General features: G+C 42.1%; 1 protein-coding gene across 3 annotated transcripts; it reads right to left on the bottom strand.

Moving 5' to 3' along the window:
* Positions 1–688: 688 nt before the first annotated feature.
* Positions 689–25,990, bottom strand: KCNG1 (potassium voltage-gated channel modifier subfamily G member 1). 3 transcript variants are annotated; one of them, XM_089513810.1, is made up of 3 exons: positions 25,900–25,990; positions 7,151–7,965; positions 689–2,288 (listed from the first exon to the last, which is right to left on the bottom strand). In XM_089513810.1, exons 2-3 carry the CDS (start codon positions 7,907–7,909, stop codon positions 1,518–1,520), a joined length of 1,530 nt encoding a protein of 509 aa, XP_089369936.1. In that variant the 5' UTR covers positions 7,910–7,965; positions 25,900–25,990; the 3' UTR covers positions 689–1,517. The 3 variants fall into 3 exon arrangements, with proteins under 3 accessions (XP_089369936.1, XP_089369937.1, XP_089369938.1); XM_089513811.1 differs by lacking the exon at positions 25,900–25,990 and adding an exon at positions 24,111–25,313; XM_089513812.1 differs by lacking the exon at positions 25,900–25,990 and adding an exon at positions 9,636–9,692.
* Between the last annotated feature and the right edge of the window lie 34,958 nt (positions 25,991–60,948).

Genomic DNA, 60,948 nt, shown 5'->3' with positions numbered 1-60,948 from the left:
CAGAGGATGATTACCCTCTGCTTCCATGTAAATGCCCAAAAGACAACACATATGAGAACCCAGAGGATAGTTATAAAGGTTTTTGGCCTAGTTCTAACTAGGGATATAATTCTTCACTATGGGTCTCCTTGAATGTAGCAAGATGTAATTTCAGCAATTTTCTTTTCACTGGGAGAAAATCTTCAAAAATAATGCAACTTTTGAAGGTTATTTGAAATTCAGAATTTATTTTGTGCAAAACTCAAAACTTTCTGTGCAGAAAACAGCATGTTCTGCATAGAAAATAATATTTCAATGCAGAAATATTATTTCCTGCTTAGAAAATAGTGTATTCTGTGCCAAGTAACCTTGTGCAAATTTTGTACAGAACTCCTCAACTGCAAAGATTCTCATCTGTCCAGGATTCTTCATGTCATGGTTTCTCAACAACTGAAAAACATGTTTTTTCGATTATTAAAAAAAAATAATTTTTTTTTAATATTCTTTCCACCCCTAGTTTCTAAACAACCCTAGAGGAAATTGTGAGCTCCTATGTTTATGATATACTTATGGGAGATTGTCACAGAACACATTGAAATCTCAATTCCTTTTTTAGAACAGATTATCTCACAGGAAATAACATGTAGGGCACTAATGTTATGACCCAGAAAGAAATGCTACTCACCAACAGTAAGCAAGAAGATCTCAATTAAAAGGCTGCTTTAGAATCAAGCAATTCTGTTATTTAAATTATGGCTCATAAGAAGGGAAAAGGTACTATTGCTTATCCAGCCCAGAAAATGATCCAAGCCAGACCTTGTAAAAGTTATTTTTGGGGAACTATGCAAATTCTCCAGCCAGCATGGCCATTGGGATTTGGCTGTCATAGTCCCCAAATGTTACACTTCCAAGTTCCTGCTAAAGCTGCTTGGAGTTCTATACCTTTGATTGTGAGTAGGTTAGCAGCTTGGAGAGAGATTGACAAGGAAGTTTCTTTATTCTAAAGAAACAGTTAACAATAAAGTAAAACAATGCACTTCTCTGCACAGTTAACTCCAGTATGAACACTGGAGTTATGTACACAAGGATTAATGTATCTCTCTGGGATGATACAGTTCACAAGTATTGATATAAATAAACAACAAAAGGTCAAGGAAATGAATGATCAAAATGTTGACATTCGCAGTTGTTTTCTTGGAAAATGGGTTGCCTCTTTCTGTAACAAATGGCAACAGCTGACTGTGCCCAGTATGTAATTTCATACAGTTCTCCTCCTTTTGGTTAATGATACTTGCTTTGTTTTTGTTTTTAAATCTCACTTCATGATCTTGTACCTAGATTGCACAGTCTGCTCGAAAGCAAGGATCCGAACCCCCACCCCTAAAATTAATGCTAATATGCATCATGATAAATAATCTGCCAGCTGGCATAATGGCTAAAAGCCCTTTGCATGTCATTTGTACAATGTATCTCCCAGGAGTGAATGCCAAGATGAAATCTGTTACTATTTGCGCAGCAAAGGCAGACATGGAAACTTGTCACTCGTGTTCCCTGGTCTCTGAAGAGTTACTCGGAAATATGGCACTCCCTTGTGAGGCGTTACTTAATTGTGACTTGGTTTTCATTAAGAACTGTGCTCTCCTGTACATAATTCTTTCCTGCTCCTGCTTCAGTTCAATGTATGAGCGAGAAAACGTGTGGAAGATGGATGTGACAGGAAAGGCCATGAGAAGGATGCCACTCAGGATGCTGCTCAGTGCCACCACTTGTCCTGGGATGCTTCTAGGTACCATATCACCGTAGCCCACTGTTGTCATGGTGATTACAGCCCACCAATAGGAAGCAGGGATGCTGGTGAACTCCTGGGAACCGGCCATCTCATTTTCAATCACATACAGGAGGGGTGCAAACAGTGCAATGGCTACACAAAGGAACAAAAGCAAGAGTCCAAACTCACGGGTGCACCTCCGAGCAGTGAGCCCTAAAGTCTGCAGGCCTAGCGAGTGTCTGGCAAGCCGCATGACGTAGAGAATCCTCAAGGCACGGAGTATGCGAAGCACCAAGCCTACCTTGTCCAGGTAGATGTTGCCAGAGCTTGGCTTTTTATTACTACCCACTGAAGCAGTGTCTAGTAACAGAGTGATGTAATAGGGCAGGATGGCAACTATATCAATCAGGGTCAATGGATTCCTCAGAAACACAAATTTGCTGGGTGCCTGAATAAACCTTAAAATGAACTCCAAAGAAAACCACCCTACGCAGACTGATTCCACTATGAAAATGTTGTAGCACATCTGAGAACATTCACCCTGGAGTAAGAGAGAAGGATAGTGTATGAGCTCATGAAGTCAGTTTAACACATATTACAGCAAAATTTCACTGAGAACAAAATAAATAAATAAATAAATAAATAAAATAAAATAAAAAAAAATCCAGCTGGGTCAGTGCCTTTTAGTTCATCATTCCTATTTCTCAGAGGTCCTGAGAAGCCCAAAAGTCAGAATGGACATGAAAGTTATTGACTATTCCTATTCCCAGACTCAGTGTTCATAATAAGGATGCTTCAGATGAGAGAATTTCCATTTCATACAGAGAAAGGGAATATGTGGCTCTCCAAATATTATGGGACTGCAACTCCCATAATTGCTCACCATGGACAAGACTAATGGGACTTGCTGTCCAGTATCAGTTAATAGTTAATAGCCACTGCTAGAGCATAAAAGGGGAGATGTCACTCAAAAGAATCAGAAAAGCAATATGCGAGAACCTGAAACTCAGAAACAAATACTCAAATAAATAAAAAATACTGCTCATGTGTAATTGAGATAAAGGATAATCAGAAGTGATTGGTCCCAGACTCACAGATGCTTAGACAAATGTGGGCATTTCAATAATATTTTATATGTCTAGTGTAGGGATCAGGCAGCTTGGTGGTTTAGTACATAAACCAGGGAGCTGTTCTTCATACTATTAATTCTATTAGACTCAAGTTAATTGTAACTATTTGTATATTTACACTACAGCAGGTTCGTGCCACTTTAAATGTCATGGCTCCATCCTAGGGAATCATGAGACTTGCAGTTCTACTCTCCCAAATTAAAGCACTAGAAATACCTTGCAAAGGATTCTAAATACTTCATCTAACTATAAATCCCTGTGTTCCACAGAACAAAACCATGACAGTTAAACAAGTACTGAACTGTTAATAGTATACACAGATTCAATGTCCCACTGCTTTCAGTAGGACAACCCACCTCAAACTGGCTTTCTGGATATTCTGGACAACTCTCTTCCTTTCCCAAATACTTCCAGTTCTGGTTGGCATGATGATCGTTATAGTCATCTGGAGTACATCGAATTGAGAAAGGCTGCAGTAGGGTTTGGCTATATAGTTAGGTGTGTGTGTGTAAGTCTATTGTGGAAACATCTCTTTCATGTGGGCACAAAACAATATTCTCTTCAGTACTACTGCAGGTGAAAATTGTTCTTCCAGTTTGCAACCAAAGCTATGCAGAAATGCTTGATGGTCGTTCTACTGGTCATCAAGTTTCTCTCTCCCACCAGTTTTTTGGAGCAGTTTTTAAAATGTCAATTAAACCATGTAGAGAAAATGTAAGACAGTTAAGGCAAGTGGTTCATCTAAACCCATGGAGGAAGAATTGAAGTGAGGGAAGGAAGTCCATGTTCAATCCAGGGATTGTACATGTGTGTCTTCAGGAGTGAATGTGGGATAGGGGGAAATGGGAAACAGTGCTCCCCCAGCAACAACAAATAAACTGCACTTTGACCTAAATCTTCTGGTTAGCCTTGGATAGAGTAGTCCTATATTGGATTTACCTGTGTGTTGACCTATCATTCAACAAGTGATTCTAGTTTTTTGGCTACAATTTTCTTTGTGGGTATATTGGCGTGTAGCCTTAGTCACAACTAACATTTGCTGTCAAGGGCTTCTATTGCCCCTAGTCCTTTGGTTTGGGTGCACTGGGGGAGAAACAGAAATGTGAAGACCTGGAAAAATAGGGGGGGAGGGAATCAGAAAACAATATTTTTTTTCTGCCCCCTCCTGCAAAGTTTTTTCCCATCAAAAAAATGGGAAGAAATGGATGGCGGAAAAATTTCTTTTTCAATGATGAATAAAAAGTTTAATACTAGATGTTCATAGATTTATTGTTCCAAGGTCATTTCTAAAACCTATGAAAGGCTGCATCTGCACTGCAAAATAAGCCAGGTGAACACCACTTTAACTACCGTGGCTCAATGTTATGGAATTCTGTGAACTGTAACTTCTTGTGGCACCAGCACTCTAGTGGAGTAAGCCAAATGTCTCACAAAACTACAATTCCGAGAATTCCATAGCACTGACTCATGCCAGCTAAAGTGGTACCAAACTGCATTATTTCTGCAGTGTGGATGCAGCCTAAGAGGAAGACCTTTATGTAGCACTATATAGGTTGAGTCTCCCTTATTCAAAATGCTTGAGACCAGAAGTGTTTTGGATTTCAGATTTTGTCACATTTTAGAATAATTGCATATACATAATGATACATTGTGGTAGAGTAGTTAAAATTTAGAATTTTATTTATGCTCAGGAGTTGAAAATTTTAATACTGAAATGAATTGAGGGCAAAGTTTGTCAGGATGAAGGATTCAGGTCATGTCAAATTCTCTGCTTTGAAATGTAAACAATTTGGAAATGGCTTCTAACTTAAAATTTTAACCCAAATAAAAGGAAGTACTGCATAAACAGTTTAAGGACAGCGAAACAAAACATATAGATAAAAGACTGATTGACATGGGATAGAGATGTATGCTAGGATATCCAATGAATATACAGGGGTGTAGATGTTTAATTTAATGTAACCAATGAAAATGTGATTTCTAGTTTCCTTTGTTCAAAATACTATAAAAACCTGGTTATTTTTAGAATTGTGGTCCCAGAATTTGGAATATGAATTTCCTCTGGGAACAATGCTGCCGCTAAATAAACTATGGGGCGTTACAGACTGCCAAGGATCGGCGGTCTGCCGCCGCCGGGTGTAGCGTCCGGGAGCCGCAGCGTCCAAACCACGCAGCTCCCGGACGCTGCACAGAAGGAGCGCAAAAATCGCACTCCTTTCTGGGCCCCAGAAGAGATGCCGCGGTGCACTCGCAGTGTCACTTCTGGGGTGCGACATGCGGACGCAGAGCGTCCACTACGTCAAAATGGCGGCCGCCGCCATTTGTTACGCCCCTTTTTCAAACTGGGACGTCCTGAGGACACCCGAAATGGCGGTCTGTAACCTGCCTATGTTTCCTTTCCAATCGACTCCTTGGTCTCCCTGCTGATTTCTGGTTAAAATTCTCGTTTTAAGATAATCAATAATCAATATTCTATAACAATATCTTGGACATGGCACCCAAGTCTAAATATGATATTCATTTATATTTCATATAAACCTTATACACATAGCCTGAAAGTAATTTTATACACAACATTTAAAATAATTTTCTGCATAAAACAAAGGTTGTGTACACTGAACCATCAGAAAGCAAAGGTGTCACTATCTCAGCCTTCCATATGGACAATTTTGGATTTTGGAGTAATTCAGACTTAGGAATTCTGAATAAGGGAGACTCAACCTGTATATAATTTGAGATCACTATAATTCCTGGTGTTGGTTTTCTTTTCTTGGTTCATTTTATGGAAATGAGTATAGTATATTATGTCTGCTTGACTCATGGAGAACTAGTGAAAACAAGTTCTCTGTTTTACTAGTATCAATGTTTTGTTTTGATTGCCTTTCTTTGGTCTGCTCCTCAAATTGGAAAAACTAAAGAGGCTCCTTATAGATTAAGTGTTCCTTAAATTCAGGACCTTGTAGTTACATTTGTAGAAAAAGAAATTAAAAAGTAAGCTCAATTTGTAATTATATTTTCAATAAGCTGTACTTTTCATATATTAAATATGATAATTCTATGTCAAGGATATATATAGTGAATTTTAAGTTCCTGAAGTAACAATGTGACTTTCAATATAGTACAGTTTAATAGTACATTTTCAATTTTTTTTTAAAAAAGTTATCTTTTTTACTGAAAATTCCTGAAAAAATGTGCCCTCCCATGGTTTCATAACTTCTTGAAACTTACACCTTTGGGGAGAAAGGAGAGGCAGTTTCCACCTCCATTCTGTCTTTGGAAAGAGTCAGGTTCCATTCTAAAAACCAAACACCATTTATATCAATACATCTGAGAAGCCAAAGGTAGTACTCTACAAAAAAGTGAAAACTGGCCCTTCCATGTGGGGCAAAAAGCAGTGGGATGTAAGTGAGGTTTAGTTGCAGCCCCTTTGAAGCCAGTAGGAAATCAAGAACCAAAGTGTAGAAAATTTCAATCTTTCCATACCTTGAAAATACTATTTCACCTTCCCCAACTCTAGCCCAATATAAACGGGCATGAAGCACCATGCTGGCGCCGATTTTAGAGTTAGGGGCTGCGCAGCAACCGCACAGACCCTAACCCTAACACGGAACGGTGCCATAACAATGGCGGCGCCCCATATACACCATTGTTATGCCATTGTTACGGCATCCCCATGGTGCTGCACGACATTTATGTAACAAGTGCACCAGTGGCACACTCGTTACATTGACTCTGTGGCGCAAAAAGAACCCAGTTTTTCTGGGTTCTTTTTCCTCCAGAGGGAAGCTGCAGAGTTTGGCAGCTGCGGCTTCCCTCTGGAGGAAATTAGGCCACCGGCAGGCAGCCCTTTTCGGGCAGTCTGTCCCTTGCCTCAGTCTCCCCCCATTAAACTATAGCTCCCATCACTGGGCATGCTGTATGGGGATGATGGGGCTTATTAGTCACATGTATGTGGAAGGTTCCCAGGACAGGAAAATCTGTTCAAATTAAAATCAGAAGAGGCTCTATTTATTTGTTACTAGAGAAGAGCCTTGCAAATGATTTCCCAAGCATAATTTTTAAAATCTTCTGTGCATCATTTAATTACATTAGTCTTTTATGGCGCATTGATGACCTGAAAATTGCTAGTCTTTTAGTATCAAACCAAAAATCTTCCCCTTTTCAAATGCTTCTGCTCCAAATGGTAGAAACTGATTTTCATTCCCCACAGGTAACAGACTATGCACAACCCTGCTGTACAGTATTATGTTGCCCTCTCTTAAGGTCAACTTACTCTCTCCTCTTCCTCTCTTAAGCCAGGCATGGTACTGATAGACAGGTTGACTGCAGTGATAGTCACAAAGAGCACTGATAAACAGGCAAACACTTTCCCGGGAATCCCAGATTGAGGCCTCTCCACCATGTCTTGTAGCTTTTTCATGCAAAGACCAGCTTTGGTCTCTGCCACAGCATCACACTGGTTTTCACTATCGACAAATTCATCCTCCGTTTCATTCAGTTCAGCAAATTCCTCCATCTTCTGCAGATACCTTCTTTTGCAGCACCACTCCAGGTTGTCTTCCTCAATGCCCCAGTAAAGCAGCTCCTCTTGAAATGAAAGAGCACACATCTCTCTCAAGAGTCGAAGCTTCCCTGCCCGCAGGAAAGTCAAAATGGTCCTAAATGCCCCTGGGTTCCGGTCAAAAAAGAACTCATTGCAGGTAACATCATAATCATCACAAATATTGAGGATGTCATCAAAGTTGTTACAAAATTTTAACTGTCCTAAGCGGGTCATGGGGAATTCATCGAGAGTGGTCCATGGCAGCAAGTACTTAAAGCCTCCCACATTGATGATGATATGATGCTTCCGGTCTTCTGGGTGAACGCATTCATAGAGGTCTTTCCCAGGGTGAATGAGTTTGGCTCTTTGGTAAAAGACACCTTTGAGAGTTTCTGTTTCAGCAAAGAAAGGGTGGTTGAAGGAAGCATCCGAAGCACAGCTCAAGGCGCTGTAGTCATAGTCTGAGTTTTCTCCTGGTAAAAGCGTCATCTTGATCACCAAGTTATTTCACATCACTGGGGTGCCCCAGATATAGATTTCTGCAACTGCAAAGGGGAAAAAAAGATTTTAGGGTCACAGTTTTTGAATTTTCTTTCATCCATGAGAAAAAAATTACCTTAAAAGTAATCACTTTAATCTATTTTTGATGGAAAAATTGTATTTAAACACACATGCGCATGCACGTGCATACACACACACACACACACACACAATGTTAGCAAGCTAGTAAGCAATTTTGTTTGGCAATGGCTGAACTGCTATCTATAAAAAATACATAAATATTTTGACAGCTTTATTGCTAATAAAATTATTGATATACAAACAAAATTGCTAATCACTATATGCATTGATTGTATCATATATTACTTAGGCAGAAAAACAATTAAGACATACTTTTAATAATAATAAAAAAGAAAGTTTCATTTGTATCCAATAAAGTATGGAACAAAAAAAGAGGATACACGGGCATGTGCAAGGACATGAAGCAATGTCAAAATCTCATTATGGGATAATATCTGGGAAAATAGAAGGCATTTGACAACTGATAGCACAAGGAGGAGAGAGGAATTCTAAAAGCACACAACTCATCTGTTACTATTTGCAGTTACCAAAGGAAGCCTTCTACAAGGCTTGAACAGCAAGTTTCGTCTTGTCTCACAGCTGTCTCGCAGTGGATGCACCATCGGCGTTTGAAGCTCAACATGTCCAAGACAGAGCTTCTTGTCTTTCCTCCTAAGTCCACCCTTCCACACTCCTTTTCTGTCTCTGTGAACAACACTTCTATTCAACCAGTCCAGCAAGCCCGCAGTCTTGGTTTTATCTTTGATTCTTCTCTGTCGTGTACCCCTCAGATCCAGACCACAGCCAAGGCTTGTAGATTCCTTTTGTACAATATTGTCAAAATCCGAACATTTCTCTCCGCCTCTACTGCCAAGATCCTGGTCCATGCCTTAGTGATCTCACGACTTGATTACTGTAACATCCTTCTGGCAGGGCTTCCTCTTTCTCACCTCCGTCCTTTAATTTCTGTCCAGCATTCAGCTGCACGCATTATCACATCTGCCCACCGCTCTGACCATATCTCTCCTGTGTTGGCATCCTTTCACTGGCTCCTCCTCCCTTTCCGCATTCAGTATAAGCTCCTGCTGTCCACGTTTAAAGCCCTCCATGGGTTGGCCCCTCCTTACTTATCAGACCTTCTTTCTCCTCATCTTCCCACTCGGGCACTCCGTTCTGATAGTCAAGGTCTGCTGTCCCAGGCCAGGATTTCCTCTGTCCCATCTCGGATTTGCCCCCTTTCACTCGCTGCCCCTCACTTCTGGAACCTTCTTCCCCCCGCGAACAAGAGCTATCACTTCTTTAACCAGCTTCAAAATGGAGTTGAAGACCATCCTGTTCAGAGAAGCGTTCCCAGGCCTTGCTTAATTGTCGCTTGCCCCCTGGATGAAGATTAACCATCCATTATGAACCCAAGCCCTCCCTCCAGTCCACCTGCCTTGGTCCAGGCCTTGGAGGTAGAGAGGAACTGCTGGACCTCATCCCCTTCCCCACCACTACTCCCTTCTCCTTTTGTGTGGTGTTGTCCGGGATTGCTGCCAGCAATCTCTGACTTATGCTGATAACCAAGCCTTCAGCCAACACGTGCAAGCAAAACAAACCTTGTGAAGAAGCAGTCTAAGAGCAGGCCGAGGAAGCAAGCCGATGTCAAACGTACCGAAAGACGAGCCGAAGTCAGGAAGCCAGAAAGTAGCGTGGTCAAAGCAGTCCGAGGTCACAACAGCCAAGAGATAACGAAGGTCCAGTCCGAGGTCAAGATAACAAGGTAGCAAGATGTCAGGAGCTAGAGCGACAGCAATCACACCAAGGGCTCATGCAATAAACTCTAGCCACACACTCAAGCCTCTCTCCCACTTAAATCAGGGGAACTCTCCCTCGAGCCACCTGAGGCTGGTTTGCTAATTGTCTTTCTGCAATCCTCCTGGATCTGCGCCTGCAAGCACTCTCGGCCCTTCTCTCTTGATAAGAAGGCACCTGCAAGCAAGCCTCGTCTCCAGAGTCACCACTAGGCTGTGGCACCATAGGAGGCCTGGTTGGACCTCCTGCTCTGGGGCTGGGGAAGCACAGGTGGGACCTGGCAGAGTAGAACTAACACCTGGCGTAGCCTCAATCAGCCCTTGCTCTGGAGGAGGCTCATCCTCCTCCTCATCCTCCGAGAGCTCATCTTGGCTGGCCATGACAGGTGTCATTTTAGATTGTAAGCCTGAGGGCAGGGAACTGTCTAATTAAAAAGACTGTATGTACAGCACTGTGTAAATTTACAGCGCTTTATAAAGGTTAATAATAATAACATATGAGGCTCTGTAGTCATTTCATGGCAACCAAGAAAGGTGGAAGGGGCAGGGTATCTGGGAGCCACACTGTGCAAGCTTCATGCTAAGATAGTGACTAGCACAAAGCAGTAGCGATGCAGTAGTGGATGTCTAAAGATTTTGTCTAGGTGCAACCAAATTCCAAGGCCAAATCATGTTTGGTCTCATTTTACCTGATCAATTACAACAACAACAGCCTATTGAGTAGCAGCTTCCATAGAAGATGTATGTAAAGTTGCAGGCTGGAAGGAACCATCAACTTTTGTGAAGCCCTATAAATTATAGACAATTCAGATCTAGTCAAGCAGCCTTTGGGAGGACAGTCTTCCAGGCTGTTGTGAATCAACAGGTTTTTAGATCCTCCCTGAGATTTGGTTGCTTGGCTACATCCTATGTGTTGTGGATTGTGTTTTCAGTCTCACAAAGAATGAGTGGTTGACACTTACTGAGAATGGTCATTCTTGTGAGGCTGATGACACAATCCACCCCCAACCAGGAGCCAGAGGCAAAAGAAAAGCCCCACCTCCATTCCAACTGCCATCACCCTGGCCTCAGGAGACAAGAAGAGGACCTCCCTCCATTCCACTTGGCAATGTCCTGGCCTTGGAGGGAGAGAGTAAGAGGCAGTTGCTGCTGAACTTAATTCCCTTCCACACTGCCATCCCCTTTCCTTGTGTGTTGTGTCTTTAGACTGTAAGCACGGACCAATCTAATTAACAATTTGTAAACTTCGTTCATCTGATTTGGTCCTGGCCCCAGAGGGAGAGAAGACACATGCAAAGCTCCATCATGCCTAGTTCAGACAGAAGGATGCCAGAGACAGGATTTCTGGAACTCATGCCTGAAGGAAATGAATAACCCCACCTTTGTTAAATAGACATTTGAAGAAACAAACAGCTTCCCAATAAATCTGCCTTCACACTACAAGTGTTGTGTCTGAGCTCTTAATTACTATTTTCAGTTTTGCATTGTATAAAAAATGTTTTGCATTGTCTTAATTATGTTTGTAGGACAACATAAAAGGAATTTAAGTTTTTTCAATCTATTCATTTCTACTTGTTTTATATTCTCTAACATAATTGGGAAACACTGCATAACAATTAGGCAATAAATAAAATTATATTTCCAGTCATCCATGTTTGCATATTTCCCACCAATTCACATTAACTGCAACAGCCCCACTGATAATTCTGGAAGGAGACCCAGCAGCTGCAGTGTGGGAGAACCTGTAATGGAAAGAGTTGCCTCCAGCTTGGATATGACCTTTTTATGTTGGAGGCCTTCTCTCACAAACAGCAAGTGTTCTATTTAAATGCCATTTAAACATAATGAATCAAGAATGCCTGGTGCGGGGCAGGGGCAGCAAGAATGGAGCCATATACAGTATTTGAGACTAATGAGAAATTGTGAGTAACTACCAGGTAAAGGAAATATCTGCTCTACTAGTTCTCACTTTGCCAGGTGATCCAGTCATTTAGTCAAACATCTAATACAGAAATCTCTGCCAGGCTATCTCTGATTGTTGACCATCCGATCTCTGCTTTAAAACCTCTCACAAAGTTGAGTTTGGTCTCTTCCTTGTATTCTGACCAAGGCAGCTCTTCTTAATATTCATGCCATTTGAAGTTGTTGGTTAATTACCATCTCGAACAAAAGAAAACAATTTTGTTTCATCAACTATGTGACAGCCCTTCATATATTTGAAGATGGCTATCATATCACAATCTTCTTTTCTACAGGCCAAATATAGCGAACTCAATTACACCCGAATATTGAGGGGGGAAAAGCCCCTCATAATCTTGGTCTTCAGGTTTGCTGTCATCATCTCTGTCACTTCCCAGCATATATCATTTTTGTCATATTTTCCTCTGGACACATTCCAGTTTGTCATTATCTTGTTATTACTGTGTCCATCACCAGCTCAGCACACTACTCCAGATATGGACTGACCAGAGGAGAATTTTCTGCGATATGAATACCTGTTGATGCAGCCTACATCTGCATTAGCTGTTTTGTCGCAGTATTGCACATTATTATTTCAAAAAGGCAAGCAGCTCCAAGTAGCTTACTATCTAATTTAGAGACTATGGATGGCAACAGAGAGAAGGAAGGAAGATGGAAAAGGAAGTAAAATTTGGTGACAAAATGGGGACAAAATTATATGTGCAATAGTCAATATCAACGTCAGTTTATTTTCTTTTAGTTCAATATCAATGTATGTGTATACATTTAAGTCACCTGTTGACTTACAGCAACCCCATGAATTTCATAGTTTTTTCTTAGGCAAGGAATACTCAGAGCTGAGGTGGTTTTACCAGAGCTTTCCTCTGAAATATAGCTTACAGCACCTGGTATTTGTTGGCAGCCAGGGCCAAGTACTAACCAGGGCTGACCCTGCCCAGGTTCCAAGATCAGATAGAATCTGGTGTCTTTAGTGTCTTTAGGCCTTTATATCAATAGTCAATATGATATTGAAGTTGATTTAAGTAATTTATGGTTCATTAATACATAAATAAAAAGTTAATAATAATTAATAAAGTACAGAGAATGTGTTGCTAATTTCTACTAACTATTATTATAAATGTATAGAAGGAATTTCAATAAGTGTTGTAATATTTAAGGAAGAATTAATTTCTAAATTTTTTCAGCTAATTTTAAGTCTATTTTAAAATTTTGTATCTTTAAATTTTAACCCCCTTTGAAAATCCCAAATACAAAAATAAAAATGTATTTGCATTTGTTTTATTTAAGTAATTGCTATTGCCTCCTAGTCACATATAAAAGCAATTAAAACAATACAAGTATTTATAACTCTCTCTCTCTCTCTCTCTCTCTGTGTGTGTGCATAATAAAATGCACATTAAAATATTCTCTAAAAATGTTTAAAAGCAACATAAAACAGTCCTAAAATGAAATTTTAAAACAGTTAAAAAAGAGCAATTTCAAGCACTGGAGGCTACACAGAAGAGCACTGTTTTAGCCACATGCCAGAAACTGAAAATAAATGGAGCCAGCACAAATTCCTCTGGTAGGGAGTTCAATAGTTGGGGTGCTGCCAGAGAGAAATCTGTTACACGTACATATCAACCTAACTTCACCATGTGCTGGGATGTAGCCCTTGAACACTTAACCTGAAAAACTGTTCCTGGTCCCATGACAGTTGCCCACCCTTGACAGAGCTTCATATACTCCCACAGCATTCACAAATACTTAAACCACTCCAGATTATCATCTTAACACTGATATTGACAGACTTGCTGGACATTTTTCTTGACAAAAGCTCTTGGCCTTGAGAAATGGCACTGTGTAAATGATTAAATTTGTGACCTAGGAAGTCATTGGGTCAAATCTCACCTCAGCTAAAAATAAACTTGTTGGTTTAAGCAAAGCCACTACTGTTGAGCCTCATGCCACCTCCCACTGTAATTTGTTGCTGTTGTGTGCCTTCAAGTCACTTCTGATTTATAGAGACCCTAAGGTGGACCTATCATGGAGTTTTCTTGGCAAGATTTGTTCAGAGGAGGTTTGCCATTGCCCTTTCCTAAAACTGAGAGCATGTGATGGGACCAAGGACACCCATTGGGTTTCATGGCTGAGCTGGGAATTGAACCCTGGTCTTCAGAGTCATAGGAGTTTATCACACGGGGCACTTACCGCTGCCCAAATGTTGCTGAAGTGTTACCAAAATGTTTCAGAAGCGCCGGAGGTGGGATCATCCATCGCACTTCTGAAATGTCATAGAGGCTTTTTGCTTTCCTTCTGTCATGGAAGCGTTTGCGGGGAAGCCTCAGAAAAGCCATTTTTATTAACGGGATCTTTCGTTAATAAATGATCCCACCTCTGGTGCTCCTGAAACATTTGGGTAACATTTCAGCAACGTTTGGACAGAGGTAAGTGCCCCGTGTGATAAACTCCATAGTCTGACACTGAAAACCCTAGGCCACACTGAATAACATTGCCCACAGATGGTGAAGCACTAAGAAGGATGTTAATATACAGAGGTTTCTAAGCAGGGAGTTATTAGACTCATACAGCTGGAAGAGACTTCAAGGACTATCCAGTCCAATCCCCTGCCATGCAGGAATACACAATAAAACCACTTTCAATAAATGGTCATCCAGCCTCTGTTTAAAAACCTCCAAAGAGGGAGACTTCACCACTCTCTGAGGAAGCATATTTCACTGTCAAAAAGTGTCAGGAAGTTCTTCCTAATGTTTAGATGGAATCTCCTTTCCTATAGTTTGAATCCACTGGTCCCGGTCCTATTCTTTGAGCTGCAGGGAACAAACTTGTTCCATCCTCAATATGCCATCCCTTCAAATATTTAAACAGGGCTGTCATATCACCTCTTAACCTTCTCTTCTGTCCAGGCTAAACATACCCAGCTCCCTAAGCTGCTCCACACAGGGCACGGTTTCCAGAACTTCCACCATTTTTGTTGCCTTACTCTAGATATGAATTGTACTGCCTCTAACTGGACACAGTTTTCCAGGTGAAGCCTGGTCAAATCAGAATAGAATAGGAAAAAGGAGAAAAAAAAAGAATAGAGTGGTATTAGTATTGATACAGCCTAGAATCACATTGGCTTTTTTTAGCTGCTGCATCACACTCTTGACTCATATTCAATTTCTGTTCTACTAAGACTCCTAGATCTCATTCACATATGGTGTTATCAAGCCAGGTGTCCCCGATCCTATATCTGTGTATTTCATTTCATTTTCCTCCCTGTAAATGTAGTACAGTTGACCCTTCCCTTACATGGGGATCCGTTCCGGACCCCGCTGCGTAAGGGAAAAAATGTGAAAATTCAAGCCCCTTTAGAAATAATGGGGCTTGTTCCTGTGGTGCACACCCCATTGCTTCTTCCAGAGTGCGGGTGAAGTCTTTACGGCATGGCTTTCAGCATATGCTGGAAGCCGCGTATGAAGCAGGCGCACTGTAATACCTTAAATTTCTCTCTGCTAAAATTCATTTTGTTAGTTTTGGCCAAGCTTTCTAATCTATTAAAGTCACTTTGAAATTTGATTCTGGGGTATTAGCTACTTTTCTTAATTTGGTGCCATGTGCAAATTTCATAAGCATGCCCTCTATTCTTTCATCCAAGTATGTTCTAGAAAGACACAATTTAATTTCTCAGTCTGACTTGTGGGTCTATAGTAGACTCACACATTAATATCTGTTACCCCAGGACCAGCCCCCAGTCACCTGTTGTCAATTCATATCAAATTAATATCAAAAAGGGAGGTTACAGGCAGGTTTCCAGAACAGGAAATCAGTCATATAATACAGTGCGTCCTTCTTTTATGCGGGGGATCCGTTCCAGACCCCCCCCCCCGTGTAAAAGAAATTGTGTGTATGCTTGAGCCCCATTACAAGTATTGTTTCTTCTGGCGCATAGCGCCACTTCTTCCAGCACTGCTTTCAGCGTATAATGCGCTCACATATGACACAGGTGCATTGTATTAGGAAATCTGGATGGCTCAGCATGGGGGAAGCCAAGCTACTTAGCCATGATGGGATTGCCCAAGATTGGAACCAGCATACCATATATACTTGTGTATAGGTTGGCCTCATGTATAAGACTAGGACAGTTCTTGGGGCCAAAACCATGGATTTTGATATGACCTGTGGTTAAGTCAAGGGTCAAACACTGGGGCATATTACAAAAGATCTAAAGGGGGAAACAAACCACCACCTCCGTCCCTACTTCTCCCTCTCTGGACTTCTCCCAAGGGTCACAGTCTTGGCATGGAAAATGGGAAAATAAACCTTGGCACATACTCTCTCTCTCCCCCCTCCCTTTACCACTAGGATTTCGAAGGCTCATGGCTTGCAAAATGGGTACAGACCTCTCTCTCTCTCTCCCTCTTCCCCTTCACCCCCAGGATTTCCAAAGCTCTTGGCTTGCAAAACTGAGTGCAAACTTCTCTCTCTTTCTTCCCTTCACCCCCAGTGTTTCTAAGGCTTGTGGGTCTGTAATAGACTCACACATTAACATCTGTTACCCCAGGACCCAGCCCCCAGTCACCTCTTGCAAAATGGGGTACAAGCCTCAGCATACTCTCTCTCTGTCTCTCTCCCTTGCCTCACCAGCTGTTTGTTAGCTTTGCTTACGAAGGAAGGCTGAGTGATAAGGCACATGGAGAAAGACAGGAGAGCACACAGGGACTCAAACAGGGAGGCAAACACACACTCTCTCTCCCTCGTCTCAGCAGCTGTTTATTAGCTGGCTATGAAGGAAGGCTGAGGGATAACACACACAGAGAGAGGATTCAAACAGGCTGGCAAACTCTCTCTCTCTCTCCCCCTCACCTCCTTATCTCCCTTGTCTCACCAGCTGTTTGTTAGATCTGGCTGCGAGAGAAGGCTGAGGGATAAGAGACACACTCACACAAAGAGGAGAGTGTGCACGGGGACTCAAACAGGGAGCTGTTTAAAGATCCCTGGCTACGAAGGGTGGGCACTTCTTTTAGGAACTTTATAAGCAGTATTCACTTACTGCCCCATATATAAGTCAACCCATGATTTTGGAGTCCATTTTGGGGCATAAATTTCTCAATTTATAGTCGAGTATTTACGGTAATCTCTTCACCAATGATGATGGATGATGGACCTGGTGATTGTTTGTATACTGCAGACAAAGGGAGTTTCCTTCTGAGAATGAAACTCTTTTGGTTTGAGGACTCATTCCATTCTTCCTTCCTGGGAAAGTAATTTAACTCCTGAAACACTGCCCCAGGACCTATTTCGTGCTATAAATACATGTGTCTCGACAACAGAAATCTAATCTGAACAAATCTTGCCTACAAAACCCTATGATAGGTTTGCCTTAGGGTCTCCATAAGTCAAAATGACTTGAAGGCACATAACAACAAAGTGGATTTTAGAGCTACGTCTGATCTGCATGCTTCTTTTTGTCCACTCTTTTCTCCCACCTGAGGTGTGGTTAAGCTGTGATGTAGGCTGGTTTCTTTCCATCCCCATCATCTCCTCTCTAACTTCAACACCTGCATCTAAATGGTCCTCCTTCAGCATCAACCTTCCTTGTCTCAATTTTTTAAAAATGTTTTTGCAAAAGAGATGGAATGCTATAGTGCAAGATATAGGGAAACAAGATGAGGGAAAATATAAAGGTCTTACTATTAATGCAGCACAGCACAGTGGAGTGGAAATGTTCGATTTCATAACTGGAAATGTAATGGAGGGAAGTGGAGAGCAGAAAATCTCTTGAGGCAAAGGTCACAACCCCATTCAACACATTATCAGTGGGACCATCCAAAAATACAGCAGAAGGAACCAAGACAGATGAATGCCATCTACCTCAGCCTATATCAGAAACTCCAAGGACAGAACCCTACACCCCACAAAAAACCCTATCATGGGAATAAATAATTACAGCTACTATCAGAAATCCATGAGAAAAACACTAGAACAGGAGGAACATTGCATGGGTATATTGTTTTTAAAAAAACTGGTAAGTTCATCTACTGCCAAATCCCGAGACTTTTGGCCACTGTGAAGGAACACAAGATGTGAAACAACAGGTTGTATTCTGATAATCAGAGAACACCGGTACTGATGCAATTCTTTCTTTTGCCAGTAACGTATATACAGGTCGAGTATTTCTGAAATCTGAAGTACTTCAAAAACAAAACTTTTTGACCTAGTACACTAGTAGCATATTACACACTTGTACTGTATCTGAAAGGCTGGAGAGACACATGTCTGGATGTGAGAATCTGTGAAATGGTAGAAATTCAGGCCTTCTGCCATTTCACAGGTCCGTTCTCTCTCTCTTCTTCCAGCCTCATTCTCTTTCTCTCTCTCTCTATGCAAATACAGGTATTCCAGAATCCAAAACAACAATAAAAACACCAAATACAGAATACTAGTCCCAAGCATTTTGGATAAGGGATATTCAATATGTGTGTATCTTTGAAGTTTTGATGTATACTTCTTTCCCAGGAAAGTTTATGGGGACCTTTCCTTGTAGTCCTTCCACAGGCAGGCAAATATCAGGGCCTTTTCACACTTCACAAATGATTTCAGTTTAACTGTAATGCAACATTCAGTGGAATCTTAGAGCTGCAGTTTGATATTAGAGCTCTCTGGTTAAGAAATCTAAGGGGCTAGACAAACTGGCAGAAAGGGGCAGTGAGATGCGGCCCCTTTCAGAGCTGGATGGAGACTGTGGCAACCAAATGCCACCGTCTCCAGGAGGCCTAAAAAGAATCCGCTACCAGTGGGGGTTTTTTAGGCTATGCGAGGGGTGCCATTGGCGCACTTGTGTGCATTGATGACGTCCGTGTGGTACTGTTTGGGTGCTGCGCTGCACAGACATCATCATCATGCACTCCATATGGAAGGGCATGTGCAATGAGGGTGGCCAGGGTGTGCGGTAGGGTTGCTGTGTGTGTAAACTCTCAGCCCCCATGCACTCCTAGTTTGGGCTGAGGCTGGCGCAAAATGCCCATCTGTCCAGGCCCTAAGTTCCTGTCCAAGGCCCTAAGTTTAACTACAGGTTCAGTCTCTCCTATCCAAAATCCAAAATGCTCCAAAATCAAAACTTTTGGAACTACAATTTGCAAGGCTGGAGAGGGATGTGGAAATGGAGATAGAAGGAGGAGGAAGAAGATGTCTGGAGGGCTCCCCTGAGATCTCCTGTACAGTAATCAGGTCCCTTATATAAAACAAAACAGTGCAGTATTTGTAGGCTGTAGAGGGAGATACATGAGATTTCAAAAACTTGCTTTTTTAAAAAATGATAAACACAGTGAACTTTCTGATGACTGGGTGGCAGTGGGAAAAGGCAAGTGATACAAACTGGCAGGTGATGGGACTCAGGAAGAGCGGTCTTGGCAGCAGTGGCAGCTTCCAAACTGATGGGCGGCCCAAATTCCAAGGTGCTCTCTCCAACTGCCTCTCTCTGCAGCCTACAAATACTACACCATTTTATATAAGGGAACTGATTTTGGAATATTTAACACCCACTTCTGCCCTACTAATGAAAAACCAGGACCATCGAAGACAGAAGCAAGTGGCTGGAGGGATCCCCTGTGAGCTCCCAAACAGTAATCATTTTATTTTATATACAGTAAGGAACCTGATTACCATACAAGAGATCTCAGGGGAGCTCTCTAGCCACCCACTTCTGCCTTCAAGCCACCACCACCATTGCTTCTGCACAAGGCAGAAGCGGGTGGCTAGCAAATATTTCAAAATCTAAAAAATATCCAAAATCCAAAACACTTCCTGTCCCAAGCATTTTGGAAAAGGGAGACTCAACTTGTAATCTCAAGATTCCAAAGGTTGGTACTAAGACAGTTAAAGTGGAGTCACAGCATTATAACTGTACAGTTGGCCTGCCATATCTACAGATTCCTTATCGACAGATTCAACTATCCACAGCTTGAAAATAGTCCCAAAAGATAAAAATTCCAAAATGCAAACCTGGATTTTGTTATTTTATATAAGGGATACCATTTTGCTACACAATTGTATATAGTGGGACTTGAGCATTCACGGATTTTAGTATCCACAGGAGGTCCTGGAGCCAAACCCCAGTGGATACCAATGGGTCACTGTATAGTGTGAAAGGACTACATCTTCCAAGGGAGCTATTGACAACTGATCAGCTGCTGGACAAAAAGGGGTTTCCAAAACTGGGTGCTTTACTTTCTTTATTGCTGTACTTTTAATTGCTTCCAATTTCACTGTACTTTAATATGATCATTCAATTCATTGGGTTTTATTAGCTTTTATCCTTATCTTTCTTTTTAGTTGATTGTGTTAAACACCTTCTGTCTCAGTCTGGAGAGAAAGAAAAAGATAGAAACCAACCAACCAACCAACCAACCAACCAACCAACCAACCAACCAACCAAATAAATAATTGGAATTCTCCTTTGGAGGATTTGGAGAAATGTTTTCCAGGATCTCTTTCTGGGAATTAAAGTGAAATCTATTTGCTTTTTTTGTACGATTCTGCCTTACAGGGTGAAGAGGAAAAAGAGCTAGTCAGAGCACTGACATTCTAGCCCACCAGCCTCTGGAATTCCTATTTAGGTTGGCTGAAAGGAAATAACATCAACCAGATAACTTGTCATCTCAGTTTCCTTCCAAATCCTGGCTCCATTGCAAAGCTATTGTCGGTATTAGCAATTTAATCCAAGGGGAGGTGTGGAACACTACTGTCTTTCCAAGGTTTGTTCTGGATCCTGGTTGGACAAACCTAAGCTGAGAAAAACAAGAAAAGGTGCAAATTTGTGACATAAAAATTAATCTTTGAAAATAAAGAAACAGTCAGTATGTGTAAGGGAGCTGAAAGAAATATGGATGTGAAGAAATGAGTCCCACATGGGAGCAGGGGTATATAACTTCAGGAACTACAGTACTTGCAGTACAGAAAGAGAAGTGAAACCATTCTTCAGATTTGGCCAAAACAGAGTTTCTGTCATCATAAAGTAAGAGAGAGACCTTTCTGCTGTTTTGAGCAGAAAGACCAATTATAAATGTAGTAATGGACTAATAAATAAAAAATAATACGTAACATCCTTCCCCAACCCAATGTCCTCCAGATATATTACACTGCATTTCCCATCATCCCCAGCCAGAATGGCCATACTAGACCAGGTGATGAGAGTTTCTATCCAGCACATCTGGAGGGAACTTGCTTAGAGGAGGCTGATTTATAATAACTACTGGTTTAACTGAGGAAAAATATCACTGAATAGTTTTCTTATTCAACAGTGCTGCTGTGTGTTTTCCTTTGGAATACATATGAGGGGGAAATGAAAGCATATAGAAACCACATTAAGAGCTGCTGAGCTAAGAAATAATAAGAAAGGATAAAATGTATGCACACACATTTGGGAATAACGCCCAATGAATGCAATTAAATTTACCTCTGAATCAGTTTGCACAAACTCAAATTTAGGAAGTTATATGACTGGTTTCCTATCTGCAAGAATTTAGGAAGATATCATCAGGCTAAACAGATCACAGAAACTTGCCCTTATGAGAGCAGGAAAGAGAGCAGCAACTTTAGTGTTAAAATTTCAGTTCTCCCCCCACCATTTCCAAATTTCCTCTGCAGCATTTTGAATTCTGCAATGCATCTCTGATGTAATCAGAGATCCTGTGAAAAAGGGCTTGGTACCATTTTGTGGTACAGGCAATCTTAGAGCTGTTCCCTGGATGAAAACGATAATAATGTACTATAAGCTGTCGTGCTCAGCAGAGTAAGCTGTACAAAAGTATGCACAGACTCCTGATGTGGTGGAACTCCTCCATACTTATTATTTTCCCTCTGCAGTAGAAGTACCAACATAATCAGTGGCCTTTCTCAAAGAAGGCATTACCACCAGGCACCCTACAGTTCTTCTGTCACTGACTGACCTTTTCAGAGGAAAAGTCTACTGATGGCTACCATACCTAATTGCAACCTCTAAGTTCCACAGGCAATATTCAGGGGAGCCAGAGGCAAGGTCTGTGTGTAAGTCTCCTGGAAGGATGTAACTGGCCACAGGGGACAAAGGGTGCTTCTCCAGACACAATTTTGATCTGATCTGTGAAGGCTTTCATAGCCATAATCCATAATTTTTTGTGGGGTTTTCAGGCTATGTGGCTGTGCTCTGGAAGAATTTATTCCTGACCTTTCTCCTGCATCTGTGGCTGGCATCTTCCACCCATGCCACCATTCTCTGAAGATGCCAGTTACAGATGCAGGAGAAAGGTCAGGAATAAATTTTTCCAGAACACAGCCTCATAGCCCGAAAACCCCACAAAAAACCTTTTGATCTGATTCTTTGGGCTCTTCTTATGTAGCCCTGCTGACCTAGGTATGTTTGCTAGGATGTTTTTTTTAAATCAACAGGGGCTAAATGTTCAACACACTCCTCTTCGCTAGCTGAAGGACACCTTAAACATCACTCTTCCCTCCTCTTCCCATAGCCATCTTTAAAGTTCTGATTTGGCAGATTAAATTCTGTGTACTGACAAGGTCACCTCAAAACTTTTGCCCTGCCTTGTAAAACAGAACAGGGAGCCACAAGGAAATGAGATTATTGGCATATCGTGAAAAAAAAAGGGAGGGTTCATTATTGCACACTGCAGCCGTTAACCACAGCTGAATGATTACATACCTGGGGGGGGAAATCAATTCAATATCGCTCTAAGTTTTGGCTTTGCAGAGAAAGTCTATTACAGTCTGTATGACTATGCAGAAGTGATCTCATAAGAATGCTACTTTATTACCACAGTTATAGACTGTTCTGTAAGTAAAGGAGATCTGTGTGTGTGTGTGTGTATGTTTTGTGTGCCTTTAAGTTCTTTTCGATTAGTGGTGATCCATTAAAAGCGACTCTGTCATAGGGCTTTCTTGGCAACATTTGTTCAGAGGAGGTTTGCCATTGCCCTGCCCTGAGGCTGAGAGCATGTGACTTGCCCAAGGCCACCCAGTGGTTTTTGTGGGGTTTTTTTGGGCTATGTGGCCATGTTCTAAAAGAGTTTATTCCTGATGTTTTGCCAGCAACTGTAGCTGGCATCTTCAGAGAATACTGACATGGAAGAGAGTGCCAGCATTCTCTGAAGATGCCAACCACCGTTGCTGGCGAAACATCAGGAATAAACTCTTGTAGAACATGGTCACGTAGCCCAAAAAACTCACAAAAAACTATGGATGCCAGCCATGAAAGCCTTCAACTTCATGACACCCACTGGGTTTCATGGCCGAGTGGAGAATTAAACCCTGGTATCCAGAATCACAGTCCAACAATCAAACTACTACACCAATTCTCACAACAGTGCCAAAAAGGGGCGTGTGTATAATAGACAGATCAACAGTAACATACATGTTATATGCATGTGGCAATTATGGATATGTGTACACACAAGAAAGGGTGTGCGTAGCATATATGGACATATGTATGCCCTACAGACTAATTTACTAATTTAGTAAACTAATACTAATTGTTTTAGTATTTACCAGTTTACTAATGTGGCACATTCTGCAAAAAGTTGTTATCACGCTCTTAAACAGCTAAAGAGAAACAACTCAAGCGCATACTTATTGCAACACATACTGCACCCAACAGAGAGGACTGAAATGCAACCATGATGAAAATAAGCCATGAAACCACAACAAACAGTAAACATTGACAAGAATAAAGTGTTAGTACTGAACAAATAAATTCACCCCACTTTTCAGGTAAAGGACAATTGGAGGAAGGTGAAAACTCCCTTCAATGCACCATACTCCTCAAACTGAGAGAAAACAGTCAACTAAAGAAGCAACAAGATACCAGAGGAGCAAGAACGGATGTCAGTGAGATGTCAAGTGTGTCACTAAGTTATATAGCGGTCAATCAATCATAGTTAAAGCAACTGAGAGAAAATAATGCAGGACCGCGCTAAAAGCAGGCAAATGGGACAATAGTTCAGTGGATTCAAAAGGTCCTTATCCCTTGTCAAGCAAAGCAGAGCAAGGCAATTTTGTTAGTTTAAGCAATGAGAAAATAAAGGGGACTTTGGAGTCTTACTATACATGCAGTCCAGCCAGTTAAGGTAAATGCCAGCATTACTATTTGCTTTCTCCAAAGTGCCCCTGCTCCAACAGTGAGACCCATCCACTTTTGACATTGGAGTCCTGTTAAGACAAAGGCTGCATTCACACTGCATTGAAACACGGCAGTTAAAGTGGTGTCAAACCAGATTATTCCTGCCGTGTGAACGCAGCCAAACATCTTGTAGCTGCTACAGAGTGCAAAAAGCAAAAGGGATGAGTAGTGTGAAAATCAAAGCTACAATTCTAGGCATACTTACTGTATTTGGACACAACAACGGCATCTGTAACCGCAACTGTAATGACACCACACAATTCCTTCCAGAGTCCTGCCAACAGGACGGTTTCTCTGCACCAGGTTTACACTGAACATGGAAGAAGCCATGCCCTATGAGGAGAGGTTTAGGGAGCAGGGCATCTCTAGCCTGGGGGACGAGGAGGTTAAGGGGGACATGTTGTTGTTTGTTGTTGTTGTTGTGTGCTTCCAAGTCATTTCTGACTTAAGTTTGTTGTTGTTGTTGTTGTTGTTGTTCTGACTTAAGGTGACCCTCTGACAGGGTTTTCTTGGCAAGTTTCTTCAGAGGGGGTTTGCCACTGCCGTGGTCCAATATGTGAAGGGATGTCCTCTTGAGGATGGAGCAAGCTTGTTTGCTGCTACAGAGACTAGGACCCAGAGCAACGGAGGCACACTAGAGGAAAAGGGTTTCCACCTCAACGCTGGGAAGAATGTCCTAAAGGTAAGCGCTCTTTGACAGAGGAATAGTGGCGAGGTTTTCTCCTTTGGAGGCTTTCAAAGAGAAAACACACAACACACACATTCCCTCTACTTGCAGAACAGCCTGCAACCCTCGAAATAAAGCAGCCTGTCAGCAGTGTCTTTCTGCATGGCTGGGGGTTGGAGTCCCTTTAAGGCAGTGATGTTAATGTCTCCAGCAAACGCATCTGAGGAAGGAGGCTGTAGTCTAGGAAAGCTCATGCTCCCAATTTCTTTCTTTCAGTCAGTCTCAAAGGTGCTACAGGATCTCTCTATGTACCGATTCTACAGACTAAGACGGCTATATCTTGGAATGCCATGATTTTAAGGCCTGCTGTACCTACCTTGGGGTGCTTTGAGTGAGAGTTCCTGCATGGCAGGCCTTGGACTGGATGGCCCTTGGGCTCTCTTCCAACTCTACCATTCCTTTGAAGTTTGGACTAAAATCTGGAGCTGTTTAAAAGCCCTGGAAGCACCCAGCCGCCAGGCGCTGAGGCAGAAAGGGAGGAGGAGGAGGAGGGCCCCAAGAAGCCAGCGGGGCAAGGGCGCACTCTCCCTCCATCGTGGCAGCGCGGGGTAGTGGTTGTTTGAGCCACTCTGAAGAGCCAGGTTCGAATCCAGAAGCCCACTGGGCGACCCTGGGCGAGGCACACTCTCTCAACCCCAGAGGATGGCATTGGTAACCCCCTGGGAGAGAGTCGCCTTGAGCCGGAAAGGCTCCCGCCCGAAGCCGTGTCCGAAAGGGAGGGAAAGGGCTGCGGAAGCCCCTCGGGGCGCCCCTCGGAGGCCGCTTTCCCTCCCTGCCCCGGCTGGAGGCCAGGAGGAGGGAAGGCCAGGGGAGAAGCGCCCTTTCCGGGGAGAGCTCGCCTTCTCGGCCGGAGAGCTCCGGGGTCACGATTAGATCCGCTCCCAGGGCTGCCTCCAAACTCCGGAACTAATCCGGTTTGGCTCGGCTTTTCGCGGCCACGGCTCCGTGCTATGGAATTCTGGGAATGGTCGTTGGTCGGGAGGTTGGGAGCAGCACACCTGGCTTCCCCTCGCATTGAGCCGGGGCAGTGAGAGCGCTCTCGCCTGGTGCCCCAACCAACGGCTGCTCCCAGAATTCCACAGCATGGCAGCCGTGGTTGCGATCGCCGTGCCAAATCGGACCATTCCCATAATTCCACAGCATGGGGGGGGGCAGAGAAAGCCGTGCCAAACCCAGACAATTCCCAGAATTCCATAGCACGCCAGAGCCCTCCGAAGAGAAGAAGAGAGAAAGGGAAGACCGAGGATGAGGAGAGCGAGAGACTTACTTGGCCAGAGGAGCTGGGCGTCGGACGAGGGAAGCGCCGGGGCGAGCGAGGGAGGCTCCTGTTCCTTCGGAGTCCCTTTTGGGAAGAGGAGGAGGAGCCCCCGGGCATCATGGCACCCAGAGAGAGAGAGAGAGAGAGAGAGAGAAGAGGAGGAGGAGGAGGAGGAAGGCACGCCCCGCAAACGCAGCCCAGGCGCTTCAGGCCGCTTGCCATGAGGAGCTACTTGGCTGCATCCACACTGGAGAAATAACCCGGTTTGGCAGCGCTTTAACTTTCTCTCACTCTTTGCTATGGAATTCTGGGAGTTGGAGTTTGTTGTGGGTCCAGAGCGGAGCTCCAACTCCCAGAATTCCATAGCCTTGAGCCAAACAACAGAGTTAAAGCGTGGCCAAACCGGGTTATTTCTTCAGTGTGGATGCAGCCAGGCCCCATAGGCCTCGTTCCCACTTACCGGTCGCCTTTTTTCCCCTGTAAAAGGACCCACTCGTGGTTCATGTTCACAAAAGGGTTGGTTCAAAATGGACCCGCTCCGGCCAGCCGAAGGGCAAGTTTAAATCCATCCCGATCCGCATCTGGTCCACGCCTGCGAGGAATCAATTTATCCAAAAAGACATGGGAAAAACAACCAGCATCAAAAAAGATGTGGGTGAAATGGGTCTGGCACATGGCCCCCCACCCTCTCTGAATCATTTCAGCGATTCGGTTCAAGTGAGAACCAGAGTCAATTGAACCGGTTCAAACCGATTTGCAACCCAGTTTTAAAGGCAGTGGGAACCAGGCCTAAGTTTTAGTCATAGGTTCTCTTTTTAGGCGCGTCCAGGCCCTCCAGCGCAACTCTGAGGCCTGTGACCTCCTTGGAATGGAGACATATTGGATTGCAAGAGAGAGCTCCCTGTTGAGATGCAAATGGACTTTAAATGCCCTGGACTTTGGAAATCTCCCTATTTATTGCCACATGGCCAGAATGAGGAGCAGCCTTTTTGCACAAAATATATCCTCCTCAGCATACCATCTTTACTAAGGACTGAAAGAAGAGGCAGGCATCTGGTTAACATCTCCATTTCCCCCCTCCTCTTTGGTTTGTAACATCTTGCCTGATGAGGAAGCCCATGGAGCTTCAAAAGCTTGCAATGAGTATATTGTGCATTTTCGGTTGGCCAGTCAAGGTATTGTGGATGGATTTTTGTCGACATTCGACCAGAAGTGGCACTGAAGGACCTTGAGATTCCTAGAGAGAGAGAGAGAGCACTCCACTAGGCATTTGGAGCTCCTCCTGCGCAATTCAGTGGTCAACTTGGAGTTTATCGCATGGGAGGGATGCCATGCAAAAACGGGATTGAAAGTGAGGGGGGGACCCCACAAAAGTGGATTTATCATCAAATAACTTCCAAGTTAACCCAACATTAATCTGGACAGAAAGTAGAAAAGACATGCAAAAGGGAAATTGATTTTCAGACAACGTCACTGTTAAAGATGCATTAACGTGACATTAACCCAGCTAGAAGGTTGACAAAACATTACCCTTTTTACTGCTGGAAAATCCGGAAAGTAAAAAAGAACCACGGTTTGTTGACTTTCTAGCCGGTTTAATGTTGCCTTAACCCCGATGTGTCAATCACACTTTTGCATGTCTTCTTACATTTTTTTTCAGGTTTTAAATCCCATTTCTACACAGGATGCCTCCCGTGTGATAAACTCTAATGTCTGGCAGATGTTAACCACAGAGTTGCACTGAAGTGCTTTTGTTATTTGTGGTTATCCCACATTCACATCGGTCCTGTGCCCCTAACCCCAGTGAATGTGGAGGGATAAGTGTACATATCTATGCCACTAACTGATGTACTAAAGCCCTGTGGTCCATTTGTTATATTTTATTGCTTTGACTTTTAATATATATTAATATGTATTAACTTCTATGGCATCTTTATTTTGTTTTATTCATTTTTAATTGATTGTATGTATAGTGTAAATTTGTATGTACTGTGTAAATTTACTGCACTTTATAAATAAAGCTTAATAATAATAACGATAATAGCTCCCAGAAGCCTCAGCCATGTTGGCCAATAGTCTGGGATGCTGGAAGTTGAAGTCCAAAATCCTATAAATAATAATAATAATAATATTTATTTATACCCCGCTCAGAGCACAGTTTGAGGAACACTGTGCTAAGCGGTTTACAAAACTAGATTACTGCACCACACTCTTATAGCACAGCTATTCCACTTTTAATTGCTCTGGCTGCCTCCTGTCGCATTCTGGGATTTGCAGTTTAAGAAGGGCATTTAGAATTCTAAGCCAGAGAGCTCTTAGGTCTCACTGAACTACAAACCCCAGAATGCAACAGGTGGCAGACAGAGCAAAGTGGAATAGCAGCACTATAAGAGGGTAGTGCGATAATGTGGATGGCGAAGCTCCTATTTGCTTTTAGCATAACATCAATATACAGTGACACATTTCATTTCAATTCATTTATTACGGCAAATAGCCAGCACAACACATTTATGCCACATCTCACAGTTAGACAATGTAGCAAAGTGGAAAGTGTAAGCTAATTGCCCCCAACAAGCTCGGTACTCATTTTAGCCACCTTCAGAAGGATGCTGGGCTGAATAGATCCAGAGCCCCTGGCCGGTATTAAACTCACAACCTGAGGTTTGTGAGTGAGTGGCTGCAGTACAGGCATTTAACCACTGCCTCACCAGGGCTCCATCAGGCATTCTAGACAGAAGCTGTGTAAGGTCCCAAACACACTGCTGAAATAATCCAGTTTGAAGTCAGAGATATAACTGGCCCGGTACAGACAGGCACGTTGTGGCGATATTACGGCTTGATAGGGCTGGGCGTCCAGAAGTGTCCAGCCCTAGTGACGTCACAGGTGCGCACACCCGTCCACACAGTGGAGGCAGCTGTGGCGCAGCATACAGATGCCTGCCAACAGAAGTGACATCATAGGGCTGCATTGCAGCCCTTATGAGGGCGCAAAAAAGGAGTGTATACCGGGCCTGTGTTACTCTGTAGAATCAGAATGCAGAGAGAGATCTTGTAGCTCCTTTGAGACTAACTGAAAGAAAGAAGTTGGCAGAATGAGCATCTGAAGAAGTAGAATTTAGTCTACGAAAGCTCATGTTGCCAACTTCTTTCTTTCAGTTAGTCTCAAAAGTGCTATAAGTGCTACCATTCTCAGAATTCCATAGCATGGAGCCCTGACAGTGAAAGTGGGGTCAAACCAGATTATTTCTCTAGCATGGGTGCAGCCTTATAATGTGGAAAAGCAGGATGTGAGTGGAATCAATGCATTCTATCAAGAAGGCTTATTTGAACAGGAGAGCAACATGGAAGCAGGCATAGGGGATGGACGGTTCAAGATACAGTACTGAGTAGACCATGGAGCCCTGGTGGCGCAGTGGTTAAATGCCTGTACTGCAGCCATTCACTCAAAACCACAAGGTTGCGAGTTCACGACCAGCAAAAGGGCCCAAGCTCGACTCAGGCTTGCATCCTTCCGAGGTCGCTAAAATGAGTACCCAGACTGTTGGGGGCAAATTAGCTTACTTGCTAATTAGCTTACTTGCTGTTCACCACTATGATCTTTGGAATAGCGGTATATAAATAAAACAAATTATTATTATTCCACAAAGCAACACTTACTAAATGGGGGCACTAAGACCAGGCTTTCATAGAAAGTTGTACCAGGACTTAGAAAATGTAGGCTTTTCTATTCCTCACTGGACCATGAAGCTGACTAGGTGACTTTGGGCCAAGCTTGTTTTCTCTCTTTCTTTCTCTTTTGCTGAGCTACCACACAGATGTATTAGAATCACACAGTTTTAGATATGGTGGGGGTCAGAAGGACTGAACAGTAAAGTTAGGAGCGTCCAAGTCATGGTGTTCCCAATCACCTTGTAAGGATGTGAGAGCTGGACAGTGAAGAAAGCAGATAGAAAGAAAATAATTTGAGATGTGGTGCTGGAGTAGAGTGCAGAGGATACTGTGAATGGCCAAAAAGACAAACAAATGAGTTTTAGAACAGATCAAGCCTGAACTCTCTCAGGAAGCCAAGATAACATTGAGGCTGTCGTATTTTGGCCACATTGTGAGAAGGCATGGCTTATTAGAAAAGGCAATGATGCTAGGAAAGGTGGAAGACAGTAGAAAGAGAGGTAGACTGTACACCAGATAGACAATCAGGGAGGTCATGGGCCTCAACCTGCAAGAGCTGAGCAGAGCGCCATGAGTCGAGGTCGACTAAAAGGTAGTTAACAACATCAACAAACAAGGACCATTTAGTTCAGCCCCCTGCGATGCAGAAATATACAACATAACCACTCCTGAAAGGTGCCCATCCCACCTCTCTCCTTAAAGACCTCCAAAGTTGGCCAGTCCCCCACCTTCGGAGGTAATCTATGCCATTTCCGAACAGCTCTTACAGTTAAAGAAAAAGAAACCTTGATGTTTAGGTGGATTCTCTTTTCTTCAAATTTGAATCCAAGGACAACTTATTGCAATGCTAACTGCAACTGTGGTAGAGATGACCCTGTACTTTGCCTGTAGCTTTTTGGAGGAAGGATAGGATATAAGTTTGTCTGGGGGGGGGGGGGGGAGGGAATGCAAGTGCTGTGGTTTACAGTATATTCAGAGAAAGGCTCTGAATATTCTTTGCCTAAGAAAACCCTATGAAATTCATGGGATTGTCAACTGTAAGGCACATACTACTGCTGCTATTACTACTACTACTATTACATAATAAATAAAATTTCAATGATAATGGATGTAAAAGGTAATTTGCCAGCCCCTTGCAAGAGAGCTGTTGTGGTATAGCGGCTTGAATGTTAGATGAGACAAGAGTAGGAACCATGAAAGCCCAGGGGGTGACCTTGGGCAAGTCTCATTCTCTCAGCCTCAGAGGAAGCTAAGAGTGAACTCCTCTGAACAAATCTTATCAAGAAAATCCTATGATAGGGTAACCTATCATATGCCAACCTAGCAGTTTGAAAGCATGCAAATGCAAGTAGATAAGATAGGTACCACTTCTCAATGGGAAGGTAACCATGTTCGGTACAGTCAAGCTGGCCACATGACCACCAGAGAAGTCCTCGGACAATGCTGGCTCTTCAAGTCAGCTTAGAAATGGAGATGAGTACTGCCCCCTACAGTTGGTTATGACTAGACATTCATGTCAAGGGACTACCTTTACCTTTCAGGTCATCATAATCCAGAAACTACTTGAAGGTACACAACAACAGTTGCAAGTATCTGCCAGAAGGCAAAGTTAGTAATCTGTCTGCCAAACCTGATCCCCCCCAAAGTTCTGGGGACCCTGTTTGAGGCTCATTTTCTTGTCACCATAACTGCTTGTCTGGAGAACATAGCTTGTCCTCCCACTAAGCAGAACGAGGGGAGTCCCTTTATGCAGGCACTTTAGAGTGACATGGAAAGGCACCAAATTGTTAGTTTTCAAATCTATCATCACTTTGTTTTTACCATTGAGGAGGGAAAAGGGAGACTTGGAGGTCATCTGCCCAGAGTTTTTCCTCAGTTGCCAAACATAGCTTGACAAAACTTCAGTATTGTGCATGAGCCCTGTCACCATGAAACCTTTTAAAGATGAGAATGAAGCACTAAATGCAGTTGAGAAGGAGATAAATTCAAGCATATTCCACACACACATGTGGATCCCTTGGGTGCTGTCATACCAAAAAAGGGAATTAGTGTAGCATCTCAAAACACAACACTGAAGAATCTGAAGAAGATAATAAAGGGAATGCAAAAGGTGCCAGTCTTAGAAACATCAATAGAGCTTGGAAAAGGTACTGTTGGATTATGACTTCTAGTTTCTATTGGATTATAGGCTACTGGACTATAGGCTATTGGAGTTTGGATTTAAGTGAGTGTTATAGTGACAATGTCTGAAGGGCAGGCCCTCATTGTGCTGGTCCCTATAGTGATATCCTCAAGGAGAGTCCAAAATGCAAGTAGCTGTGATGTATATATAGCAATTTCTAGTGGTTTCTACCCATACCAGGAGGAACAGGCTTTTTGTAAGGCTACTAGGTCTTGCCCACACAACACTAGACCATTCCAAAATACTTTGGAATATGACAGGGAAACTGTAACAACAATACAGTGCTGTTATGGAGATCTATTTCTTCATCAGCCACTTAATTCAGAGAAGATATGGGAGCCCATTAGGGATGGCTTGACTATGATGCCATATGTCTCAGACATCAGAAGGTCCCAGCGGTTTGATTCTTTTGAATCCTGGCTTCATTCCACTATTGGTTGTAGTCCAAAATGTAATTTTTCCAGAGTTGTTTTGCAGTAGCCCATGCAGCCAGTATTGTGCTCTAGATTGTCTAGACTCCTGGAACAGAATTACAAAGCTGTGTTCTACCACTGCGCTACAGTCGCTCCCATTTAGGCACATAGGACAGCTTCGCTACCATGTAAAAATAAATGGGTTTTCACTAAGCAAATGTTTTCTTTATCTTATTTCCTGAATGAAGCCACAGTACCGTCTGTGTAATTTTTCACATTTCCCGTGGAAGGAAAGACAGTCTTGTATTCCTCTGCTGGAACTCTTACACTATGCCATATTGTTGCGGACCTTGGCCATTAGGTGTCACTGCATTGCTGTAAGCGAGGCCTGTTTTTGTTTGCTTGAATAGTGGGGTTTTAGGCACTCTTTACATTTTCATGAACAGGAGGCTGCTGATTTCACACACGTGTTGCTCCTCGTACTCCTGCTATTAATAATTTGACCTCATCTTATTAAAAGCTCTTGCACTTCATCTAGTTCTCGTATCAAGGCAACTTGAAATACTCTCTCTCTCTCTCTCTCTCTCTATATATATATATATATATATATATATATATATATTTAAAAGGCAATCTTAAAGGAATGAAAGTGGTAAGAAATTGTCTTAGGAATCCTACCCAGACAATTAAAGCTGAATGAGAGTCTGCCTCACTGACAGCTCCAAAATAATCAGAAGGAAGATTGGTCAGATTAAAGCAACAGAGAAGCTGCTTGATCATGTGATTTATTGGTACATTAACTAGAATGTGATTTATTTATACATTTATTTTATTTTTCAGGAACCTAAAGAATTTAGTATCATGCTGAGGACTGTAACCTTTCTCTCTCTCTGTCCCTCTCTCCCTCTCTGTGTACAAACTGTATGCAATTAATTTAGGTTACTCATCTAACAGACTAATTTTGCAATTAGAAGGTTGGACTACAATTTAGAAAATGTCCATTAATTTCCTAGTTCTGTCCAGTTTATAATGGAGAGGCCTTTTCCCTTATTCGGGTTCAGCTGCAGCTGCTTTATCTCAGGTCAGACATTTTTCCTTGTTTACTATGGCAGTATTGGCTATGCTAACTGATAAAAGAGCTCTAGAAAAGTGGTGGTGGAGGGGGACTTGGGGTCCCCACCAACAGTGTCAGCATCTCCTTTGTATTTTGAAGGAATTATTAGCTCAAAACAAAGCCTGCAAGAGGATGGTAATTCCAAAGATCTTTTCACCTAACTGTACCAGTAGTAACTGCAGAGAGACTCTGGTTTCAGTGAAAATAAAGGTTTCATTTAGAAATGTGCAAAGCTGCATGCAGACACACAAAACCACTGCAGCCTTAGGAACCATAAAAGGCTAACAAAAAGGAAGGAGTGGGAGATTGGATAGCAAGAAGTTGGGGCTGGTAATGATCAGTCCAGAAGACAGATCTATAGAAAACGGAGTGTGGCTCAGACAGTATCTGAGGGTGACACAGTGAGTGAGAGGGACCCTCTGTGCTAGAGCTGGGGCTGATATTTAAATTCTATTTCATAGCCTTGAGGTTTGACTCTTGATACTTGATGCTATCCCACAGTGAAACAAAGACTTGAATTTCCCATGGAATTGGTAAAAAGGGTCAAATTAGCTGATGGCTTTAACTTTGGAGTGACAAAACAGTGATTGGATCTGGGACAACCCTGAGATAGTTGGACAGGATGGGTAACTAGGAATACAGCATGGGGTGAGGCAGAAGATGGTCCTTAACTGCTTTTGTGATGTGATTGTCTTTGTTCCCATTGCAAGAGGATATGTGAAAAGCCTGGGGTGGACTGAGCAGCAAACCCATTTAACTTTTATTTTAGTACTGTCTAGGTCTCCCAAATGTCCCTGGCCAGCATGCCTTCTCACATGTGTAACTTCCTAGAGTTCCAAAGGTCATTGTGACCCCTCAGCAAGATGCTAACAACTGAGGACTAACAGAAAGACATAAACTGTAAAGTGGCCAAAAGTAGGCAGTAATGGGAATAGGTCTTTTCTTCTCACAGCAGGCAGTGGGAGAACCCCAAATGTCCATCATAAAATAGAACTTGATTTTTTTCCCTGCACATTTAATAAAAACACTTAATATTGCTACATCAAGCAAGTAATGAAAAATAGATTCCAAGGAACCATAAATTCCAGTCTTTGTATTGAAGCTTTTACTCTGCTTTGGTGACTCCCTCCTCCTTCACTCCAATGGCTCCATTGCTTTCTGTGCAGTCTTTCAAAAGAGCTCTGCAAAACAGGCTTCCAAAAGGTAGACTTTACTACAGGGTTGTAACTGACCCAGGGAATACAGAGAGGATGGTCACACATGTCAATCATAGCAGTGAGACGTCACTCATTGGTTAAATACATGCAAAGGCAGGGAGGGGTAGGCTTATTTTTTGGAAAACAAATGGACAACAAAGTGACATCACATTTTGCCTTTTAATTTCACTTCCTCGAGGGACAGATGCTTGCTTTTTTATTAAAATGCAAGCAAGCATGGGACATGTGCCTGAGGGTGGTCCAAACAGACACTAGTGGCCTGCATAGAAACTATATAAACTATATAAAGCTTCTTTCTTTTAATACTTTATTGGTGATTTGAAACTGCAGTGCAGCTCTTCTGTTGGCAACCTGCAAAACCATTGGACATCACATACCACCTTTGAATTTGGATTGAAAAGTGAATGACCTTGAAGATGTCAAGCAAAGATGTTTTTCAAATGGTTTCTGCCTCATATAAGATGCCTGCATATTAAACTAGCAGGGGTTCCTTCCATACCTGAATTAAGTTGTCCTTGAAGATTTAGTCCAAATAGAAGAAAAAATATAATCCTCTTTTCATTACTTTTTGTTGCTTGAGGGCCACTTCACCTTCAGTTCTTTCAAATCCTGGAGGTAAAATTTTGTTCTACCTACTCCCTGTGTTCTGCAGATAATTCTTGTGCCACTCTGTGGTTAGTAACAATGCTGAAGGCAAAATAAAGTGATTTTGGTTTTCTAGCTGATAAATTTTGTACTTTGTAAGGTTTCAGTTAAATTCAGTAGGTTCTACAAAAACCCAGTACTCCAGATATGGAGTTGGAAATAGTCACAGAAAAAAGATACAATCATGGTCAACTCAAAGACATTGTTCCCTAAAATAGACACACCGGTTTGAAACATTGCTTTGTGTAGCTCAGGGTGAGCAACAGTGGGAGGCTAGGAAGTCATGTTAGCCCCCCAGGAGATCTTGGAGGGCAACTCCCCACATTGTACTACCCTAGAAAAATCAATCTTTTCTCCCAAATTTTCTCTAGGGGTAATTTCACAAAGGCCTTTAAAAACAACAACAACAGGATTTTGTTCCCTGTTTACTTCCTGTTTTTTAAACCTCTAGGGCCTATATTTTTTCAAAGATTCTATTATTTTTCATTTCAAATCTTTTTTGACCCATGGGACTTAGGGACTGAGAAAGAAACCTAGGCTTTATGGGCAGTATGTTGTCCACATGTGTTATTGATGTATTTTATTTTTTTCATACCCCAGGTCACTGTAATAGGACTGGATGTAAATGTACATTAATAAAATACATAGCCACTTGAGCCTTAATTATACAGGTATTCAACCATTGATTGTAAATGAAAGAGCCAGGAGGTGCATGGCAACAAAAAGGGTCTATATAATGCTCAGTGAAAGCAAGCGGTTATTTGTTTAAAATATTAATAGGCCTTTTGTCACTGAAAAGACAAAGCAATAAGAATATTTACAGGAATTGAAGCTTACTAAATCAGGCCCAGAATAAGTTTCAGGGAAATGCTTTATGGAGGAGAATCAGGATCAGAACACTTTTGGGAAACAGCAGTGACCTAAACCAAACATGCATGAAGTCTACTGGACTGCTTGGTTCCTGGCACAGGTTCAGGTGGTCCTTAAAGCAGAAATAAAAAAGAGAGAGAATTGTGAAGAGCTTGAGGTCTCTTTGTTGTTTCCATGAAAAGAGGCAACTCAGTCCTCTGTTTATTTTGCAAAAGGTAAGCACAGCAAAAGCAACAAAGCCAATGAAGCAGAAGCAAAATGTGAACACTAGTCCTTAATAAAGCAAAGTTTAAGAACCATAGTATAAGAGGAATCCTATATTTCAGTTCTCTGAAATAATGTTGCATGGATTTCTGAGTAAAGCTGGGCTGCTAATTTGATTTTCTGCTTCCATTCCTTGAATAATTCAAGATGAATATTGATACACATTTCACCAAGCAGGGAGAATTTCCAGGGACAGGGCTACTGAGTTATGTTTCCTTCAGATGAAAAAGCACTGGAGGATTAAGGTGACTTTGGGCCATTTATTTTATTTACAAATATACAAGTAGTGCATAAGTGAAGCCACAGAGTGAGTAGTGCTTGAAAAAAATTAGGTGTTTGGATTACAGCTCCCAGAAATCTGCATGGAATTGCAGAACAGGCTCAAAAAACCAAATCGTTCCCAACATCTCCATCTAAACTAATGGTGGCTGGTGGCTCCTATGTCAGTGGAGCAGTGAATTCACTCCTGGTATTGGATAGCATGAAAAGAGCTGTCCAAGGTGTTGCAATATTGACCTCAGTCTTCAGCACATTTGGCAGCTCCTTTATTGCAATCAAAAGCCAGGAACAGATTCCCTCCCTCACTGAAGCCAGAGGCATTAGTCGCTACAAATCTGCACAGCCACTTGTTCACTCTTAGCAGTGTTCAATCTCTTTGTAAGCCATTACCTTCAACAGCAAGGAATTATTAAACAACCAGGTATGCTTTCACATCCTTCAGCTTCCTTCTCAGATTGTTCTAATCACTTGCAGTATTGTGTCTGGCAGTATCATTTATTAACATTGTGTTCAGAAGGAAGGAATTAGATCTGGTGGTCTGGATGAGAATTGGCTGGCTCTGTTTTATGTTTTGGATCATCACACCACAAAGACACCTCTTGAAAAATAATGCCAGATCACCACATTGCTGACTCTTTCCCCTTTCTTTAGAGAATCACCTGCCACCATCACACTCCTTTTTCTTCTTTGGGAAGTGGGAGGAATCCTTCCATCCACATGGGCATCCATACTTATCTCCACGTGGCCTGTGACTGCCATGATATGATAGCCCTGTTTAAACAGTTGAAGAGATGTTTTACTGAAGATGGAGCAAGTTTATTTTCTTCAGCTCAGAGAACAGGACCTGGAGCAATGCATTCAAACTACAGGAAAAAAGATTCCACCTCAATATTAGGAAGAACGTCTTGACAGTTAGAGCTGTTCAACAGTGGAACACATTTCCTCTGATTGTGGTGGAGTCTCCTTCTCTGGAGGTTTTTAAACTGAGGCTGGACGGCCATCTGTCAGGGATGCTTTGATTGAGAGTTCCTGCATGGAAGGGTATTGGACTGGATGGCCCTTGTGGTCTCTTCCGGCTCTATGATTCTATGATTTCTGTTTCTGTAGTCTGGACTAACTATCAAAAAGGAGGATCTGGAATGATTGTTTTGGTCTCTTCCATCAGTCCTTCTTTACTCTCCTATTCCATGAGCTCCTTGTCTTAGAAGCCTGAGTGTAAGTCCTGTGTATTTCGCCACATTTGTTGTGCCGAATTAGATTTGCCAGTTCTTCTTCTTTTTTCTCTCTGACAGGCTCCTCTTTAACAGTTGAATGGTTGGCAGGTACAACATGGGGCTTTCCATACAGAGAATAGTGATATCTATTTAATTTGGCTGTTGCAAGATATAATTTTGTCTCAGCATGTTTTTTTAAAAAAAATAGATATGTCAAAAGTCTTCATATTTGGGATGGAAAAGATTTGAGGGTTCTTTTTTTTTTAAATGTACCCATGAGAGAAAGCCAAAGAGAGTTCCTGTTTCTGTTCTAGATGGGCAGAGATCAGTCCTTCTTTGTTTTGTTTGGATGGCTGCTTGGTATCAGTATAAAACACCATCTTAAGTGAAGAAAAAACATTTATTAAGGAAATTACAGGCCTTATAGAGAAGGATGGGGATTGCAAGCTACAGCTACTTGACTAAAACAGAGACTGTGTGAGAGGAAGTGGGATGAGTGGAAGTGAAATCAGAATAGCAGAGAAGATTGTAAAAGGCTGTCTCTGGTAACCTTTCTAGGGACATAGCTAAATAGTTGTTGTATCTATTTCTCCACTTTTAACAATTTTTTGTTAGATCGCTTGTATCCACTAGTCCAACATAGGAGTGGAACCATGCATGGGCACAGCTGGGTTGCAGACAAGGAATCTGATAGCAAATGCTGGCTTTGGAGAGCAAGCCACTTTCATATTGCTCCTTGTAAGTCACAAACTACAATGAGAAAATCTACTTCATCATAGGACTTTATCACACTACCAAAAAGATGGGAGCATAGTGATATGCTCCTGTCAATATCTTGCAGCAATGCTAAGATTTTCACACAACATCACACAATGTCATGGTTATTGCATGATTATCCCATGAATAAAGAGACATTCTAGCACAGCTTTTTATTCATGGGAAAATCTCATAAATAAAAAGCAGCGCTAGAATGTCTTTTTATTCATGGGATAATTACATGATAACTGTGATGTCGTGTGAAAATCTTAGTGTTATTGTATGATATTGACAGGAGCATATTGCTATGCTCCCGTCTTTTTTGGTAGTGTGATAAAGTCCTTAATTAAGTAAAAAACTACACCTACTTGACTCCAGATACCACAGTGACTACCTGACTATCTATCTATCTTACTGAAACATCAGATACATTTTATAAAGATATTCAGTCACTTCATTAAATTACTTCAGTTTTATAGTATCCTACTGGAATTCAGGTTCTACCTGAAAAGAGAACTTTTTAGTTGTTTTTCAAGTGTGTGTGTGTATACATCAATTGCTTGTAGAGCTATTCAAATGCCTCTGGTTAAAAGGAACCAATTAATATGTATAGGTGAGGAATACTGAGGCATAAACAATGAATACAAGGGCAGCATTGCTGATCAATTTGATTCTCACCTTGTGTTGAGAATCTGAAGTCCTTTTTGATCTACTACAAGTAGATCCCAAGCAATCTGTAGCTATATTATCCATCCCTTTTCTTAAGAACAACCTGAATAGTTCTCTAAGCTGCACTCTTCACTCCAGCAAGAAGAATAAACTAACTCCAGCTTGAAACTCATCTCTTATCCCTCCCCTCCTCCCCACAGATCCTATTTTAAGGCCTTCCTGGGCATTTTAGGCCCAGGAGCAGCAGTTTTTAAGAGGGAAGTGGGTGGAAGTCACTTTCTGTTATCCTCCCCTCCCTTCCCCCAGCCTCTCTTTGCTGCAGAAGACATAGCAGAAGATGTACTAGTGTCTCTCTCCTGATGTGCTTTCTCCACCTGGGAGGCTTGCTGGAAAAGGCACTGCGAAATAAAACCATTTGTTCCAGTTATTCTGTGTGTGCTACTCAGAAGAATCATTGCCTAATGGCAAGCCGAGTCACCCAGCCTTGGGATCAGCCATTGCTTGCTTTTCTGGTCTCACTGGAGAGTATCTGCACATTTTTCTAGCCTGAAAAATGTAAGCTCTGAGTGTTATACTTTAACCCACTTTAAAATTGGTTGGTGGTGGATTGAATAAAATTGCTAACTTTGTGGCTACTTCAGCTCTGCTGGAAAACATCCCTTTGCTCTCCAGTGTTTCCCTATGGAATTAGCTTGGCCCTATTTACATCACTCTTAATTTATAATAATAATAATAATAATAATATGTTTTATTTATAGACCGCTATTCCGCAATGATCATAGCGGTGTACAGTAAAAATCGTAATGCAATACAAAATACAAGGTGACAAAGGAGGGAGAAGTCTCGTCCGTCAGGCAGTCCCTGATGTTGCTGGGTCTGCCTGATCGCTCCCTCTGAGGCCAAGATGACAGTTGAGGAGGGAGGGGCCTCTTCCTTCAGGCAGTCCCTGATGTTGCTGGGTCTGCCTGATGACTCCCTCTGAGGCCAAGATGACAGTTGAGGAGGGAGGGGCCTCTTCCTTCAGGCAGTCCCTGATGTTGCTGGGTCTGCCTGATCGCTCCCTCTGAGGCCAAGATGTCAGTTTAGGAGGGAGGGGCCTCCTCCTTCAGGCAGTCCCTGATGTTGCTGGGTCTGCCTGATGACTCCCTCTGAGGCCAAGATGACAGTTGAGGAGGGAGGGGCCTCTTCCTTCAGGCAGTCCCTGATGTTGCTGGGTCTGCCTGATCTCTCCCTCTGAGGCCTTTATGTCACAGGTCCAGGAATGCAACCCTGATGTAACCTGAGACCCACCTGTATTTTTGCCTTTCATAGACCTATTTTTAAGTGATTTGCAATTCAATCCAGTTTATCAATGTGTGTGCAGAAACACTTAAGAAAAATACGTGGAGTTTGAGGTATGTGATCTCAACAAGCCAGCAACTGTGCTACTAAAGGCCACAGGTTTCAGAACTGGGTCTCTGGTAACACAGCACTAAGCAGCCTAATTTGTGTGCCACAATGGCAGCTTACAGGTGGAGAGTCCTACGTAGAGCTTGGAAAAGTTATGTGTGGGATTAGCTATGTTCATGTTGGATGGGCAATCCTGGAAGCTGTACTCCAAGAGTATTTTTCCCCCCAAGCTCCAAGTGGTGGGGGAAATGGGTGTCAGCTGAGAAGGAAACCCTCAAGAAAACTGGGTTTGGGGAGAAAATTGTCCAGCACAACAGTCTAAGAACTTCATGGGGAAAAATTATTCCAGTCCATTCCAGGATGCCACGAGATTTTAGGGACTTTGGCCACTTTGAAGCTTTTAAAACCCAAGAAGCTGCATGGATAGTATATATGGATTTTTGTTCTTTGCTTTTCAGATGCAGTTATGTGGTAATAGGTTTATCTGAAATTAAATTTAGTAAAAAAGACATTTCCCTCTCTGATTTGTTTGAGCACTGTGAAAAATAAGCATCATTGATATTTTCTTTGCAGTTGTGTAATCATGCATCTCTCATGTTTCCAACTTAACTGGTGGGAAAATTGATTTAAGTGAATGGACAGAAACAAATCTGAATAAACCCGACGAAAGCTTCAATACAGCAAGCTTGTTGGACTGTGCTCAATCATTTATTCATGACTAGGGCATTTCTGGCTCTACTTTCCCTATTCCACAATAGTTTCCCATGCCATTTCACATCAACTTTTTTTTTCTTATTTCAAAATTTTCCATGTATCAGAGAGCTGAAAACACAGACAGAGAAATCAAGGCTTCTTGTTGGCTGGACAGCACAACCGTCATCACCCATGTGATGAATATGTGATAGTTAAAATAGGGAACTGGTTGCAGGGGAACAATATACTCTCCAACTTTCCGGATTTGGCAGGGACAGTCCCAGTTTTTCAGCTGCTTTTAAAATGTCTCAGTTTCTCTGTCTTCCTCCCACTTTTCCTTCTTGTTCTTAACTTAATTCAGTTGATGCAATATGAGTTCAAAATGCAAAAGTAGTTTGTGCTCAAATAACTCAGGAGGGGGGCTAAGGAGGGGAAGGGCTGGAATTTTGTGCTTCCAGGTAGGCACAGGGGAAAGCGAACTGCTACAGTCTCTCTTAGTTTGTGTGTTCTTCCTCATTAGTAATGTTTGCTTTTGCGGAGGGAAGCAGAGTTTTCTGTGAACCAGAATTTTTATTTTGAACACTCCTAAGCCATTAAACACACAACTGAGAACTTTCTAAGTTCATTCACTTGATCACAGGTAGATCTCTCTTTCTGACCTTCACACTAAGTGCACAAAGGTTAAAGTGGATTGGATAAAGACACTGGAGGCAGGAATATTGAAACCTACTGAACCCACCTTCCTTTACTATTGACAGGGTATCCTGCAATTGGAAGTCTAATTGGGGAGAAGACAAAGCAGCAACTGATGCATGTGAAAAGTAAACAGTCACACTTATTATATGGTCAATAACATAACCATTGGGAAACCCCATAAAACAGTAGAAATAATATATAATTGCCAGGATTATGGAAAAGGGGGAAAATCTCAAAAAAGGAATTCAAAGAAATAGCAGGCATGTGTAGGGGTAAAGTCAGAAAAGCTAAAGCACAGAATGAACTCAGGCTTGCTAGTGAGGTTAAAAAGAATAAAAAGGGCTTTTTTGGATATGTCTGCAGCAAAAGCAAGAAGAAGGAAATGGTAGGGCCACTGCGTGGAGAAGATGGCAAAATGCTAACAGAAGACAGAGAAAAGGCAGAATTACTCAACACCTTCTTTGCCTCAGTCTTCTCAGAAAAGGAAAAGAGCGCTCAACATGAGGATAATGGAACAGAGGAGAGATTAGGGGAATTTCAGTACAGAATAAGTAAAGAGATAGTAGAGGAATACCTTGTTAATCTAAATGAATTTAAGTCTCCAGGACCAGATGAACTACATCCAAGGGTACTCAAAGAACTGGCAAATGTAATATCGGAGCCATTGGCAATCATATTTGAAAACTCCTGGAAAACAGGAGAAATTCCAGCAGACTGGCGGAGGGCAAACATTGTTCCCATCTTCAAAAAGGGGAAAAAAGAGGATCCCAACAATTATTGTCCAGTTAGTCTGACATCAGTGTAACATGTCCCTACCACCTCACAATTCTTTCCTTCTTTGTGACCCAACACCCCTTTGGGTTTTTAAAGGTCAGTAGCGTGGATGAATGTTAAATCACAGGCCAAGTGGATAGTTAAACAAGAATAAAAGTTTATTTTAACATAGAATAGGCAAAGGTAACTTTGACATGAAGTTGTTACTGTGTCTTCTTATGTTGCATATATACAAGTCTGGTTTTAACTTTCCAATAATAACTCAGCCGCACTGGCTATACTATCACTCAAGAAATTATGTAGCCCAAACCCCTTTTTCTGAGTCTGGCTACCCTGAGTCTCTCCTCACTAGACTCTCCAGAGTAAATTTTGTCCCTCTCTGGACCTAACAGACCCTTCCATGGTTTATTATCAAAATACTGTTCCCTCAGTCTCTAATCCTAACTGTCTTCCCCCACTGAACTCCAGCTTCATCCTTCAGGATTCCAAACCCTAACTGACCCAATCCAACTGCCAAGCGGAATGTTCAAACTCCTCAGCCAGCACCTGTTTGGCTAGTGGATCTCTGGCTTCTGATTGGCTGGTTTGTAAGTCAGTTTGTCACAAGCAGTACCAGGAAAGATTCTGGAGCAGATAATTAAAACAAAGAGTCTGTGAACCTCTAGATGGCAATTCCATAATCACAAAAACTCAACATGGGTTTCAGAGAAACAAGTCATGCCAGACAAATCTAATCTCTTTCTTTGATAAAATTACCAGCTTGGTAGATGAAGGGAATGCTGTGGATATAGTAGATCTTGATTTCAGTAAGGCCTTTGACAAGGTTCCCCATGACATTCTTGCAAGCAAGCTTGTAAAATGTGGGCTAGACAAGGCAACTGTTACATGGATTTGTAACTGGTTGACCGGCTGAACCCAAAGGGTGCTCAACAATGGCTCTTTTTCAGCTTGGAGAGAAGTGACCAGTGGGGTCCCACAGGGCTCTGTCCTGGGCCCAGTGCTATTCAACATATTTATCAATGACCTGGATGACAGAATTGGGAGCATACTTATCAGATTTGCAGATGGCACCAAATTAGGAGGGATAGCTAATACCCCAGAGGACAGGATCAAAATTCAAAATGACCTGAACAGACTAGAAAGCTGGGCCAAAGCTAACAAATTGAAATTCAACACAGAGAAATGTAAGGTATTGCACTTAGGGCGGAAAAATAAAATGCACAGATATAGGATGGACGACACCTGGCTGAATGAGACTGCATGTGAAAGGGATCTAGGAGTCCAAGTAGACCACAAGTTGAACATGAGTGAACAGTGTGATGCGGCAGCTAAAAAGCCAATGCAATTTTAGTCTGCATCAATAAAAGTATAGTGTCTAGATCAAGAGAAGTAATAGTATCACTGTATTCTGCTTTGGTCAGGCCCCACCTGGAATATTGTGTCCAGTTCTGGGCAGCACAATTCAAAAAGGACTTTGAGAAACTGGAGCGTGTCCAAAGGAGGGTGACTAAAATGGTGAAAGGTCTGGAAACCATGTCCTATGAGGAATGACTCAGGGAGCTGGGGATGTTTAGCCCGGAGAAGAGAAGGTTAAGAGGTGATATGATAGCCCTGTTTAAATATTTGAAGGGATGTCATGTTGAGGAGGGAGCAAGCTTATTTTCTGCTGCTCCAGAGGACAGTGGATCTTAATACCAGAAGTAAATAGTTATTGTTAGAAATTTAATTGTGATTAAAAAAAAGTAGAGCGAAACAAGAGTTTAGGCATAGCCAAAAAACAGGGACCACTGCTTCTGCCTCTGGGAGAGCTTCCGTGCTGTCTGGAGATAGTCCAGGTTCCTGCAGTCTGTGTGGACCAGGACTGGATGAGCCGAAACAATGGATGCACCTCCCCCTTTAATAGGTTCATTGACACACATAACCAGACAGTTATATGGGCCAAGGAACTCTCAGTTATAAATTATACTTACCCATTATGTATAACATCATACAAACAACAGGTAAACATCGTCACTATATACATATATATATCACTTATATACATTATCATATCAACCTGTTTACAAACCTTGTCTCTCTTCTTTTACCCCTCTTCAAATTGTCTAGAGAGACCATCAGCCACTACATTTTCCTTACCCTTGACATACTGAATGGTGAAATCAAAGTCCTGTAACATAAGATTCCATCGTAATAACTTGCTGTTATTTCCCCGCGTCTGATTTAACCAACCCAAGGGAGAGTGATCTGTTCTGATCACGAACTTTCTACCCCACAAGTATGGCTTAATTACAGCCCACACTATAGCCAAACATTCTTTTTCTATTGTGGTTAAGTGTCTTTCTCCAGGTAGGAGTTTCTTACTTATATATAAGATTGGATGGATCTGACCCTCTTCCCCTTCTTGGCTTAACACGGCACCCAGACCAACATTAGAGGCATCCGTAGTAACTATGAAAGCCTTGGTGTAATCCAGAGCCATCAGAACCGGAGCTGTGGTCATCAGACGTTTTAATCACATTTTGCTGACCAGAGAACTTTAGCAGGCTTATCCTTTTTGGTTAAATTGGATAATGGGTTGGCAATACTGCTAAAATTTGGAATGAACTTCCTATAGTATCCTGCCAATCACAGGAATGACCGCACACCTTTCTTTGAAGTATGGATGGGCCAGTTAACTATGACTTCTACTTTAGAAGCTTCTGCCTTGATGGTCTCGCCACCCACAATATATCCTAAATATCGGCTATCTCTTTTCCCTACGTAACACTTTGAACAGAGAGAAACGCAGGAAATTAATTAATTAAATAAATAGAAATAAATAAACTTTATTCACACCAGGTACAGGTCCATCTCCCCACTCCACTTTCATCTCACTATTTTCCAGGACAGTTTGTGTGTCTGTGCTGTGTTGCAGGATATCCTCATAGAATCATAGAGTTGGAAGAGACCGCGAGGGCCATCCAGTCCAACCCCCTGCCATGCAGGAAATCGAAATCAAAGAATCCCTGACAGATGGTCATCCAGCCTCTGCTTAAAGACCTCCAAAGAAGGAGACTCTATCACCCTCCAAGGGAGTGTGTTCCACTGTCAAACAGCCCTTACTGTCAGGAAGTTCCTCCTAATGTTGAGGTGGAATCTCTTTTCCTGTAGCTTGCATCCATTGTTCCGGCTCATCCACACAGACTGCAGGAACCTGGACTATCTCCAGACAGCACGGAAGCTCTCCCAGAGGCAGAAGCAGTGGTCCCTGTTTTTTGGCTATGCCTAAACTCTTGTTTCACTCCACTTTTTTTTTTAAAATCACAATTAAATTTCTAACAATAACTAATTACTTCTGGTATTAAGATTTTTCTTTAAAGAAAAGCCAGTGTAAAATATTATTAAGTCTCTCAGTTTTTAACTGTGTGGTAATCAGTTTAACTTATTAAAATAATGGCTTCTTTTCAGTATGTATTATTATTATTATTATAATGTTTTATTATTATAAATTGTTATGCAAAAATAAATCATATTCCAAAAGAATAAAAGGATAAAGTATAAATTCATCCTTAATTATTTACATTTCATTGTTTCCTCACTACAGAAAGAATAGCAGTTATTTAGAATTTTATTATCCAGAATTCATTCTTTTTCCTTTTGAAGACTTAATTATGGGCTCCACAGTCATTAATTGTTGGAATTGTTTTATAGCTCTGTTGGTTTGTTTAAATAAACATTTAAATATTAATCCATACATCATCCTCTGCTATATATTCAATACTGTAATTAATGGAAATAAAGTTATTATTTCCATTAATAACAATTAAAAGAAAAGCTGGAAACATTAGTTAGAAAATGTATGAGAAGCACTTTACTTTCTCTGCTGCACAAACACACAGGCATCCCCCCCCCCCCCCTGCACACTTCTAGGCCAACAGGTTCAGCAGCTTTTCAAAATCTGAAAGATGCATTTTCTTAAAGGAGAAGTCCAGGATGAACTGGAAACAGAGGTGAAAGGAGCAGCAGCTGTACCAGGCAAACTTGTACTGTCTAGAGTGAACCAAGAAACCCACTCATAGGGAATCTATTAGTCAGATGGATTTTTGTACTTTTTAGCATCATGGCCAATTGTTTACATTGAAAACCAGGATACATGTGGTCAACATGGCAAAAGTTATTAATGAGGAAGGACACACAAGCTAGAAGAGGTTGTGGAAGTTTTGCATTTGCCTGAGAGACTACTGAGAAAGGCAAACTTCTGCACCCTCCTGTCCTTTTCCCTTCTGCTGAGTTAACTGAGTGCAAATGTCTTTTGTACTTTGAACTCATTTTGCACCAGTTGAATTAAGGTAAGGACATAGAGGGAAAGTGGGAGGAAAGAGAAATTGGGACATGTCAAAAGTAGCTGGAAAAGTGGGGCAATAGAAGTTTAATCAGAAGTGTCCCTGCCAAATCATGACAGATGGAGGGTATGACATGACTAGAAGTCAGCTCTGTCTCACTCAACAGAAAGAAAAAGCTCCCAGTTATGCCAGACCACCCACCAGTCTTGAAACCTTAGTGATGGATCAGCTCCATGTCTGTAGTGAAGGTTTGGACAAAAGACTAAACTCTTTAGGTTGCTAACAAAGTTTTACTGAAAACATACGTATTTACAGCATGGAGCAGATTAACTCTGTCCATGGAGTGGAAGAGATACAACAAACACAGAAGAAGTAGGTGCAGAGGATTCTCAAAGCCCACTCCCAAATCAGAAATCCTTTCTGTTCAAATTTTCAGTGATTCAGAAATCTTGTAGAACTGCAGTTTAGACTGCTACAGTGAGATGCTATGCGATGAAAGAACTTAATATAAGTCCCTCTCTGTCCTTGATGTTATCCTACCTCTCTCTTTCAGTCTCTTCTTTCCCTGCTCCAAAGAGTCCAGTTTATTTCCCCTTATTTATGTTGAAATGATTCCCACCTTTCTATATCACCTGTGTTGCTTTCCTTCATACTTTGCTCTTTTTTATCTGCAACACGCAGCACTGACAATATGAACCTGCTCATTTTCCTTCTGTTCACAAGAAAGTTTCTCACTGTTTCTTTGTACCTCACTCTGCTCATTAACAGCGACAGCGTGAATGAGTGTTTCATTATGTCTTTCAAGTTGTGCTGTTCTATAATTTTTTTTCTAAAAAGAAAAAAGAAATACACCAGTTTGATTAGCTTGAAGGTTGTATAGAGAAATAAATTACCCTTATTTTGAGAGTGGCAAGCTCCTTGGAAAGCTATTGTTGAAGAATAATACTTCTTGGCATTTTTTCTCCTGGCCTTGATCAGTAGGAGGTTTGAGGCTGGTTTTGATGGTGTCACTTTCCTTCTGTTCAAATATAATGCCCAACCATAGTTTCCCCAAATCACCAAAGTTTTCCACTGTTTCCCTCCTTTCTTTCTTGTATAATTACCTCCTACTTCCATGAAGAATGTCAACTATGGCTTAGCAATATAATATTTTATACCTCTAATCACTATTAGCATGCACTTCAGAAATTGAGGCTGCATTCCTAATTACACATTCAGCAACTTCTGGTCCTCTAGATATTGTTAAACTGCAAGTTCCAGCATCTTCCACCATTAAGCTGGGCAAAGATGGGCATTGTGGTCCATCAATATCTGGAGAGCCACAGGTTGCCCTTCTCTGTGTTAGTGAGTAAATCATACTCAAATGTCATTTGTAAGTAAATATGCCTAGTACTGTCATGGTAATAAGGACTTGAACTTGCTTTCATTCTGTGGTGCTGTAGTTATGGATAATGGTAAATAAATCATGGTAATAATGATTTAAACTTGGTTTTATGCTGCAGTGTTATAGTTATGGATAATTATAAATATGTCCATGTGGAATAGCAAATAAGAGTTAATTCACTATCTATATTAATCCTAAAGCAATATTGTGGTTGATAACTGCCCTCAAGTCAACTTTGACCCTATGAATGAAAGAACTCCAAGTCACCCTATCATCAACAGCCCTGCTCAGGCTCATCTAACCTGGAGGTTTCATCTTATGGCAATAGCTCTTGTTTCATTTTGGATTGTCTCATACTGTGCCTTCTTCTGCACAGTTCTAGCAAGTGTTAGCTATGGTGCCACTGCTGTTGTCCCCAAGAGATCTTCTGCCAGTAACACCCCCACTACTGCTGCTGCCCAGTAGCTGTTGGCACATTTAGTCTGGCTCCTCCTCAAAGTGGCTGTCTGATATGGGAAACCCTACCAGCAGCACTGCTCCTGTTAGCATAGGTTCTTGCCTCACAAGAGCACACAGTCTCATTACCATGGAAAGATAGTACCATTCGTGAGAAAGCATCACTAAATACAAACGTTTTGCCTACTAACCTGCTCTCAAGCTCCTCTCCCTTCCTTCTAAAATTAATTCTGGCTCTGGAGGAAATATACAGCTGCAATGACTCACAGCAATGGTAGCATTAACATCTTTGAATTCAAATTTCATGGCCATTACTATTACGTACTGAAGTATATGCAATATTTTAACCTTGAGCCATTTGAAGAAACCCTCTCTTCTGTGTCTCCCAAATGTCCCACTACTCAGATTCATAGTGTATCCCTTAGTTCTAATATTATGAAATAATTCTTCTAAACTTTCCCCATGCCATGCATTATTTCATACAGTCTAAGGATACGTGAAAGTCTATTGGTCCTCGGCACAAAAAGTTTGAGAAATCAGGAGAGGAAGAGAGAGAAAGAGTAATAAGAGTAAGAGAGCGAGGAAGAGGTGAATGGTTCCAGAGAGCATGTGGATTTAAGAGTAGGTTGCCTATTGCTACTTATCTGAATATAAATACAGTTTTGTTGTTATGTGCCTTCAAGTCATTTTCAACTTTTGGAGATCCTATGATGAACCTTTCACAGGTTTTTCTTGGCAAGATTTGCTCAGAGGTGACTTGCCATTGCCACCTTCCGGTGCCGAGACAGTATAACTTGCCCAGGATCACCCAGCAGGTTTCCATGAATGAGCAGAGATTTGAACCCTGGTCTCCAAGATTCTTAGTTCAACACTCAAATCAATGTACCATGCTAGCTCTCATATAAATACAATCGCACTTGACTTTAACCTATATGTGAGGATAAAGGTTTGGAAAGACAGTGAATTCAGGTTACTAAGGGCAGATATTTATAATGGTGGAGCTGGGGATCTAATGTGAAGTTCAAAGAGTATATATGCTACTTATAATTCAGTTTTTTTTAAAAAAATAATAAAAATATGAGGCCTATGTAACACAATTATTATACACATATGCCTTGCATAGAGCAAAATTGCCATGAAATGCAGTCTGGCTATCTGGTTAATGATTCTTGCCCTTACAAATTAAATTTAGGAAACATTATTCTGAAATAAGTCCTTTATTAAGCAGACATAAGAATCTGATAATGGCATTTCATGGTAATTGTACCATAAATCTCCCCCATTTCCTGAACTTTCCAAGTCTTCATCTAAAAATAAACAATTCCCTTGATATTTCTTCCCTCATCCCCACCCCTTATAATCATGTATCTCATTTTTTCTGCCTAGAAACACATAATAATCTACAAGCTTGCATATTTTCTGCAGTTCAACTAATATAGGGGTGGGGTGTACTCAGTTCTCATGATAAGAAATATGTGGAATGAAAATTTATTACAGAAAATAAAAATATGGTTGAAGACATTAACAAACAAATCAGTAGATTCTGGCCAAGTTAGCAGTCTTTTAGCAAAGCGTACTCAGTGAACTTTTTCCTATATGAGCATGGGCCCTTAAGACTTGCCCAGGGGAGTTTATTTTGTAGGATAGTAGAAGAAAAGATTTTCCATGTTTGTTTTTCTTTAACTGTAACGAGTTGCAAAGCTCATGTGTGTGGCAGTTCTCCCACATACACCATTTTATTTCCCTTTAATACCCTAGATCAGTGGTTCTCAATCTTTGCTTCTCTTTTCACCCGAGCAGTCCATCCTCAAAGGTCTGCCAAAACAACAGGCTCAAACAGACAGGCCAAAATAATGCTGCTTAGGGTCACTTTGGAGGTATGTTGTTTACAAGCTGAGCGTGGCTTTGGTGCAGCTTCCAGACTCTTAGGATGCATGCATCATGTAAACAACATATTTCCAAAATGACCCAAAGCAGCTTTATTTTGGCCTGTCTGTTTGAGCCCAACAATGTCTTCACCTGCCTACAAAAGGATAACAAGGAAGGTGTCAGTCTAGAAAGGGAATTCCAGAGCTTGAGTGCAACCACCAAGAATGCCCTCTCCCACGTTCCCACCAGATGTACCTGTGATGGTGGTGGGGCAGAAAGATGAACTTCTCAAGAAGATCTCAAGATGCAGGCAGGCTCATATAGGGAGATAAGGTACTTCAGATAAGCTGGACCATATAGGGTTTGCAGGTCATAACTATCGCTTTGAATTGTGTCCCAAAACAGGCCAGCAGCCTGTGTAGCTATTGCAATAAAGGAGCTGTGTGTTCCCTGTAGCCAGCCCTGGTTACCAATCTGTGTGCTCTTTTTGGACAAGCTGAATTTTCTGAACATTCTTCAAAGATAGCCTCAAATAGAGCATATTACATTAATCCAAAGGGGATGTAAATGAGGCATGATCACTGTAGGCAGATCTGACATCTCAGTGAATGGGTGTAGTTGGCATACAAGTCTTAATTGTGTGCATGGGAGAGGTACTACAAATGAAGCTTGAACTTGTGCCACATGGTTCCCCATGGTATACTTTCTTATGGATGCACCACAGACTCCACAGTCTTTCTCCACAGGCTATTTGCATTCCTTCATAATAATTTCCTGAGAAACCTCTTCTTTGGTTCCTTGGATTCTTCACATGCAAATAGAATCATAGAATCATACAGTTGGAAGAGACTTCAAGGACTATCAGGTCCAATCCCCTGCCATGCAGGAAAACAGATGCTGTTGGACTTTCTGATTGCCTCCAAACAGGAGGTTTATCCAGGCTCCTCCTAAACCCAACATTCATTTCCCAATTTTCTAAAATGAGTGAAGTAGAGAACATGTGCACCTGCTTAAGTGTATGAAAATAGGCAGGGAATGATGTGTATATAGAACTGGAAATGGCACAAAAAGAAGAAAAGATTAGATCTTCACAGGTTTGTGATGTCTAACTCTGAGGACAGAAGACATTTTTTAAAAGTAAAGAAGAACCAAAGGTATTCTTAAAAATACATTTTTTTTCCAAATGCAGGCATAAATGAAAGTTTAGCTTTTTGGGTTTTGGAGAGAGAAGAATTAATTACAGGGACTTCTTGGAATGATCATATAACACCTGTTCTGAAGTCCCTCCATTGGCTGCCAATTAGTTTCCGGACACGGTAAAAAGTGTTGGTGATTACATTTGAAGCCCTACATGGCTTGGGTCCAGTATACTTAAGGGAAAGCCTTCTTCCGTACTGTCCGTCATGCACATTGAGGTCCTCGAAGAAGAACCTACCTCAGTCAAAAAGAGCTAGGCTAACCTCAGTCACCCAAAGAGCCTTCTCTACTGCTGCTCCGAAGTTGTGGAATGACCTGCTGGAGGAGATCCGCCACATTTCTACTCTTGCACCCTTCAAAAAGGCTCTTAAGACGGATCTCTTCCGACAGGCCTTCCCAACCCAGTTAACAAATCCTAGCTTCCTCTCCCCACCTATAGGTATGATTTCAATTGTGATTCATGTCTCTCCGCACACCAACTTTTTCCTCTAATTTCAAGCTAATTATGTATTGTATTTTATTGTTTTTAACTCTGATTATTTAGAATTTGTAGTTTTACCATCAGGATGGAGGGTTGGGTAGGGATTAATTTTGTATTTTATTGTACTTTGAAATGTATCTTTGCTGTTGTAACATGCCCAAACTCTCTCTGACTGGGCAGGCTATAAATAAATCTTCTTCTTCTTCTCCTTCTTCTCCTTCTTCTTCTTCTTGTTATTAAGACCACTCATGTTGGCTCCCAAGGGCTTCTCAGTCTCAGCAATTTCTAGGCAAAAATGACAACACAACTGGCTAGACTTAAGTGAACAGTGACAGAGTCCAGGATTCTTGGCAAGGAATGAGAGCTACAGTGGGAATTGGTCCAACAGGAGATTGGCCTATATGTTTCTTTCAGAAGAATATTTTAAAAGGAAATACTATTTCTCCACAAATCAAACAAACTTATGAACAACCTCAGTTTTTAAAATGGAAGCAGCTACTATTTCTGTGCATACCTTAAGCCCAAAGAAAGATGAGAGGCTATAAGTGAAGCTTTTATAACTGTAGGGACAAGCTTTCTGGGCGTTTTTTTTCCTTGTGTATAGAATATTTCTGATATGGTGTCATGTATAATGGTGTGTAATTTCACAGCAGCCCTGTTCCAAATACATCATTTACAGTGATAAACACATATTAACTTAATGGCAAACATCCTATCAGATTCTGACTAATGTGCTTAATCACATGAAATGGAGACATAGCAAGGCTTAATAAAAAAAACCTGACACATAGACACTGTAGGAACAAGTGTGGCAGAAATTCACAAGAGTTATTTTAGCTGCAGTTTGTGGAAAAGTAAGGCTTCATATGCAGGTCTCTCAGGTTTTCAAAGAGGCCTGGATTTCCAGAGGCTTACAGAAAGGAGTGGTGCAATTAGGTAATCTTAGACCAGGGGTGGGTAATTACAAATAGTCTGGGGGATATTTTTCTGCCCCAAGGACCCTCTGGGAGGGCTTCATGGACTGACAAAAATGGCACTCCTCCCAAACTCAAAATCCAAAACCTTGAAGTGGCTTTGGTTTTGAAACGAATGGTTATTTTTTAAAATATTAAGCAGTGCTGTGTCATCCCACCTCCCATCTCTTTGAAAGGTAAACATACATTTCTAGAAACTTCTCAGAGCAGTTCACACTTTTTGTGAGAAAAAAGAGCATTCTAGTGACTCCAGAGAGGTTGAAGGTTTCAAGTGGTCCTAGGACCTCACATTGCCCACAGCTGTTTCAAACTGTGGACTTAGAGGCTCAACAGACCGGCACTAAATGGCAGCCTCAGGTTGGAGCGGGGGCATGGCAACCACAGGCCAGATGCTCTGACTCCTCCCCGATGCTGGTGGCATGCTACACACCCCTTTTTGGCACAGTGTTTAGACGCGCTGTGCCAAAGAATCTGTGAAAACCTGCCACTGTGGCAGCAATGGCAGCTTTTCACTGCTTTAAGAAAGAGTGGTATTTTGCCAGCCCTTTTTGGGCTGGCAAAGCTCCAGATCGGGCCTGCAGTGTGCAGTTGCTGCAGGCCCAATCCAGCACTCACAGGGATGGCATGGAGCCACTCTATTGGGGTGGTCTGTTTTTCCACTTAGTGGTCTCATGGGAACACCCTTGTTGGATGGGAATGTGCACTTCTTCAATTTCTTCAAACTAAATAAGACAGCCCTGTTCAGTTTAGGTTGATGTGAGCAACAATGGAATGCTAGGAGGCGGCAATAACCCTGTAGGAGATCTTGGGAGTTGTAACCTCTGCACTGCAAAAACATGCCTTTTTTGCTTCTAAATGTCCCCAATACCCTCCAAGGAGCTGTGGTGGGGCATTGTCACCATGTTTTAAGACCTACCCCCTGAACTCTTTTAGGCCCAAAAGAGGATTTTTTTTCAAAACAGCTTACTTCCATTTTTAAAAAGACCTTTCCTGGGAGGATATGGTGAAAATGTCCCCATAGAGGGCACTTGGGGCATTGTTTTGGTTCCTGGGGTCTCTGAATACTACAAAAAATGGTTTCCCTCCCTCCCTCTCTTGTTTTTTTCCTTTCACTCCTCCCAATGATCACATATCTAGTCTCATAGAATGGTTCAGAAATAGATTTTCACCAGTATCCACCGAGCTTTTAAAAGAATGATTATAGTCATAGTACTATAGCAGTATTACACAAATTAAGCAGTAGGGTCCTCTTAACAGAAAGAGCATTCTCCCAAAGTTTCCAAATGTGACCAGCAATGATATGCATGCACATGAGCTGCTACTTCACCCCTCCCCTTTAACATTGCCTGATGATGGGGTTAACCAAACAAACAGATTTTAGGGTGTTGCACTGCAGCAAAAGCTTTCATAGCTGTTTAACTAAACAACTCATTGTGGGGCTCAAGATTCCCACTCTAAGCCCTCTTACTTGTATTCTCCACGAGGAACAATGGCTCTGTTCTACCATTTGACTTACTATGGAATAAGTCCAACTGAATTAACTTATATTTACTAAATCATAGACAGGCTTAGCTTGACATGGCAGTAGTTTATGAGCAATTGTCTTAAGCCTACTTAAACTGAGCTGAGTTAAATTTAACACTTCTCCAAATGCCTTCTCCCAAGGAAACATCTTTCATTTCAGTGGTAAATCGGGTTTGTTATTTGATTGTAAATGTCAAGTTAGATAATCAGGAGCGAAGGCGCAAATGCAAATTTCTTTTGTAAAAAAAAGTCAAGCAGAATAGAAAAAGCACTTATTGGCAAAAGGGTTTCTTTGTAGTGTGGAGACTTGAACAGATAGTGCAGAGACATGAACAACAACAAAAAGATAGCGTGCTAAATTACCTGCCCTTAGTTCAGTCATTGTTAGAGCACTTCCTATCATCATTGCTTCACTGGTTCAGTGCAGTGAATGACATTTCTTCAAACATTCATGCTAGAAAATAACCCACAATCTTTACAGCCTGTAGATTTCATATTTTTAAGTCTGACAATGAGGTTTTAGTCTGCAGAAAATAGCTTTTCTCCCTCCATGAGTCTATGAATTAAAAGAACAATTTGCCACAGAATCTCCAAATAATGTTATAAAAAGAGGCTTATAAAAGTGCATTTCCTTTGACACCCCTCCCATATGAAATTCAGCTTAAAAAACCTCAGGAAGTTACCTTATAAGTTAACTTATACTTAAGTTGCCTTATATTTAAGAACATCAATGGTCTATGTAGCCCCAATATTGTCAATCTTGACAGGCAGCAGTGGCTATTATGGGCTTCAGGCTAGATTCCTTCTTAGCCCTACATGGAGATCCTTGGGGTTCACTTGTTGGTCATCTGTTCAAGAACTAACTAGGCCTGAACCCATGTAGCTTCCAAAATCAGATGTGTTAAGGATGGTAGGATGGTATAATTTAAGAAGAGTCTGCTAGATCAGACAAAAGACATAGCAAGTCTAACATCCTATTTCCTACCATTGCCAATCAGATACATTCTGCCAAATCTACAAAAAGAGCTTAAAGTCTAAATAAGGCTTTCTTCTGCTTTTATTTCCAAATAGCTAGTATTCAGTAGTGGAGTCAGGCCATGGAAATACTGTATTTTGGACTACAGCTCCCAGAATTCACTCAGCCAGCCAGCATGGCCACTTGTCAAAGCAGATGATGAATGTTGAGAGCTCTAATCCAAAAAAGAAATTTTCTAATCTCTGATACAGGTAAATAATTTTGGATTTAATGAGTTTATGGGAAGTTCTATTTAGGCAGGAATTTGAAGTAATTTGCCTATTTTAAACTGAGGAGCCAACCCTGCTGCATCTGATTTAGGAACCCTTCTGGTCATTCTCCTAAATGGAGTCTTGAACTTTTGCTCTTAAGTCCTGTACAGATGGCAGAATTTCTTGTATTCACTGATACATATTATCTCATGCCTATTAGCCATTCATAATCTTATCATCCGTTAAAGCCATCCAAGACAGTGACACAACCGTGGTGAATGTAAGTTCCATTACTGTCAGCCGCTGAGTCTTTCAGCTTGCCTGTCATGCATAATAGAGTTGATTTGCCTTACTTGCTCACAATGAATTGTATGATATTAATACTGGGTGATACATACTTGTAAGGCTGTTGGTCACAGATTTAAGGCCAGTCCCATGAGAACAGATAGTACAGTTTGAAGGGAGATCATGGGAAGAAGGGACAAATGAGTTTTAAAATTTTTTTATGAGTGAATGGGGGTGTCAGTCCACTCAAAAATCTGAGTTATTGTAGCCTTTAATCGAGCTGTGATAACACTTATGTTTCAGTCCCAACAATACATGGTCTGTGGAGAACATCTATAGTTTTCTGAATAAAGGTTTTTTGTTTTTTCACTACTGAAACCTGGCTGTCTGAACTGAACTTTTCCTTTACATAACAATTAATTATGGTCTGAATGTTATATTTTGTTAGGTTAGGGTTTCCAGATTAAAAACCGGAGAGGGCTTTTGCACTTTTAATGGTAATGAAGAAAAGGGAATTTAATGCTAGTTATCTTTTTATGTGACAAGCAATACCTGCTGACATTCCCTCTTGTAAACAACCATTAACGGTGCAGGAATTCTCTCTAGTTTATCAATCTGTCAACCCTAGTTATTTTCATTGGATGATTGCCAGTTTTTTTTTAAATTGGATGACTCTGGATTTTTAATATTCTGCCAGAAGAAGACAACCCTTGTAAACCATGCTATCTTCTCCCTCCCCACCATTTTAAACACCTCAAATATCTATGGCATCTTCACGTTTATCTGAGGTTACGAAGAAGAAATGTGAAGGGATAGGGATCTTCTGTTTTAGAATTTTCCATCCAGTGTGAAGTTGTGCCTGTTGTATTTTGTAGCCTGAAGTACTTATACCACAGAAGGAAAGTCATAGGGCTTAGAGGACACATGTGCTGTCTGCAGCCGTTTGTGCTGCCTCCCTCAGGCCCCCTTGTCAGTGGTTCCAGCAACTTCCCAACTTTGTTCCCTGCACTTTTCCTTTAAGTTGAGGCCATGGGAGGTGAAGGTAACACTACCCAAACAGGGTCTTTCACCTGAAATAATTTTTAAATGTCCAACCTCTGGCAAGAAGAATTTGCCCCACATTTAGTAGCCTTATGTACAGAGGTGGGGTGAGAGAGAAAGGGGGAAAGGAAAGAAAGAATGCCAGCCAGCCATGTGGCTCTTGACTGATTACTTCTCAAGGTAATGGAATCCTTAACAGAACCCCCATTTTCTATGAAAACAGGAGAAATGAGTCCCATTCTCTGATGCAGTTCGTGGCAGGAAAGGACATTTATAAGTTCTGTTTCCCAAGTGAAAGGCTGTAGAATCCATTAGCTATGGTCTATTAGCTCTCCTTTCCTCTTAGTTTGCAAAGAGGTAACTCCCCCACATCTGCTGGCAAAGTAGGCTGGGAGAAGCAGGCATTCTTAGAAGAGTGGAACATTGTTATAGATAATAATAATAATAATAATAATAATAATAATAATAAAAAGTTTATTTATATACCGCCCTTCATACATCAGGGTGGTTAACAACATATATCAAAATACAATAAAAAAATTCCACTAAAACCAACAATTACACAGAAAAGGAATTAAAAACACTCATGCCAGTGGCCATGCTAACATAGAGGAAGAGGTCAGGAAGCGGTCAGGGGCTAAAAGTCAGGGGTAGGCCTGTTCGAATAGTAAGGTTTTTAACCCCTTCCTGAACTGGGCTAAGGAGGCGGCAGAGCGGAGCTCGACGGGCAGCGAGTTCCAGAGGTTCGGGGCCAAGGTGGTAAAGGCCCTCCTCGAAGTAGATGTCAGCCTAGCCTCTGGAACTCTTAGAAATTGCTGCCCAGAAGATCTGAGTGTGCGGGGCGGATTGTATGGAGAGAGGCGGTCCTCTAGATACCCTGGGCCCAAGCCATTTAGGGCTATAGGTCATAACCAACACCTTGTATTGCGCCCGGAAGCAAATAGGCAGCCAATGGAGATCTTTTAGCACCAGTGTTATATGGCTGGTCCTGGACGTACCAGTGACCAGACGTGCTGCCATGTTCTGCACTAATTGTAGCTTCCAGGTATGGTACAAGGGTTGCCCCATGTAGAGCGCATTGCAGAAGTCCAAACGAGAGGTTACCAGAGCGTGTACCACAGTTTCAAGGTCCCTCCGGTCCAGGTAGGGATGCAGCTGGCGTATCCACCAAAGCTGATAACAGGCGCTCCTGACCGTCGCATCCACCTGAGAAGTAAGATGGAGCGACGAGTCAAGGAGCACCCCCAGACTGCGTACTGAGTCCTTCACAGGGAGCGTGACCCCATTCAGAACAGGTGGAACCACCGCCATCCCCGGGCCAGGTGAACCTATCACAAGTACTTCCGTTTTCTCTGGATTCAGGCTGAGTCTGTTTTCCCTCATCCAACCCATTACCGACTCCAGGCAGGCCACGAGAGGAGAGATGCCATCCCCGGTCACTGCATCAGTCGGAGACATAGAGAAGACTATTTGGGTGTCATCAGCGTACTGATAACCCCGCGCCCCATGTCTCCGGATGATCTCTCCCAGCGGTTTCATGTAAATGTTAAAGAGCATGGGAGACAAAATGGCCCCTTGAGGGACCCCCGATGTTAGGGGCCTCTCATCGGAGCACATGTCTCCCAGCTGCACCATCTGGGACCTCCCAGAGAGGTAGGACCGGAACCACTGGAGCGCAGTGCCCCCGATTCCCACCCCTGCCAGGCGTCCCAGAAGGATACCATGGTCTATGGTATCGAAAGCCGCTGAGATGTCCAAGAGCACTAACAGGGACACGCTACCCCTGTCCATGCCCAGACGGAGATCATCGACCAAGGCGACCATGGCAGTCTCAACCCCGTAGCCCGTCCGAAAGCTGGTTTGAAATGGATCAAGATAATCCGTTTCCTCCAGGATCGATTGAAGCTGGATTGCAACCGCCCTCTCGATCACCTTCCCCAAAAATGGCAATAGCGATACAGGCCGATAATTATTGTTAAATTGATCACAGCAGACCTTAGTAGGTTCAAGGATCTGATTCGGGGCAGGAGGGAGCTGGGTTAGCTCCCTGACTACCCCGAACAACTCTGCTGGATGCGACTCCGCGGACGCGATACGAGCACCATAGAACGAATTCTTAGCTGCCCGTATCGCCTCTCCGTAGTCCTCCAAGAGGTGGTCTAGGAGAGTCTTGTCGGCTAAGCGTAGGTGTTTCCGCCAGCGATGCTCTAGCCGTCGCAGGACCCGCTTCCGCGCCCGGAGATCTTCCGTATACCAGGGCTTACGTTTGGAAGCAGGCCTGAGAGGGCGCTTGGGAGCGATGCAGTGTATAGCCCTGGAAAGACTGGTATCCCAGATACCAGTCAGGGCATCAACGGTATCGCCGTCATTTCCAACCATGTACCCCTCTAGGGCTGCTTGGAACCTACTGGGTTCCATCAGCCTTCGAGGGTGGACCATTCTAATAGGTCCGCCACCCCTGGGAGGGATCTGGGTAGAAGCCTTGATCTTTGCCTCCACCAGGAAGTGATCCGTCCATGACAGGGGGGAAATATTAGTTATTTCCGCCCACGGATTTTCCAAGTCCGTACAAAAGACCAAATCGAGTGTATTACCCGCAGAATGCGTCGGACCTGAGACCAGTTGAGACAGGCCCATGGAAGTCATGGTATCCATGAATTCGCGAGCCGCACCGGGTGGAACATAATTGGCCACGAAGGGGATGTTGAAATCACCCAGGACTAATAGCCTGGGTGATTCCAGCAGCAGCTCCGAGACCAACTGTGTCAGCTCGTTAAGGGAGTCTGTTAGTGCACGGGGTGGCCGATACACCAACAAAATCCCTAGACTGTCTCTGGCCTTCAAGGTCAAGTAAATACACTCGATATAGGAAGTTGACGAACTTGGTTCCTGGTTAGAGACAAGGTGGTCTTATGAACCAAGGCAACACCCCCCCCCCCCGCCCACCTAACCTGGTCTGGTCCTTCACTGAGTACTGACTGCACATCATTCGTTGTGAGCTCACAGTGGGCCACTGATGATGTTTCATACTTTTGGTTCATCTAATCCAGCCTTCTACAAGCTATTGCCCTCCAAATGTGTTGCAGTATAACTCTTATTACGTCCATCCATGAATATTGGGTTCTGTTAACTGAGAGTTATGGGAATTGTAATCCCTTACGGTCCAACTTTCTTGAATTGTCAGAGATAGTCCCAATGAACCCTCTGTCACTCCACCTTTTCAACCACATTGAGGTTTATCACACGGAGATTTTTAGAGCTTTTGCAGCTCAGTTCCGAAGTGACTGCGGGTCCAACGATGCGAATTCACGTCATAACGTGAATGTGTTTTCAGACGCAATTCCTTTCTATGGGAGCTCCTTCTGTGGGGCTTCTGCAGTGAATCCAAAGTGACTCTCATTTTGATGAATTCCAGAAAAAAGGGAATTCATAGAATTCGCATTTAAGCTCACTT

Source organism: Sceloporus occidentalis, unplaced genomic scaffold (assembly GCF_023333645.1).
Source record: "Sceloporus occidentalis isolate IW3139 unplaced genomic scaffold, rSceOcc1.0.p SCAF_3, whole genome shotgun sequence".
NCBI lineage: Eukaryota > Metazoa > Chordata > Lepidosauria > Squamata > Phrynosomatidae > Sceloporus > Sceloporus occidentalis.
Note: the sequence above shows the minus strand (reverse complement) of the source record. Positions and strands in the feature narration are given on the sequence as shown.

Bases quoted from the DNA above. Each gene is read 5' to 3' on its own strand.
- KCNG1 (XM_089513810.1), bottom strand. From the start codon at position 7,909: ATGACGCTTTTACCAGGAGAAAACTCAGACTATGACTACAGCGCCTTG. The intron at 2,289-7,150 runs GTAAGTTGACCT...CTCTTACTCCAG, and splicing joins TAAGAGAGGAAGAGGAGAGA to GGTGAATGTTCTCAGATGTG.